Below are 60,948 nucleotides of genomic sequence, written 5' to 3'. Positions count from 1 at the left end.
CTAACCTAATTTAACCATAAGCTTTTTGTCTAGTTCTCCTGACCAGGGTTTTCGACCGGTTCTGCCAGCCTATTTCGCTGATTATTACTGACCATTTGCGATGTTGAGATTGGCTAAGTTCAAGTCGAATCTTGCGATCCGATGATCTCGACATACCCTTCTCTGGAACTCCATCTCCTCAATAGCGAGAGAGCTCCGTTATCATGGCGACTATGGCGTTGAGGCATTGGTCTCTGTGGAAAATCTGAACATGCAACTGGTGAAGTTTGATGGGGAACACATCGCTTAAAGGTTTCTTTGTGGCAGAAGCGTTTACTTACTCATGGAGGGCATGATGGGTGATGGCTTTGCTACTGCTAATGCTAATGCAGACATGAGACATAGCGGTCTTAGTAGAAGAAAAAAGGCGTATCCTAAATTACTTAAATCTCGAGCCCCAATTCAAGTTAAATCGTGAACCATGGCTATCACCCGGGAACATGACGAGTTGCATTTGCATCAAATCCTAAACCATGTTGTTCATCTATAGGGAGCCACCACGGCCTCGCCTTCCCGAGATGGACACAAATGCAATACAAACTTAAAAGTACCTAAAAATGGAGCAGGAGTCATACTGCCGTCAAAGGCCGAGATCCAACACGCCTCCATGGCCTTAATGCCACAAGAGACAAAGCAGATTGGCGCCGGCGGGAGGCAGGAAATCCCTAGACACCCGAGGAGTCACTCATGGAGGAGTTGGAAATTGTTTCGTTGAATCAGAGTCGCATAATCTAATATATCAGTTCTTTTTAATTTGTACATCGAAACTTGGGCCATCCAAGTAAGAATTTAACAAGAAAAATTGGACATAATTTCTAGGCTAGCCTTTCCACTTTGCAAGAGATAAAATTGTTCTACCGTACCAGACCGTGTTAGGAAGTTATGTTTGTAGCCCTAAAGAATAATGACCCATTAAGTACTCATGGAAAAAGCGGTAATACATTGTAGGTTAAATTGTCTGGATTACTTAATTGTTTGATACTAGCTATTCCACACGCTTGTTTATTCGGTATTTTCCAGAGCAACCAAATCCTGTTAGCAAAGTGGGAAACTATTTTCTGGAAAAACTAGAGGTGCCATTGTTTGTATCTCCTAAAGCTGGCTAGTTTTCTTGTATTGTTTTGCCTTTGCTTACAAATGAACATTTTGGTAGGCATTTGGATGGATCTGTTCAGTTAAGAGGTTGTTGTGCTTTTGCCATATTCTCTACTAAGTCATTAAATTAATCCTTACTTGTAGTATCATACAATAATTGTATGACATATTCATAACAGAAAGGGTGATCCTTTGGTAGCTTAGAAAGCGAAGCTTTCATGCACTTCAGTAGAAAAAAAAGAAACTTTTTATTGGAGCACGCGAAATGCCCCAAATATATGCTAGTTTCCGAATATATGCACTTCAATAAGAGTATCATTTAGTGAAGTGGAAGGCATTTTTACTTCTATATGAAAAGAGTGACAAGAGTATATTACTCTCTTCGTCCCATAGTATAAGAGCATTTACACTAGCGTAGTGTAAAAAAATGCTCTTATATTATGGGACGGAGGAAGTAAATCGTAACACCTGCCATTTTATGTCACAAAAAGAAAATCAATTTTCTAATTTATAGGCATGATACCGATACCTATATTCGAACCTATACAGAAGTGGAAGGCATATATATCCATTTTAGATGTAGTAAGAACGATGGTACTTTTAGCATAAAAATCAATCTTAATGGCTACCAACATTAGAGATGCTATTACATGTTTGCCTTTTTGGCTGGAAGCACATGTATAGATAGATGAGCATTTGTTTTTTGCAGGTATATAGATAGATAAGCATGCATTAATTAGTCTAAAACCAACGGCGCTTATCCACCCAGTGCGACGTCAAGTGTTGAACTGTTGATGGGTCACGTGAGCCCGGGGATCGTCACGCTCACGCCTCAGGAGAAGCATTGTGTTGGTGCGCATTAGCCGAGGCCCTAGCTAGCAGCATTCCATTAATCACATATCTGCAGAGACTAGGGAGCACGAGGACAAGGCGGAGAGTGGGAGAGAAAGAGTGTGTGTGTGGTGATCGGAGTGAAACGGCAGCCAAGGAAACAAGGAGGAGGCTGAAACGCTGCTCCGATGCGAGGGTCCTCCTCAGTCGCGTCTTCGCCCAGCCCCGCCCAAACGGACGTGAATAGCATGACGAGGTAATCAAAATCCCCTTCTTGCCGCCGCAATTTTGCTCATGGAGTTCTTCCGGTGCGGCGTTCTGGGTTGTTCTTTCCTTCCTGCCGTGTTGTGGGTTTTGTTCTGTTCTAGGACTTCTGATCGTTGGTCTGTCTCTGCGGAGGCGAAGGATCTTGGCGGAAGATTCATTCTCTCGCCCGATTGTTTCTATGTTGTCGCTGCAGACAGTTCTGTGTGCTCTTTTGTGCGGATTTTCATCGAACAGATCTTCGGATGCTCGGGGTTCGCACTTCAGTTTTGCAGTTTGTAAACAAGTTTCTTTTCCTTGTATACTGATTTTGGTTTCCAAATCCTGGCCTCGCGTTTTCTTGCTCGGGGAACAAGTTTTTTTTGCTGTTCGTTTCGTGCTGCATCCAAATATTGGATAGTTCATTTGATTTTGTTTCGTGTGCAGGTCCCAGAGAATCAACCCGGATTCCCTCGCTGATGGCGGCAGCAGCGGCGCAAGCAAGAACCCAGCGGCGCCGGCGCCGGCCCCCAAACCGAGCAAGGAGGAGCGCGCCCCGGACGTCGTCGTCGACATCTCACGCCTCGCGCCCTACTTCCCCCGCACCTCGCTGGAGAATCGTCCGGCGTCCTCATCCGCTGCCCTCCTGAGCCACCTTCGCTACAACGTCGCCATGGACACGTCCCACTCCCAGGGACCCAACCTCGGTAGTGGCGGTGGCAGCGGCATCGCCTTGTCGGACTATCCCTTGCCGCTCCAGTGGTGGGGCCACGGGAAGCGCTCGCGCAGCCGTCGCCAGGCGCCGGTGCCCGAACCCGAGCTGACGCGCGCCGAGGTGCGCCGTTGGAAATCCCTCAAGTACAGGAGCCGCAAGGCGGCGAAGGCGCAGGCGCGAGCGGCGATGGCGCCGCCGCGCGCCCGCGGTCCCAACCTCAGAGCATCCCCATCGCCTCCTCCTCGCGCCGGCACCCTCTGGCTCCACGGGTACGACGCACGCCCCTCCCGTTGGCTATACTATCTGTTTTGTCGCCGTTCTATCTGGTTCGTGTTGCATGCAGTTCTATCTTTCTTTACAGCATCACTCTATTGCACTTTTCTAGACTCATCCAACACCATGTTTTGTTTCCATGCTAGCACTGGCATCCATCACATTAATCATCCATGCATCACATTAAACAATAACATTAATAGTTTTCGTTGTCCTTGTTTGTGTCTACTCAGGATAGCCAGATACATGTACACTAACCCGCAAAAAAAAGATAGATACATGTACACATACATATATGATCTTCACTGCTATCTACTGGGGGCATGCATGCTAGATACTTACAAATATATTGTTCGGTTGCTAGTAACCCACAAAGAGGGGAAGTAGGTTTTTTTTATGTTCATTTCATGCTGTATCCAAATGTTTCACTTGGTTCTGTTGTGATCCAATAGCTCGCTAACATCGTCTCTCGAACGTTTGTTTGATTTTGTTTTCTGTGCAGGTACCCGGGAATCAACTCGGATTCCCTCCCTCTCGCTGATGACGGCAGTGGCAGCGTGATCCTTAGGCCAGTGGCACCGATGGCGGGCCCCACACAGAGCAAGGTCGAGCGCACCCCGCTCGTACTCGCTGACACCTCATGCCTCGTGCCGTACTTTCCCCGCACCTCGCTGGAGCACCACATGATACGTGGGCGCATGACATCCTCATCCGCTGCCGTCGCGAGCCACCATCCCTACAATATCAACATGCACACATATCAGGGACCCAACGTTGGTTGTGGCGGCGCCAGCGACATTGCCCGCACCTCACTTGAGCAGCACATATTGTGGGGTCATGCTCCGCACCCGCCTCAACCGGCGTACTCACCAATTGCGCCCATGAGCCACCATCTCTTGAACAACGCCATGCACACCTCCCCGGGATCCAACTTCAGTGGCGGTGGCGGCAACAACATCGCCTCACCGAATGCCCATGTGCCGCTTCGGTGGGACCAAAGGAAGCGCCCGCGTAGCCGCCGCGCGGCGCCTGGACCCACTCCCGCGCCTAAACCGGAGTTGACCCCCGCCAAGGCGCAGACGCAGGCGGTGAAGCCGATGGTGTCGTCAGGCGCTCGCGAGCCCAACCTCATCACCAACATGTCGCTCCCTCCTCGCGCTCTCACCCTTTCTCTCCGCAGGTACGCAAATCCCTCCGCCTCGCTATGTTGTCCATACCCATCATCACTATTGGCATGTTTGTGGCAGTTCCCTACTCGTTTGTGTCGCATGCAGTTGTATCTTTCTTTACAACATCACTTTGTTATACTTTTTTGGACTCATCAAGCACATTAAAATGGAGCCCGCGTGAGAGAGAGAGAGAGAGAAAGAGAGAGAGAGTCACTCAGTTACAATTTTTTGGACTCATCCAGCACATTGAGCATGTTTTGTTTTCATGCTAGTAGCACTTAATCCATCACATTAAAGCATCAACCCATCATAGAGGTATCTCGCAACGAAAAAAAGCATTAGTGACCCATTCACACCAATGCCATTAATAGTTACCATTGTTTGTGTGTACGCGGTGCTGGACGGATGAACCGGTGACATCATTGCTAAATTACTACTCTACTAAGGAAAGATAGATACACACACACAAATATGATCCTTGTAACCATCTTATATATTTACTGGCTGGGCAGTCTACCCTTTCAACACAACCAACGCGTAGTAATTGATGGATTGAATGAAGAGAAACATTTTCTAGCTGGTCGTGTGGTACTTGTTGCGTCATAGTACTATTTGTTGCTAACATGATGACAATGATGAGCAGCTCCGCGGAGGAGCTTCACAACACCATTGGCGAGCAACAGCCAACGTTGAAGGAGAAGAAGGTGATGCCGCCGCCGAGCGCCCTTGGTCCCATCCTCTCGACCATCTCTCCTCATGCTGCCACCCTCTCGCTCCACAGGTACGCACTCCCCGCCCAATAAGCGCATACTGTACTCGACATTCTCTGTAGACGCAGGCAGCACCCATGGGTCATGGACGACAGCGTCGCGTCTATTCTTCATTTGTTTGTGTTGTGTCGTCTCGGTCGGGTTTGAGCCGCTGGTCCATGGATCGGGTTAGGTCCGGCCTAGTTTTTTTTTCTATTATTATGGGTTCACGTCCGCTCTGGTCTATTTTTTTTTGTTTTGTTTTGAGGGGTAAAGCATTTATTCAATCAAAGGAAATCAAACAAAGTCTGAAATCTCATCTGCTACAGCCTGCAGAATACAGCCCGGTGGCACCTCAAGCCATTCTTTATTCATACGAATGCTAACCCTTTCCTTTGCTAACCTATGCGCCACTTCATTAGCCGATCTACGCACCCAGCTCACCTTAAACTCTTGCCGAGTCTGTACGTAGTAGCTGCTTGATCTCCTCCACCAACGGACCTACAGCCGACAGGTTCTTGCCCTTATCATTGATCATCGCCACCACTCCCTTGCTGTCCAGCTCAAGATGGATCCTCTCTACGTTTTGCTGCATTGCCAGTTTGACTGCTTACCTGCTTGCCAAAACCTCAAGCATCTCCGGGTCGGAAGTGCTTGGGAGGAACGAGCACGCTCCTCCTCTATATGCACCACTCCTCCTCCACCGTAAACCTGCAGTTTTGAGGTTGCCCCGTCCGCGTTCACCATGATCCAGCCAGCATCGGGTGGCTTCCATCTCTCCATGGTCCTGGCTGTTCTTTGGTGAACCTCAGTCGTCCACTGCCTCATATGATCATGAACCCGCTCCGCCACAGCTTTCGCGTCCGCAATTCTCTTCCCATCGCGATCGCGTGCCTCATTCCGAGCAAGCCACAGCCCGTAGAGGCCCTGCACCATTGTCTCACGTTCAGCGTCACTAGCACCGGCGGACCACTCCTGCAGCCACTGTGAAACGGCGGTGCGGGAACCATTTAACTCCGGCGGTGTGACTACAGGCGCAGCCTTCTCCTGTCGGAGCACTTTCCAGAACTGTTTCGAGTGTGGACTGCCCCAAAAGCGGTGAAAAATAGATTCCTCTCTCCCACGGGCAGCACAAAATACTCCGCCTTTGATCTGCCTCCGGTGAAGCTCTGGTCTCCTTTGTTTTCTTTGTGTTATTATGGGTTCATTCAAGCTCGGTCCGATCTAGTTAAGAGGGTGCTTGGATCCAAGGACTTATTTTAGTCTGACTAAAAATAGTTTTTTTAAGAGGCTAAAGTTCCAAGCACCTCTGACTAAAGAGGGGCTTAAACTAGTCTTGAGACTACCCCTACTAAAATGTGGATTAGTCCTCTCTCTCCTCATTTAACTTCTCTCCTTTAACACATGCGAGTTCTGGATTGGAGAGTTTGTAGGATAATAAATGCTCATTAACTTGATTTTAGTCTCTTTAGTATTTGGATCCAAGCATGGATGAGGCTAACAAGTTTTAGTCCCACTACTTTTAGTCATGAAACTAAAATGTATCCAAGCACCCTCTAAGGCTGTCGGCATAGGGGGTCACTTTGTTGGTGCTCCATATTTAGGACCTGTGGTTCATTTATTTACTCATTTATGTCTCAGTTTTTTTTTCTCATTTATACACCTTCTGTAGCCTTCCCATTTACAACATGCTAGCAGTACCAATGTCACATTAAGGATCATAATAGTATGTCCGGCAACAAATGAAAACTCAAGAAATATATCCATCCATCACCCCGCTGGGCTCGTCCCGGATCCACTCCAGATTCCTGGGTAGAAAATCATCACCTCCTCCATTTTTTTACAACAAACATGACATGCCAATGTACTAATTAATTTACCAATAGCAGAATACAATTTGATCCATATTTTTCTCAAACAAGTCTTAATTTTGCATTTAAAAAGGCTACATACCTTGAAAAGTTCAAAGAAGACAATCTGCATGTGTTCATTCTTCCAAATTTGACCCAAAAAAATGAGATGTACTGACTCAAAAAAATGAGAACCATTTATTAATTGTTTGACCCAAACTGAAAAAATTCGGTAGTACTCCCTCCGTTCCTAAATACTTGACTTTCTAAAGATTTCAAAAAGTGACTAGATACGAAGCAAAATGAGTGAATCTACACTCTAAAATATGTCTATATACATCCGTATGTGGTAGTTCATTTGCAATCTCTAAAAAGACAAATATTTAGGAACGGAGGAAGTAATTAGTAACATTCCTGCAAATTACAGCTCAAGATGCCACATAGATTAAAAATCTGACCCAGACTGAAACTGTTCAGTAACAAGCAGTAACATTCCTGGACAGCAGTACTACATTACGATTTACACAGGAGCACAACAAACCTAAACTCGTAATGAGCAGTTCTATCAGGTAGCAGCACGACGAGCAATCAGTAAGAGTAGACAAAAATTGGTAAACGAGCAGAAATCTCATCAAAGGATGGCTCAAGCTTAGCCACCGCCCTCGTCCTTGGCATCTGTCTCGCAAGCTCAGCCACATCGTGACCACAACTGCCGCCGCTCTCTGTCGTGTGTCCGCATGGTAGAAGCTTGGCAAAACAAGTCTCCTTCTCAGTCCTCACCACCGGACACCTTTTCCATCTCTACTCCATGTGACTCACCATCCATGCAGAACTCCAGGAGCCCATTCTACTATGCCACACCGATGCTTGCATCCATGATCAGCCTCTCCTTCCAAATATTGATGTGTGCCTTGAGCCCCTGGTTAAGAAAAGCCAGACCGCCAGTTTCTTCCAGCGACGGCGGCCTCCACAATGGAAACAGCTCCCGAGAAGTCAAAGTCAGGATCATGATGGCGTTCAGATGCACTCATTCTTCCACACACGAGCGAGATCCTCATTTTTCCACTTCTTCTCCGCATCCCTCTCCAACCTTTCACCATGGATCTCGCCGGAGCAGCCGCAGTCGGCGTGCGGCAACCCAGCAGCCGTCGACCCGCTGCACCTGCGTCGTCTTGCAGCATCTGTGTCTTCCGTCATTGTGGTCTATGTTGCCGAGCATCATTGGCGCAGTAGGCCGCTGTTGTGGTCGATGTTGCCGAGCACGTTGGTACAGCGCTCCGGCGTTGCAGGTGAACGGATCTCGCCGGCCTATAGGGATGCTTCCGTGCAGCGCGCACGGTGTCGCGCCCTTGCAGATCTTGTCGGGGACGGCAGAGTTGCTGTGCAACACGCGGCGCTGCGACCGGCGGGGAGGAGTTGCAATACAATGTTCATGGTGTTGTAGCCGTCTCATCGGCGGCACGATGGAGCTGGAATGCAACAAATGGTGCTATGACCGGTGGACCTCGCAGGTGAGGGGGTGTGGTTACTCCAGTGCAACGTTCATTGTGTTGGGACTGTCTTCCTTGGCAGTGCGGCGGAGCTGCAGTGCACTATGTGGTGCTGTGACTGGCGGACCTCACTGGTTGCGGGAAGCTGTAGTGTAGCGTCATGGCGCGGTGCTTGTCTAGCACATCTGCTCATCCCGTGATGGCCATGCGTCGGCTTCTAGGACAACCGTCGACAGCCCTCCCTCGCGTGCCTGCACGACTTAGTGGGCAAGACTGTCTCGGCCCTGCCTCCCACGCCCTATGGTCAAAGGGTGCATCCTAGGCCATGGTGGGGGCTGGTTTCACTCAGCTACTGCACGACACTCTCAATGCTTCACCAATGGTGGGCCTGCTTCTCTGATGCCACAAGCTCTTATGTGGCGCATGGTACGCCACAATGTGGGAAGCTATTATGCGCTTACCACTCACACATATGGATGACCCTACTACACCTACTCCGCTCCTGGGAACACCGCCGCCACTAGTGGCCTCTGCATCACCACTGATGGTTGAGTCCATGTCGGATCTCATGCACGAGCATGGGAACCCAGCCCCTAGACCCCACAATGTTGAGACCCCATCGGCCACGTTGTTCGTCATCCGACACTAGCCTCCGCTACTTCTCACTCCTCATTGCTATAGGCCGAGGCATCGACTTTGCAGCCCGACGTTGTGTCACTTCTTTGCAACAACGCTTGCCTCCAGTCCAAGATCAGGTCCACCCTAGTGGCGTGATTGCCAAGAAGATCCCGTACTGGCATATGGAGATTATCGTCGAGGGCGAGGATGTTACTCAGCTTCTATCTCCAAGTTTGATAGACTGTTCCAAGGGAAGCTTTCGTTGGTCACCGTCAGCGCGCTCCATGCATGGGCTCTTTAGGCAGGACTGCGACCTGGCTACCACGATGGAGGATGTTCTGATCCTGCAACGGGGAGAGGAGAGCCTCGACTAGTAAATGCAGGAATCGATCAAAACCATGATTGTGGTCTAACTTTGTGTACAAGTTGTTGCTTGAGTTCTTTTAGTCCCAGATTCTAGCAAGCCTTTTGTTGTCTGTCTTTAGGGGAGGGCATTCTCCTGAACCTTGTTGTTCCTCTTTGTAGCATAATGTTGTGGTTAGAGATGGTCCGAACTTGTTTGTAGTCCATTGTTTCTTAAAGTGCAAGTGTTCCTTTGTGTGCTATGCTTGATTACCCTTTCTTACCAATGTTAGAAACACCCTTAGCATCATTAGTTGTAATCTCATGGGGCTAAACTATCATGATAGAATATCAATTTTCCTTGAGATGATTGTGACCTCCTCTCATAAACTCGTGCACATTCAAGAACCCAAGTTGGGAACGACTTATGCTGCTACTATCATTTATTTTGGCGACGTCAGGCTGAGGAACTTTCCAGTCACACCGGCCCTTGGTACTTGGGGTGGTATTTTGTTTTTCTAGAACAACGACATGCTCGATGCTTCTGGCATCACCAGCGAGGTGTTCCATCTATCAGCTATGATAGAGATCAAGCTGACTACGACCTATGGACCCATGACCTATCTTCGGAAAGATGGTTCTTTTGCGGAGCTCCTCGTCCACAAACTTTGTCTTGGTGTCATGTGGTTAGTAACAAGTGAATTTAACCAAATTTATAGAGCCTGATGCAAAAACAGGAGGCACACTAATATTATGCTCGTCACTCGCTTATGCGGTACTCTTGATCCATGCGAGCTTAAAGAGATCCACCTGCAGAATAGGAAGTTCACTTGGTGTAATGAGCGGCGGGATCCGACCCTATCCAAGCCGGATAGCTATTTCCGCAACAACTATTGGGATCTTCATTTTGAAAATCATGTGCTCGCTGCCTCCTCATCCGCCCTATCTGATCATCGTCCCTTGTTTCTTGCTAGTGACATGGTCTGAAGTAGCTGCGTGCATTCAAGTTCGAGAACTTTTGGGTCAAGCTTCTGGTTTTTGGAATTTTGTTGTGGAGGCTTGGGGGAAGCCCTCGCCACACAAGGAGCCGTCTAGGGTGCTCTTTGACAAATTAAATTGCACCAACATCCATCTTCGGTGATGGAGCAATGATGTTTTCTCTACCTCAAGATTCAGTTGTACATGGCGCTTGAGGTCATCCTTAGATTCTATACAGACATAGATTCCCTACCGATTTCACTAGAGGAGAGTGATTTGAGATAAAGGATAACGTGGAGGGTCGTCGATCTAACGAGTCTGGAAAGATCATTTAAAACCTTAAGGAGGGTGATGCAAATACAAAAAATTTACCTCTGCATCAATGCTTGAAGGCACAATAACTTCATCGACAAGATTCGGCAGGGAGCCGGCTAGCTTACTTTCGACAATGATAAAGCAAGGGTGGTGCAAGACCATTTCTCCACCATGTCGCATAAAGCATAGGGGTGTCAAAGAGACTTTAATTGGGAAATTCTATATTTCTCTACGACCTCTCTGGCATCGGAGACCCTTTCACAGAGAAGGAAATGATTGACGTCATTGCACAAATGCCTGAGGATAAGTCTCCATCTCCAGATCGCTTTGTCGGGGCTTTTTCCAAGGCTTGTTGTGCTACAATTAAGCATGGCATCATGGCTATGATCAATAAATTTTCCAGACTCATTATTGAGCACATTAAGCGGCTTAATTCGGCCAACATTGCGATCCTTCCAAAGAAGAATGGTGATGAATGCATCGCTGACTTTACGCGGATTAACCTTATTCACATGGAGTACTAATGGATGTTAATATCGCCTCATACATGATGAAGATGCTAATTGAAACACTCCTTCATATCTATGGTGAATTATTTTGTACTAGCCTTTATTAATCATGCTTACCAGTGACGAACTTGTGTTGTTACCTTGTTGAAGGTGTTGTCTACTTGTTGTGGTGCTGGTCTCGGCAACCATGATGCAAATCATGTCTGGTCCATCTTTGATAGGATGTGGCGACGACAAGCGAGGACGTTTATCCCTTCTTGAAGGCGTTGTTGTGCAAGAAGTTGATTTAGTCCTAGGTGTTTTTTTCACAACCTATAATGTTTCGGCCCAAGATGCATTTGTTCAGTACTCTGCTTGACAATTAATATAAATGGTTTTGTGCATCACAATGATACAGAGGCCGACGGTCTCCACCATACTTGTTGAACAAAGGTATCACTTTTGTTGAAAAAATCCTTTTGAGAAGTCATGTGCCACATGTTCCCTATATAGATGGTTTCATGTCACTTGTTGTTGGGAGATACATGGTACAAGGAGCACCGTGCTAAATATAATAGTCGCACCAACACATATCACATTAATGAGGGTCAGAAATATGGCTTCGTGCACGTGAAGGATGAGCCTTTTATTGCTTGGAGGAAAGAACACCTTGAGAAGATAAAAGATCACAAAGAAGCAGAAAAGAAGAAGGTCAAAGCTATTGAAATTCTATGGTCTCTGATCAATCTACAAGTTAAATATCTCTGAAGGGACTTACTCAAAACCAAGGCCAGTTTCGTCTCAAGGTCTAGAGGATGATACGATCATACATGTTTATGATATTCTTAGCGTTATTCCAGTCTGTGATTATAAAGCGCCAATGTACACATTGTGCATAAGTCGTAGCCATGCATCTACTTTGTATGGGTTGGACATGGGTAATAATGTATTTGTCCAGGACTGGACAAAAATAACTTCAATTGGGAGCAAGAAGAACCCAGGTATGGATGCATGTGGGCGGGCTGAGGAGAAGAGAAGTCCATGCTTCTATTTTATCATTTCAAAGCCACCATATCAATCATATGAGTAAAAGGAAACAACAACTTAGTTATAATTTAAGAGTTGGAGATGACAAAATAGAGATTAGTTTCCTACTTTGAAGAAGAGATGGTCGAATTATTTACGGGAAATGGTAGAAAGTGAAAGGTGTATGACAAAAACAAAGAGATTGGCTTCCTACTTTGAAGAAGATATGGCCGGATTATTTAAGGGCCGCGGTATAAAGAGAAAGGTGCATGAACTTGCTATTTTTATTCGTTCCAATCAAGGAGAGATTTGGCTGAGAGTGTAAGTGCATCTAGTGCCACCCCTAGTTGGTTTTGGAGTATTGACGACAAACCTAGTTGAGGGACTAATGTGTTTGTGAGAATTGCAGGAAAACACAGGTAGAAGTCCCTCATTGATTCGGTTTCACTACCAGAGATGACCCCTAAAAATGTACGAAGACATTGAAGACAATGCTGGTTTATGAAGATATTCATATTGAAGACGATGACATGAGAAGACTCCCTATGAAGCTTTTGGAACTCGAAGACCTAGATCCTTCGTAGTTTTATTTCATTCATGTTGTGTCATAGGAACCACCGTACTGTTAAGTGGGGTCGAAGAGAACCAGTCAGAATGACTGAAGTGATGCCAAATTCAAATCCTATGTCTTCGAGTGAAGCCTATGAGAGAAAATCTTGTCCAGAGTCAGACAAGTCAGCTTTACTTGTAGCCCAAGTAAAGTTGCCGTGTGAGTTCGAAATCCGACCGTTGGTACACGTGTCAGTTCCTTAGTGACCCAGGGTCATTTCGGACAGATCAGGTCGGGTTGCCAAGTGGCTATAAATAGTCCACCCCCCACAACCTTAAATGGTTGGCTGCTCAGATTTCAGTGCACGGCTTTTGTCGTTTGAGAGCAACCCACCTCGAAGCCTTTGAAAGAAAAATTCCCAGTGAGGAGAAAAGCCCTAACCACCCAGAGCCAGAGTAAATTGGGCATCACTTAAGTCTTCGTGTCTGTGTGATTTGAAGACTTATTACACTTGAGGACTGTGCATCCTCCAGACGATTAGGCGTCGCGTTCTGAGCATCCAAGAGAAATTGTGGATTGCCAGTGAACGAAGTCTGTGAAGGTTTGGGAGTCTACCTTGAAGACTTACCAGAGTGATTGGGCGAGGTCTGTGTGACCTTAGCTCAAGGAGAAAACGGTGAGGACTGGGTGTCTTGGACTAAGTGTCCTTGACTGGGTGTCCAGGACTGTGTGTCCTTCGGTTTAAATACCTAGCCGCTCCAACCTGACGTACAGTTGTCACAGCAACTGGAATTGGTCCAACAAATCATTGTCTTCAACGTGTCACTGGTTTCATCTTCACTTCCCTTCATTTACAGTTATTCATTGTGAAGCCATTGCATGCTTGCTTTATCTTTTGTCTTCACAACATGAATGTATGATCTGTTCGGCTTCATAACTTCTTCCTACCTGATCCTTATTACACTGAAGCTGTTTGTCATTGCGCTTTCACTCTATTGAATACATGACCATGGCTGCCCTAGTGTAATCTAACTTCCGCTGCATAGTAATAGGCATAATCTTCACTGTTTGTCTTCATAACTCTCACGTTTTGAAGACTTTCATAAAAATCGCCTATTCACCCCCCCTCTAGTCGATATAACGCACTTTCAATTGGTATCAGAGCTTGGTGCTCCCTTGTTCTGTGTGATTCGGTTTAACCACCTGGAGTTTTAGCTATGTCGACTGCAGGGATAATCAAAGTCTCCGCTGCTTGTCCCGTCTTCGATGGAACTGAATATCCCTACTGGAAGAATAAGATGCGCATGCATCTTGAAGCCATTGACGTCGACCTATGGTATGTCGTCGAAAACGGCGTTCCCAAAGCTGGAGAAGGTGTCACTGCTGCTGATGTCAAGAAGTTCGTTCAACTGGACTCTACTGCCAAGAATATCATCTGTGGTCATCTGACCAAAGGACAGTATGGCCGTGTGAGTGCCTTGAAGACATCCAAACTGGTCTGGGATTGGCTCTCCAAAGTTAATGAAGGCATATCAACCCAGAGAGATCAAAGAATCAGTGTCCTTCGCAATCTCTTCAACCGCTTCAAACGAAATGACAATGAGAATGTCCAGCACACCTTTGATCGGCTCACTGACATCACAAATGAGCTTCAAGCCCTCGGCGCCACTGAGATCACCAAACATGAAATCGTCAAGACGCTGCTGAGATCACTTGATAGTTCGTTTGACATCCTGGCCCTGATGATTCAAGAACGTCCTGATTTCAAGACACTCGATCCGTCTGACATACTTGAGAGGCTCAACACACATGAGTTTCAGCTTTCTGAGAAAAGAGATATCTACGGTCCAAACTATGGGCGAACTCGTGCCTTGAAGGCAAAAGCTGTCTCCTCATCTGAAGAAGAATCTGACTGCAGTTCTGATGATCCTGAAGACATTGGAAGAGAACTTGCAATGCTAGTGAAGAAGTTCCAAAAATTCACTAAGAAGAAAGGCTTCAGGAAATCCTCACGATCAAGCTCAAGGAATGATGAAGCTTCTGCTCATGACTACAAGAAGAAAACATGTCACAAGTGCAAGAAAACTGGACACTTCATCTCTGAGTGTCCACAGTGGGAAAATGAGAACAGAAGGAAGAAGAAGAGCAAGGAATATGATTCTGACGACAAGAAGAAGAAGAAATACTCAAAGTCTTCTTCCAAAACTTCATCAAAGTCTTCATCACACAAGAAGAGCTCATCTGGCAAGGCACGTGCGTTTGTTGGAAAGGAGATGGATTCAGAGGAGGAGTCCGCATCTGAGGAGGCAGAGGTGGAGTCTGAGGAGGAGTCTGATTCTGGCATTGCGAGTCTGGCTACAGCATACGTCGCCAAGTCCATCTTCAATACTGAAGACAATGACTGCATCACCGACACCGACGCAAATGACAAGAATGACTCCACTCCTACCTACTGCTTCATGGCACGTGGTGCCAAGGTAAACACACGCACTACTCGCTATGAAACATCAAGTGACGATGACTCTGAATGTGATTCAAAACCTAGCTACAAAACACTTGCTAAAATTGCAACTGAACAACAAAAAGCTATGGAACATATTCAAAAATTGTTAGACAGAAGCGATGATCTGTTGGGTGCTGAAATGACTCGATCTGAATCCTTAATTGAAGACATAAAAAACCTTCACGTTAAGTATCAGGAACTTGAAGATCGTTATGATACTCTCTCAACAACTCATGAAAAGCTTTCCTATGATTATCTTCAAAGGAAGCAAGAACTTGAGAAATTGAGGGTGGCTCATGAAGATCTTCAAAAGGAAAACGAGTCACTTCGCGCTGAACAGATCAGTCCCGCTCAGGAAGGATTTGAACCACCATGTCTTAAATGCATTGAGCGTGATAATGCTGCTTCTGTTGCTGAATGTTCCACTGCTACTACCGTTTCAATATCTTCAACTGTTGACGTGGTAACTAACCCCTCTGCTGCGGATACCACTGCTATTGCTGATGAGAATGCTAGGTTGAAGACATTGCTTGAAACAGGGATGTACAAAAGTCTGAAAGGGCATCAGACATTATGTGATGTCCTTAAGAAGCAGATTCTGAACCGAAACCCTAGGAAAGAGGGTGTTGGGTTCGTGAGGAAAATTAATGCAGATGGGTCTTACTGGAAACCTGAGCAGTACCCCAAAACCACATGGGTTGCTGCAAAGGAATCCTCAGCAGATCCATCCAATCTGTCTGGCTTCACTTGTGCTAACCCAATTATCATTGATGAATCCTTTGATGCAAACTATAAACTGTTTAAGAATCAGAATGATAAAGTGTTTGCCAGGTACATTGGTACTAACTGTAGGAATGGACCGCCTATGAAGAAGATCTAGGTTCCGAAAACATGTCTGGAAAATCTTCCTGTGAATGTCTTCATGACACCTCACTTGAAGAAGACAAACCTCAGACCAAAGGCTTCATATGGTCCAAATGCTTCATACAAACAGGGGACTCACCTGAGTCGCACTAACAAAAATGTTTTGCAGGGGAACCATACTCAGGCATATGAATATGAGAGTGGTTCATCGAACCGTCATGTTCATATGACCAAAAATTATTCTGCTTATTCCTATGAGTATTATTGTCCACCTGCTAGACTGTTTGCTAAGGTTTCAAAGCCAAAATTCTCAGATGCTGCACTTAGACTTATAGCTTCTAAGCCACCCTTGAAGATGTGGGTGGTTAAGAAAGCTTAACTCTCCTTTGCAGGGAAAGGTCTCCAGCACAAAAACAAAATCTTCTGATGCTATTGCTGGGGACCATAAAAATCTTGTGGGGCGCAAGATAAAATGCCCAAATGGCATCATTATGTACTTCGTTCCTGAATCGCATGCTACTCTCCCCATTAGTCCTAATCTGGATCTAAGTTTTCATAACCCACTGGTTCGTCAAATGTTTATGCTTCACAACACTCTTCATGAAGCCTATCCCCCTAAATGCACTGTAGGGTACGATACCAGCGACTTCAAAGTCTTCAGAATGGATTATTGACAGTGGGTGTACAAATCACATGACTGGAAGAAGAAGCCTTCTTATGGACTCAACTTTACGTCCATCCAACAAGAGCCACATTACATTCGCTGACACTGGTAAAAGTAAGGTATTGGGTCTAGGTAGAGTTGCAATCTCAAAGGATCAACACATGGATAAAGTCATGCTTGTTGAATCCCTTGGCTTCAACTTAATGTCTGTCTCAATGCTTTGCGATTTGAATATGATTGTAATGTTTGGCAAATATCGCTGCCTGGTGCTAATGGAATCTGACAAATCTCTAGTGTTTGAAGGGTATAGGAAAGGTGATTTGTATGTGGTAGATTTCTCAGCAGGACCACAACTTGCAGTATGTCTTCTTGCAAAAGCTTCAGAATGCTGGCTTTGGCATCGAAGGCTTGGGCATGCTGGCATGAGGAACCTCCACACCCTTGCGAAGAAAAAGCACGTCATAGGCATCGAGGGCGTCAAGTTTAAGAAAGATCACTTATGCGGTGCTTGTGAAGCAGGGAAGATGACAAGGGCAAAACATCCTTCGAAGACAATCATGACTACTACACAACCCTTCGAACTGCTTCACATGGATCTTTTCGGTCCCACTCACTACTCAACTTTTACTACTTCTGCATGCCTCTATGGCTTCGTAATTGTTGATGATTACTCTAGATATACTTGGGTACACATAATCCTTTACAAGACTGAAGTGCAGGATGTCTTCAGACGCTTCGCAAATCGAGCTATGAACAATTTTGGCGCCAAGATAAAACACATCAGAAGTGACAATGGCACCGAATTCAAGAATACTGGCCTTCATACATATCTGGACACCTTGGGCATCACACATGAATTCTCAGCTCCATACACGCCACAGCAGAATGGCGTCGTCGAACGCAAGAACAGAACACTCATTGAGATGGCCAGAACAATGCTAGATGAATACAAGACTCCAAGAAAATTCTGGACTGAAGCCATTAATACTGCATGCCATACAATCAATCGTGTTTATCTTCACAAGCTCCTGAACAAGACATCCTATGAACTCCTAACTGGCAAGAAGCCAAATGTCAGTTATTTCAGAGTATTTGGCGCAAAATGCTGGATCAAGGACCCACACCACACCTCAAAGTTTGCTCCAAAGGCACATGAAGGCTTCATGCTTGGATATGGAAAGGATTCGCACTCCTACAGAGTCTTCAATCTCTTCCACTACAAAGTGGTTGAAACAGTGGATGTGCGATTTGATGAAACCAATGGATCACAAAGAGAGCAATTGCCAAATGTGCTAGATGAAGTTCCATCAAATGAATCAATCAAGCTTATGGGAACTGGAGAAATTGTACCTTCTGAAGCTCAACCTGAAGAAGAACTTATCATCTCAGCCCCTGATCCACATGTAGACAATGCTCAGACTGAAGATGTACCTTCAAATGATCACATAGATCAGCAAGAGCAAAGTCTTCGCACCACACACCCTCGTGTTGCAAATGAAGTACAAATTGACAAAATACTGGACAGCATCAATGCACCTGGTCCACTCACTCGTTCAAGGGCAACTCAGCTAACAAACTTCTGTGGGCATTTCGCATTCGTCTCAATATCAGAACCCAAGAAAGTTGAAGAAGCCTTCATGGAACCTGAATGGATTCAAGCTATGCAAGAAGAGCTTCAACAGTTTGAGCTGAATAATGTATGGGAACTGGTTAAGCGCCCTGATCCACGGAAGCACAACATAATAGGCACCAAATGGATATACCGCAACAAGCAAGATGAGCATGGTCAAGTTGTCAGAAACAAAGCTCGTCTAGTTGCTCAAGGATATACTCAAGTGGAGGGGATTGACTTCGATGAAACATTTGCTCCTGTGGCTAGGCTTGAAGCCATACGCATACTACTGGCCTATGCAAATCATCATAACATACTTCTCTATCAGATGGATGTGAAAAGTGCCTTTCTCAATGGCAAGATTGAAGAAGAAGTGTATGTTGCACAACCACCTGACTTTGAAAATCCAAAACATCCTGATATGGTATACAAGCTCAACAAGGCACTGTATGGCCTCAAACAAGCCCCTAGGGCCTGGTATGATACACTCAAGTACTTTCTGAAAAGCAAAGGCTTCATACCTGGTTCCCTGGATCCCACTCTTTTCACGAAGACATATGATGGTGAACTGTTTGTGTGCCAAATATATGTGGATGACATTATCTTCGGCTGCACCAATCAGAAGTATAGTGAAGAGTTTGGATACATGATGCAAGAGCAATATCAGATGTCCATGATGGGGGAGCTGAAGTTCTTTCTCGGTCTTCAAATACGGCAACAACGCAACGGCATCTTCATATCTCAAGAGAAATATCTTAAAGAGTGCCTGAAGAAGTTCGGTATGCAAGACTGCAAAGGCTTCACAACACCAATGCCAGCCAAGCATCATCTGGGTCCCGACGACAATGGTAAAGAGTTTGATCAAAAGGTATACCGCTCCATGATTGGGTCTTTGCTTTATTTATGTGCATCTAGGCCAGATATCATGCTTAGTGTTTGCATGTGTGCTCGATTTCAAGCGACACCAAAGGAGTCGCATCACTTAGCTGTGAAGCGAATTCTTCGATGTTTGGCTCACACCCCAACTCTAGGATTATGGTATCCAAAGGGCTCAGAGTTTGATCTGGTTGGATTTTCGGATGCTGATTATGCTGGTGACAAAGTTGATCGCAAATCTACATCAGGCACATGTCATTTTCTGGGACGATCACTTGTATGTTGGTCTTCAAAGAAGCAGAACTGTGTATCACTCTCCACTGCTGAATCTGAATACATTGCTGCTGGATCTTGCTGCGCTCAGCTTCTGTGGATGAAGCAAACACTCAAGGATTATGGCATTCATCTGAAGCAAGTGCCACTTTACTGCGACAACGAAAGTGCCATCAAGATTGCCAACAACCCAGTTCAGCACTCGAAGACAAAGCACATTGAAATTCGTCATCACTTTCTCAGAGATCATGTTGTGAAGGAAGACATTGATATCATACACGTCAACACTGAAGAGCAATTGGCAGATATCTTCACAAAGCCCTTGGATGAGAAGAGATTTTGCAAGTTACGGTGTGAGCTAAATATCTTGGAATCCTCAAATGTCCTGTGATCAGGCACACATCCTAACACTTATGCATATTGATGACTTAGATGTGCAACACACGAAGTAGCGTATATCTTCAATCAATGAAGACATACATTCTAAGTGTGAATACATTAATATGGAATTTGACTTCGGAGCGCCACGATAATTGTGCGCCGTGTCTGGGTCTAATACTTCCTATACGGTGGGTAACGCCACCACCAAATGTTCCATTTTGAAGTGTTTCTCTCATGGCGTTACCTCTCAATGTCTTCACAATTGGTTTGGCTTCATTCTCTGTATGTTTTCATGATTATCTTCACTGTGTTGATTATATGGATATATATGTACTGATGTTCTGTCCTCTACAGCATTCACTTATAGCTATGTCTTCTTGGTTGAATCTTTTTGAACTAAGTGAATGTGATCGGACCCTAACCTCTCTATGCTTTCTATCTCAAACTCTATCTCTCCAAGTCATATGCATTCTGTTGAAACTGTCGAATGTCTTCACTGTGTCCTTGTCAGCCGAAGACATTAAGACAACCATAAAAGTCCGTTTTTAATGCTCATTCCTCCACATAAGATCCGGAGAAGAAGGAACGACCGTCCGACAATTTAGGCGTGCGTGGGACATGGAACAAATCCCAATCTTCCTCTAACTGGCCACGCGTGCCTCAAATGCGAACCGCCAGGGGTACCTGCATAATAGCGCAGTGCCGCCTCTATCCCTATAAATACACGATTCACTGTGGTCATTATCTCCTTCTTCCACCCTCGCACGAACCCTAGCGCCACCGCTAGCACTCGACGACGCCGGCGACGAAGCGCTTCACTGCCGCAACCTCTCCGACGCCGTTTTCACGCCGACAGCGGACATCACTTTCTCCGCCATCGCCGTAGGTGTCTTCCGTCGCCAAGTTAGGGCATGGAGGATCGAACTGCTCGGCCTCAACTCTCACTTCGTCTAGCAGTTCCAAGTGTGGTAAATAAAACCTCTTTTTACAGCTTCTTTTGATCCTACAGTTCAGTCACTTTCTGCCATAAGAAGTTTCTCTTCACGCCAGTTAAATCTCTCGCTGCATCTCATAACATGCCTAGTATATTCACTTGTGCTTCATAAAGTAGTTAGATTCCTCACTTGTACTGATCTATGGGTTCGTACAAATCTGGAACCAACTTCTTATCTATAAGTGAATGTCTTCGCATAATAAGGTCAATGTCTTCTAAACCGATTTATCTTCAAAATCTTCTGAGAATGCATATGACCTCTTCCCCTTCCCTCGCACCTTAATGCTGTCACAGGTACATGTCCGTGGGAGAATCCTTCGGTTCTCATAGTCTGCATTCATTTGCAGAGTACTTGCAGCATCACATCAACTCGCCTGAAGCCAGTTCTTGCAAAAGGAATCCTTTGAAGCCTTTGAACATCTTGAAGCCTTCCAAGTTATTCATGACTTCAGAAACAGTAGCAAGGAAGGGAGGCAGACAGCGACGTGGTGAAACGTCCAAAGATCTGCCTGATGAATTGGCAGAGATGTACAAAACTGATCCTGAAGAAAGCTATGGTCAGCGCAAGACACGAATCCAATGGATTCGAAGATATTGGGCAGAGCAATGGTTCTACTACCGCTTCGTCACTCAGAAATATGCAGAGAAGTGCGCCATCAAGAGACCGTGGGGAGATGTATTATACAAAAATCTCGTACCCAAGTCCAAAGACGAAGCCATTGCTCAAGGATTCTATCCATGCATGGTGAGAGGACCACAGCCAGCTGAGGCGCATCCGTCATCACTTCTCTGGTGCCGCGATGATAATCTCTTCAAGCGCAACTTTCAGTTTGCACAACAGTCAGCGAAGATAAACAAGAAGAAATTTGGGCTTGACTTCAACCCTGGTCCCGCCTCACCAAGGGCAGATGGCACACGCAACGCCAATCCCAATATCATCGGGCCGTATGCCAATCTTGCAGGCCTCATCACTCGCATCCTAGTCCAAGGGACTGCTGTGAATGACCCTCCAGCAGATACTGAGTCAGATGACGCCCCTGCTGCTCCGAAGCCAAAGCAGAAGAAGCCAAAAGCTCCAAAAGCTTCAAAGCCAGCCGCTTCTCCCAAGATCGCAAGAGTGAAGCCTTTAGCAATTGCACCTCCTGAAGCCAGTGTGCAGTCAGAAGGCTTATCATGAGTGTCCAAGCCCCAAAAAGCCAAGAAGCCTCAGCCACACACAGGCAAAGAGCTCACAGCTGTTGACATTCTGCGCTGCGAAGCCATTGATCTCTCAAGCGATGAAGATCTTGGAGATGATGCTCTTGAGCAGCTCATCAAGAGCAAGGAGGAGGCTGAAATCTTCAACAATCTGCCTCTGTTTGATGTCGCCATCATCCACAACTTCATCGATGAATGGTTTGACACACCAGACATAAGCTTCAATGATCTGCAGCTACCCATAGGCCTCAGCGTTGCCTTTCAAGGTGCAATCGCTTCAGAACTTGCAATAGCCCAGTGAATTGTAGAACTGAAGCAGAAAATTGATCATGAAAAGGCTCAGTTCAAGAAGCACGTGGCCAAGCTCAGTGTGCAAGAAGTGAAAAACTTCAAGATCATGTTGCACGAGCTGAAAGAAAACTTCCTGAAGACGCGTGCCGAAGTTCAAGGCTCACGAGAACGCATGAAGACTTTGGCTGAACGTTGCGTGCAGGCCTACAATGAGGCAGAAAAGCGCAAGGCACTTGGGCGTCCCGGCATTGACCCCAGGATGGCCGCGAAGAAGAAAAAGAAGGTGGCTGTGACCGAACCTGAAGCGCCAAGGTCAGAACCTGATGCTCCGATTGTCTTCCCCGCTGCAACGACTGGCTCGAAGCCAAAGAGTTGATCAACCGCCTCACAGCACAAGAAGACACGGACTGCAGAGGCTAAGGCTAAAAAGAGAAAACATTCTGAAGCCTCTCCTTCTGAACCCATTATCAAGAAGCGCAAGACCAAGAAATCTCGGGCTGCTCCCACAGAGCCCCTAATAGTTGAACCACTCTGCGTCCGCTATCCTGACGCAGATCGTCAGATGACAGTGCATGATCCTGGTTACATAGAGGCTCCGCACGCTGAAGACATTCCAGCAGCCAACCCTAATGCTGCTAAAGACATTGGTCCCCAAGACAATGTGCAAGGTGATGCAGCCCTTCCTCAGCTTGAGACAAGCGAACAGATCAGTATTGGTAGTCCATTGACACCAATCACACAAGATGCGTCGTGGGCAGATCGCCCACAGGAGGAAGATGAGCCCCAACCCACTGCAACTCCACCGGCGCCTACCCTCCATAGGCTTCGCAGAGGGCCAAGGGCTCAGGCTGTTGAAGACATTCCGGCTGCATCAGCCGAAGAGCAAGCAGAAATACCACAAGCTCCAACTCCCCCGCACCAACAAGAAGCAGTTCTCAAGGAGAACATGCCTGAAGCTGAAAATGTTGAGGCTGCCACAAACAACGCCGAAGCAAATGTGGAGCCCTCCCCAAGAACAGCTTCAGAAGACACCGAAGCTATTGCTCCTGAACATTCTGTGCCTGAGTCTGCTGCCGGACCACAATTCCACTATCATATTGCGCACAGGCCCCAGGTCCAGAAGCCGATCCCACGACTACCAAGGTTCCCAGGTCCTGCATCAGCTCCTGGTTCCTTCAACATCAATGGCTTCAGGGCAGATAACACGTTTTTCGACCGCTCCAAGAACCCTTATTCAAGGGAACGGATTGTATCAGATAGGTTCTGGAGCCATCAACAGCGCAGCTATTATTCATGCATCCTCTACAACCAAGGCCGCATCTTTCCTCACAAGCACCTTGAGGTTGAAGCTGTTGAAGGTCTGCCTGGTCTAGAAGAAGCATTGGATTGCTTCAAGCAAGTGGGTTTGCTGCCATTTATCACTGACGAAGAGCACTGGAACGAAGAGCTTCTGCTCCAGTTCTATGCCACTTTGCATATCAAAGGCTATAACAGAGATCCGAAGACATGGATCCTGGAGTGGATGACAGGCAATATCCATCATGAAGCCAATGCTTTCGACCTAATTGAGCTTACCGGCCTTCCCACTCCTGGCGAATTCTTTGAAGAAGGATGCCAACTCCATGCTGAAGCCATTGAGAGCATATTTCAGCATCCTGAGCCAGATATGAGTCAGATGCTCTCAATGATGAAGCCATTTCCTCCAAATGCACCCTATCCAACTAGGTTCTTCGTTGAAGACTTAGAGTACCTGCCCAGAACAATATATCACATCATAAGGCGGACTCTTTGGCCAGTCAAGGGACACTCTCGATATGCAACGATTGATGGTGCAATGAAGACTCTCATCTTCTGCATTCTTCATGGCAAATGCTTCAATGCACAGGATCTCTTCATCCGTCAATTTGCTGCGTCTGCTTCAGAACTGTTTGGCTTAAAGTTTTATGCTCCTTGGGTTATGAGGCTAATCAAGCTTCACTCTGCAATCTCCTATCAACCCTCAGCCCGCAATCATAGGATAGTTTTGCCTGATATGGACACATCTGCTGAAGCAATATATCCAGAGCCGGCCAAGCAACCACTAAGTCTTCAGAATGCAGAACACCAGAGCTTCACTCAAAATATTGAAGGTGTTGAAGCTCTCTCTCGCGTGTATCCAATGGCTGGCACCACACGTGCCCCTGCCTCAACTGAAGCCACCAACAGCACAGCTGCAAAGAGACCCAAGAAGCGCACTCGTGCACTCAATGACAGAGAGCTTCTTGTGGCTCTTCACCAAAAGCAAGATAGGCATCACGACTGGCTCAAGAGGCAGATGAGAAGCATCATGCAAGACGTCAATCGCCTCAGAAATATGGCAACCAAGAATGCATTTGTCACACACGAGACCTGTCGCCGCACTTGGAAGGGCCTCACCATGATGTGCCCTGAAGCTGAACTGCATGAGGATGGCTTCACAGAGCACTTCAAATTTGACTCCACGCCTCCAAGAAGAGCGGTGATGCGCAGCACACCATCACTTGAAGAGTCAGAGTTCTCTTCTTCTGCTGCCACCGTGTCTGCCCGTATTATTGAAGAAGAAGACGACGCGACATCATCTCCACCTGCTTCAACGCGCGTCGAATCTGCACCAAGCTCGTCTGCACCACCGCCAAACAACTCCACCGACCCTGCTGCGCCTGGGAACGTGTAGAAACCTCTATGTCTTCAAACCTTTTTGGTCATCACTGACAAAAGGGGGAGAAGCATATGATGGTTATAGTCTTCAAGCGGGTCACTTTGGGCGGGTGCCACTCTATTTTGCTACATTTTGCTTCGTGCTTACAACTCCCGTTTTTGCTACATTTGCTTCTTGAGTTGTAACACTTAGCCTTGATGGCCGTCTGCTACCTGCTTGTCACGCCGTTATGCGAAGATAAATTCCGCATGTGCGATGATAAATTCCGCACTTATCTCTTACTGCAGACGTCCATTTTCCATTATGCATGACATTATCTTCATATATTTTCACATGCATAGTGGATTGTCATCATAAGTTGAAGTGGATCTCCACAAGTACAACCTGCCATGTGCATTTGCATTCAAAAGGCGAATTACTTATATGCACATCTTCAGGGGGAGCCCTTCCAACTTATGAAGACAAATTCCTTTACTATTTCACAAATTATGTTCCCCGTTGAAAACTTCAACTAGTTTGTCATCAATCACCAAAAAGGGGGAGATTGTAAGTGCATCTAGTGCCACCCCTAGTTGGTTTTGGAGTATTGACGACAAACCTAGTTGAGGGACTAATGTGTTTGTGAGAATTGCAGGAAAACACAGGTAGAAGTCCCTCATTGATTCGGTTTCACTACCAGAGATGACCCCTAAAAATGTACGAAGACATTGAAGACAATGCTGGTTTATGAAGATATTCATATTGAAGACGATGACATGAGAAGACTCCCTATGAAGCTTTTGGAACTCGAAGACCTAGATCCTTCGTAGTTTTATTTCATTCATGTTGTGTCATAGGAACCACCGTACTGTTAAGTGGGGTCGAAGAGAACCAGTCAGAATGACTGAAGTGATGCCAAATTCAAATCCTATGTCTTCGAGCGAAGCCTATGAGAGAAAATCTTGTCCAGAGTCAGACAAGTCAGCTTTACTTGTAGCCCAAGTAAAGTTGCCGTGTGAGTTCGAAATCCGACCGTTGGTACACGTGTCAGTTCCTTAGTGACCCAGGGTCATTTCGGACAGATCAGGTCGGGTTGCCAAGTGGCTATAAATAGTCCACCCCCCACAACCTTAAATGGTTGGCTGCTCAGATTTCAGTGCACGGCTTTTGTCGTTTGAGAGCAACCCACCTCGAAGCCTTTGAAAGAAAAATTCCCAGTGAGGAGAAAAGCCCTAACCACCCAGAGCCAGAGTAAATTGGGCATCACTTAAGTCTTCGTGTCTGTGTGATTTGAAGACTTATTACACTTGAGGACTGTGCATCCTCCAGACGATTAGGCGTCGCGTTCTGAGCATCCAAGAGAAATTGTGGATTGCCAGTGAACGAAGTCTGTGAAGGTTTGGGAGTCTACCTTGAAGACTTACCAGAGTGATTGGGCGAGGTCTGTGTGACCTTAGCTCAAGGAGAAAACGGTGAGGACTGGGTGTCTTGGACTAAGTGTCCTTGACTGGGTGTCCGGGACTGTGTGTCCTTCGGTTTAAATACCTAGCCGCTCCAACCAGACGTACAGTTGTCACAGCAACTGGAACTGGTCCAACAAATCATTGTCTTCAACGTGTCACTGGTTTCATCTTCACTTCCCTTCATTTACAGTTATTCATTGTGAAGCCATTGCATGCTTGCTTTATCTTTTGTCTTCACAACATGAATGTATGATCTGTTCGGCTTCATAACTTCTTCCTACCTGATCCTTATTACACTGAAGTTGTTTGTCATTGCGCTTTCACTCTATTGAATACATGACCATGGCTGCCCTAGTGTAATCTAACTTCCGCTGCATAGTAATAGGCATAATCTTCACTGTTTGTCTTCATAACTCTCACGTTTTGAAGACTTCCATAAAAATCGCCTATTCACCCCCCCTCTAGTCGATATAACGCACTTTCAGAGAGGTTCACATGCATGGAATATATTGTGTTGGAAGACTTGCTGTTGGGGTCTACAATGCATAGTATACCACAGTGACGCACCAATTTAAAAGAAGTCGTATTTATTTATGATAGAAATCTAAGGTGTTTGATTTGGGTTGTAAAGATTGTCTTGCTAACCTATAAACTAAGAAATCTAATAGTTGGTAGATTAGGTAATTTTTTAGCATGTAAAGGAGATTTAGTTGGGCAATCAACTTTCTTTCCAAGCTAAGTTGGTTGGTTCATGTATTAAATCCTATGTTGTGTGCCATGTAACAACAAGTTATTTTGAGGAAATAGACATATATTGCAGAAAAATACCCATATCGAGTTTTGAGGGAAGCTGTCTGAAAATCCTATGTTTTGGAGGAATCTTTGAAGACCTGTATATTGTGATTTCTGCATAGAAATTGTCTTGCGCGTGAGTTTCAATCTTCTAGATTGGTTATATTGTGTTCAACCGCAAGGTTCAAACCCTCTACTTCGTGTACACCACATGCGGGGCAAGAGGCTACTGCACTGAAGGTGGACGGCCATGAAAGATAGGGTTGTGATGATAGATCAGATCTTGCCTCGAGGTTTGTTCCTCATCACACTCTCCACGACAATGCTTGGCTGAGGAGAATTGACATGTCCACGGGACTCATAATTTATCACATCAATCAAGTTTGCGCTCTTTGGGCTATGCTTGATCATGTTCATCTTCAGCAAGAGACCGCCAATAACATTGTTTGGAAGCTTGCGGCAAATGGCATCTACTCCGCTGCTTCCGCTGAGGGGTCCATCACCATTTTGATTAAGCATGCAATGTTTTATAAGTGGGTGCCCCAAGTGGAAGTTTTTTGCATGACTTGTCATCAAGAATATGATTTTCGACCACCGGGTCTAGAGAGGAGAGGATGTCCAAACCATGGCTTCAGTCAACTTTTTAGGAGGAAGCTTGAGTCTGCTACACACATTTTGTTCAAGTGCAAACCCTCCATCTGTGTTTTCAAGGTTTTAAAGGCATGGCTTGCCTCCTTGGAGTGAACATCGCTCAATGGGGTGGACTACAATGGTACTCTTGGTCGTGGCCAAAGTAGGAAAGAGATGGCCTCCACCATCATGCTCGTTGTGGGGGAACTTTGGAACGAGAGGAATGCGAGGTTATTTTTAGAATGAAGATAAAAAAAGTGTCCGGCTTAAACTTAATAAAGCCTACACACCGGCAATATACAAACAAGTCACACTACATAGAGGAAACTTGGTTTCCTGAGTATGAGATAAATCACTAGGGCATCAAACTAAGGCAGAGCCCGCAGACTCGGGGAGGATCCAAAAGGATGCCATGACCCTAACACACCGGCGGAGATGAACGAGCCATCAAGTAGACCCGTCATAGCTTGTTGGTCGCCAACACTATGCTATCAACGTCGCTTCGCTTCCCAAGCAGCATCCACTGCTGCATGTAAACATTGCACTAGAAAAAGCAGTCAGCAGGGTGAGGGAGGGCAACCTCAATCGTAATTTTGTTGTCGTTTTGCCGAATGGCCCATAACAATGGCTCTACATATGGCCACATTACGTGTTTGGACATGCCACGTAACGAGTTCAATAGAAAGATCAACTCTGCACCAGAGGCTAGATCCCAATGCAGCCCCGAAGCTTCACGGACTGCACTCCACAGAAAGCGCGAAAAGGATATCTAAAGAAGACATGGTTGGCATCCTTCCGCACCACACACAAAGCACAATGGGCATCCAAACGTTCATTGCGCTTAACTATATTGTTAGACGTTGGCAGGTGGTTTCTAAACATTTGCCACAAGAATATTTTATCTTTGAGCGGTAGTGGCCTTCCAAATATGGCACATGACAAAAAGTGAAGAAGTTTTAGATAGTTGTGCATAGAGCGATTTTACCGAAAACTGGCTAGAGCTAGTAAGGTGCCTCATAACCACGTCCGCACCACTTGACATGAGCATGTATTGGAGCCTATCCCAAAGAGAGTTCCGACTAGCATTCTCGATAGTGGTTAGCTCACGATGAAAGGATACAACTAGGGGGGGAAGAGAAATGCCTCGGCTACCGAGATATCCGGCTCCACTATTATGGAGTACAGAGCACATAATTCCATCCAAAGCAGCTGCAAATCCAGCCAATAGTCAAACAAAAATGCGGATGGGCTTGCCATTCCTAGTCGAAAACTTTGCCCCCAAAGTGAAAGCCAGCTTAACCGCTTGGATCCCATTCCAAAATGGGTAGCCACAAACCCTAGATTCAAAACAAAAGAGCAGTCCAGGAAATACTTTGCTTTGAAAAGCTTAGCCCAAAGCCCACTAGCATTTTGGGAGAGCTTCCAAGCCCACTTGTATAAAAGGGAAATGTTCATAAGTTTCAAATTTATTATGCCCAAGCCTCCTGACTTTTTTGGACGGTAAAACTGTCACTCACTTAACCTCATGGTATTTCCTCTTGGCTCCAGCTCCTTCCCAAAAGAACTTGGAGCGCGACATGTCCAGTTTGGTGTAAGCCCCATCATCTAGAAGGAACAAGCCCATTGTGGACATGGTAAGATAGGAGATGCTCAAATTTGTTAAGATCAGCCTGGCGCCCGAAGACATGACCTTGCATGCCACGCGCAAACCCTCTTAGCTACCGAACAACACAATGCCTCGCCATCAGAGATTTTAAGGTTCTTGTTACTAATTGGGAATCCTAAGTACGAGATTGGGAAGTCTCCTAACTTGGAACCTGATATTCCTCCCAGTGATCCATCCCCTTGGACTTATGGAAATTAACCTTCATCCCCGACATTGCCTCAAAGCATAGAAGGATTGGTTTTACCGAGGCAATACTAAGTTGGTCTAGTTCGAACAACATCATTGTGTCATCTATGTATTGCAAGTGCACACACCCTGGGGATAAGGTGGCCACCCCCCCTTCATATGCCCAGTAGCTCGATCCCTATCGAGCATTGCCGAGAGTGCCTCGACAACGAAGTTAAAGAGCAAGCTGTAGAGGATTGCCTTGTATCAACCCATGCTTGTTGAACCCACCTAGCCTCAAAACCATTGTGAAGAAAAACCTCGTGGAGAAATACCTAGTTGACACAATCATAAGATCTTTTGATATCTAACTTAAGTAGGGTCACCTATTGTCTACATCTCTTGACTCTGTGCATTATCTCATGCAATGCCACTAATCCTTCAAGGATGTAACAGTCTTTGATAAACGCGGATCGACATCTATTTATGACGCGATGGGCCACCGGAGAGGGACGTGAGGCATAGGCTTTTTACAATGGATTTTAAAAGGAACATTGATCAGCGCTATCAGGCGAAATTAGCAAATGTTTTGTCAGCCCCCTTGACTTCAAAATTAACGGAAGTATGTCAAATTTTAACCTACATATGTCAAGCGTACCGACCGTGAAACCAGTGCAGATGGCAAGCAAAGGGCCCTTCAGAAAATTCAAGAACATGTGGAAGAAGGCAACCGACCAACCGTCTAGACCGCACACCTTATCCAGTTCCATGGAGAGAAGCTACGCGTCGATCTCTTGAGCCAGGAAGGAGCACAAAAGCTTAGAATTTTCCTCATGCGAAACACGCTGCGAGTGAACCCACAGATTAGAGTGCAGCACACCCAATTTGGGCTCAGCCGAGCCCGTCCAGCTAATGTTGAAAGTATAGATATGCCCTGCTCCGATTGCGGACGCTGGATGGAGCACTTACGCCTACGGCCATTCGCTTATGCATGAAAGTAGCGTGTGTTTGCATCCCCTTTGGTAATCCACTTGACCCCACCTCTACGACGCGAGTACTCTTCCTCCGTGTGAAGGATAGCGAGGACCTTGTTCTCGGTGGCGTATCTATGTTCCCATTCGGGAAGAACACACAGAAAACATACATAGAAACATGCTTAATTTTTCCGCAAGCGCAATCCATGTCTCAAACGGGTCACGCAAATTACCAGCAGACTATAAGGCTACGGCCTAGCGCTCCTGAACCAATGATTCATTTTTGCCATCTAACATGCTGATGATAGTCTTGGCGCTCAATAAGGCCGAAGCCAAGCTTTGGGTAACCACCCACTAGTGCAAGGCACCTGGGTTCCATTATGCCGTGAGAGTTTTTGTCCATTTGTGGAGGAGTAATTGCCTCCTCCTTTGAACCACTAGTAACCTTCTTCTTTATTGACAAGATTAGGCAAATATTTTGCGTTTGTTTCTAATTTCTTTAAACACTTTTTTTAGTCTTCTATTTTCATCTTTAGAAACGGAAGTTTATTTTAATCATGTTTTTCCACTACCAGTAGAGTAATAATGTCCCATTAAGCATCATCAGATTATCCTCAGGATAGATAATCTGATCAATCTCCAGCATTATATATAGAGTATCTTTCCAGTGAGCTTGCATATCCGTCCACAAACACTCTGGTACTAATTCCACATTAATAGTTTCATGTGGCTCAAAATAGATTGATACTACTACGTACAACATACATAGTCATGCGTTAGTTCTGTTGCTCTATTTCATCTGGTCGATCGTTTTGATCGTGTCACCCAGACCCTCCCTTCCAACCCAACAACGCCGCAACGTTGCCGTAAGAGATAAACATTTTTGAGTTCAGGTTGTGTCGTCGATCGTTCTACTGATGTCAAAAATGATGTTGACCAGTTCTTCGGAGGAACCTCACACCGCCGCCAGCAAGAAGCAGCCAGGGGCGAAGGAGGAGAAGCAGCAGCCAGCCCCCAAAGGGAAGCCTAAGAAGCAGCAGCAGCCGCAGCGTCAGGAGTCGATCAAGGCGACAAAGGAGCAGAAAGGGAAGGCGCCCATGGTAGAGGTGCCTCCGCCCGTCGAGGAGGAGGAGGAGAAGGCGGCCATGGCGAGGCCGGTGGTGCCGCAGGTCGTTACACAGCTGACGCACGAGGAGAAAGACGAGGACTGGTTGGCCATGACGGGCACCAAGCTGCCGCGGTTCCCCCACAGGCGCCCCGAGATAGTCCAGAAGCAAGTCAACGTATGCATGCATGCCCAAAGCTTTTTTTATTTTTTCCTTTGAATCATGGATTCGTTTTGGTATCACTGACACCATCTGTTCGTGCGTGCAGAACATCTGCCCAGGGGAGTGGCTTTGGCAGGCCAACAGGAACAGGAACAGGTACAAAGTCAAGGAGAAGAAGTCCGAGAAGGTACTCACTAGCTTTTCCACTGCTATTTGCACTTCACTTCATCGCCATGATTTTATTATTCTTGATGATTATATATTTGATTGTGATTAACCTCATTGGGATTATAATTATATTTAAATGATTAGTTGTTTAGATCCAACTGCGTTTGTTATTTCTAAATTTCGCATTGTAATTAGATTTTTAGAGATTTTTTTAGGGGGGGGGGGGGGGCTGAGGGTGACCAACGTGCCCATCTCCTAGCCTAGGTGCTCTTACACGTGTGGCCAGGAAGTCGTGTTATATCTACACCCTTTGACGGTGAAAGCACATACCAGTTGATATTCTAGAACTTTACATTGTGTATGGAGCAGATGTGAAAGGTGTGACCCTAGGTGGGAGTGGTTGACATGCTCGAGTGCGGATATCATTAGAGTTTGAGTTAGATTTCTATCATAAATTCAAGTTACAAAATATGAATTATATGTTTAAGAAAAAATATATTAGTAAAAACTTCTTTCAAATACAAATCTAACAATACAATTACTATATTATATAACATATTTTGCAAGTGACATCTATATTGAATATTGTTTTAAGATACGAGCGGGGCTGACAAAATTTGGATGGAGGAAGTACTTTGTCTTGGAGACAGTTAATTTTCCTAGTACCGTCTTGCGTCTTGGGGCCAGAATCGCAGCCAAACCCATTGAATATTTTGCTTTCAGTGTTTTTGGTTTTCAGTTTCTCTCTGTTCGCACCACAGTGACTTGGCATGTAGCCAAAATGGATGATCACCTTGTTGAGCTTTCTGTTATTCTGCAGCGCGTGGGCGGCCTGAAGGGCATGGCGACGGATGACGAGGACTCCAACTCTGACTAAGCTCAAAGAGGAGCTCGGGCGTGACTCCAACAATGGCGCAACAACGGTAGAAAGGATATTTTGGAGTTATTGGTGAGGAGAAGCATCGGGAAAAGCGGTAGCAAGAGAAAGAGAGGTTGAAGATAGTTAGTGATCATGGATGGGCATTCCATGAGTTTGACTCAAATAAAAAATCCGGAAAATAATTTATGAGGTTGATGTTGTGCTACCCAATAATGGTTTAGGAATGTTGCATCTCTGCTACCAATTGCCACCATGCATCTCAAGTTTCTGTTTTGCAAGAACTATTTGTTGCTTTGCCTCTTGAGTTTCTATTTTCAGTAACTATTTGTTGCTTTGCGTTGGCAAAAGCACAAAGGGATGAGCTCTTGATGTTATGTCTACCCTACTCAATGTAAATTTTGTTGACCTAGCGACCGCTTTAACTAGGCCTAGTGCTAGTCAGTCGATATCAGTTTCGTTAAGTTTCACGAGGCTCTATACATGTGGATGCGGGAGCAGTGTAAGTAGGCGAAAAGGGACCTTCTCTAAATATGCTCTAGTACGCTCGGCATTAACTTTAGTTTAGACCAGCCTTCCATTTAGGGGTGTTCTTTGGGACTCTTTAGCCAACCCTTTGCCGCTGGGGCTACCGAGGGCCTATTAGATTTTGTACCTACCAGATAAGTATGTTAGACACCCCAGACTATGGAATTTGGGACACAATTCTCCTAACCTTTTTCTAAGGTATAGTTAACCCCCTAACGTAATTTAACCACAAGATTTTTGTCTCGTTCTCCTGGCCTGGATTTTCGACCGGTTCTCCCGGCCTATTTCGCTGATTATTACTGACCATTTGCGATGCTGAGATTGGCTAAGTTCAAGTCAAATCGTGCAATCCAAAGATCTCGGCATACCCTTCTCTCGAACTCCATCTCCTCAATAGTGATAGAGCTCCGTTATCATGGCGACTATGGCGTTGAGGCATTGGTCGCGGTGGAAAATCTGAACATGCAACTGGTGAAGTTTGATGGGGAACACATCGCTTAAAGGTTTCTTCGTGGCAGAAGCGTTTACTTACTCTTGGAGGGCATGATGGGTGATGGCTTTATTTTGAGTTCATAAAATTCATCTTTTGTTGGGAAAAAGGGACCCTCGTATTAGTGAGTATTCCTCCTATCAAGTCAAAATTAAAGATGTGCATGGGTATTTTTTAGAAGGAAAAAGGCACATGTGTTGTTGGTGTGTAAATATAATAGAGATTAATTTGTGGAGCAGCAAATGTTGCTTGTTTGGTCATGGGACAATGAGAACGAGAAAGGTGTTTGCCACTCCACACACGGTGGAAATGTGTTCTATTGCTAGTCAATACTCCATCCGTTCACAAATATAAAACGTCCTAACATTTTTCTGAATTGGATGTATTCCTTGAATATAAGATTTATCTGAAGTAGAAGTATCTTTGATTTGACCAAACTTATAGAAACATTCGCAATACAAAATCAATATTATTATATTTATTATGGAATGTAAGTTCATATTTTATATATTTGGTATTGTAGATTTTTATAATTTTTAATATAAATTTGGTCAAATCTTATACGCGGAATAAAAAAGACCAGAGTGTAAGTATCCTTCTAAATTCGAGCTCAAATGCTCCTACCATGAACAGTAAAATAGAAAAAAAAATTCAAAAAATTCTGAATCTTTTTTTATGGCAAACTTTAAGAAATGTTTGAAGTGCATGCAAAGTTTCACCACGAAATCACACTGGGGCAAGTCGTGGCAATAAAAACAAATTCAGACCTCCAAAATACATTTGAAAGTAACATTTTCATAGTATCAATTTTGGTTTTTTTACCAACACATTGCACCGATGTGATTTTGTGCTGAATTTTTTCATGCACCCAAAACATTCTTTAAAGTTTGCCAAAAAAATCAGATTTTTTTTTATTTTTTCGAACTTACTGTCATTTGAGCTCGAGCTTAAAAACTCCACATCCGGACCAGAGGGGTTATTTAGACATGTTTAGTGTATTTTTATATTTTTTTAATATAAATTTGGTCAAACTTTGTAAAGTTTGACTTGATACAAATCTTATACGTGGAATAAAAAAGACCAGAGTGTAAGTATCCTTCTAAACTCGAGCTCAAATGCTCCTACCATATGAACAGTAAAATAGAAAACAAATTCAAAAAATTCTGAATCTTTTTTGTGGCAAACTTTAAGAAATGTTTGAAGTGCATGCAAAGTTTCACCACGAAATCACACTGGGGCAAGTCGTGGCAATAAAAACAAATTCAGACCTCCAAAATACATTTGAAAGTAACATTTTCATAGTATCGATTTTGGTTTTTTTACCAACACATTGCACCGATGTGATTTTGTGCTGAATTTTTTCATGCACCCCAAACATTCTTTAAAGTTTGCCAAAAAAATCAGATTTTTTTTATTTTTTCAAACTTACTGTCATTTGAGCTCGAGCTTAAAAACTCCACATCCGGATCAGAGGGATTATGTAGGCATGTTTAGTGTATTTGTTCACCCATTTCAGTCCGTATGTCATCCGCATTGAAAATATCCAAAACGTCTCATATTTGTGAACGGATTGAGTACCTAGGAACCATCATATTTCCTCCCATGTCAAGTAAAAAAATAAAGATATGCATGTACTGCTGGTGTCTAAATAGAAGTGATGGTCCATACCAATAACCGATACCTCATGTACACACAGTATAAGGATAAGGAGCCATGACATGACAACAAGGGGGGAAAGGCCACACAGTTTCAGAGCAGGCCAGTTAGCTAGCTCGCTAACTAGGTAAACTGTTGCCAATTGATGCATTGCAGGAACAACGCAGGAAAAATTTACCATATCGATCTCAATAGAAGATATATATGGATGGTATGTCCCTGTTGATGGTACTACATTAATGTGCAAGTTTTTCACACACCCATGCAAGTGCAACATGCATCCATTCTGTGATAAATCCTGAAGAGAACATCACAAGCTAGCCAAGATACATGGCAGTGCACCAAACAAGCATTGGTCATGATCACCACGCCATTCTTGTCCCTTTGTAAGCAGTAAATATAATTCCTTGACTAATCGAAGTAACATGAGTAGATGACACGTCTACAGTAAGAAATTTTCAGTTTCCATTGCATTTGTTGTAACGTACCCCCTGTGGCCGGCGCTGTCCCGTTTGCTTCAGACGGTTTCGCTTCCCGGCTCGCGGCTGCCGGCGGTGAGGCTCTTGTGCTCGCCGTCGTCATGGGCGCCCGGGAGGATGGTGTCGTCGTCCTGATCATCAGCGTCTTTCTTCTTGTTCTTGGTGTACTCGCCGTAGAGGTACGAGGAAAGGCCCCAGACGCAGAGCGCGGTGGCCACGGCCTTCTCGGCGCCGAAAGGATCGCCGAACACGACGACGCCGCCAATGACATTGGCCGTGAGCACCGCGGCCATGCACACGCCGCTGTGGAGCGACGACGTTAGGTAGATCACGCCGGCGGTGCCCATGAAGCACGCCTGCCACGTCACCACCAGCGTCGCAACCACCACCCAGTACACGGCGTGGGACCCCTTCCAGTGGGCCACATCGTTACTGAAACCGCCGGTCGCCGCGAGTCCGATCGCCGCCACGACGGACGCCATGGCCTGCATCACGGCCTGCACCTCCACCGCCAGGATGAACCCGCCGGAGACCGCCTCCCGGTACAGCAGCTCCATGACGGGGAGGTACGCGGAGAAGAGCCCCGCGGCGCCGAGCGTGACGACGAAACCGATGATGTATCCCTTCCTGTCCGGACTCTCGCCCGAGTCGCCGGACCGGAGCGCGAGGAGCACGGAGCAGAGCGTCATGAGCACAACGGCGTTGAGGTTGACGAAGGTGAGCGGGTGACGGACGATGGCGACGGCGAGGACGAGCGTGAAGGCGAGCTGAGTGGACAGCAGCAGCGACGAGGTGGACACCGGCAGGAGCGACGAGCTGTAGGCGAAGAGCAGGTTGTTGACGCCCATGAGCGCGCCGATGAACAGGCACACGGCCAGGAAGCGCCGCGAGAACCAAAGAAACGGCCGAGGCGCGGAAACGGGCCGGCCGGCGAGGAACGCGGCGACCACGAGCGTCGGGAACCCCGCGGACTGCACAAGCGTGACCACCCACTTGTTCTGCCCGCCGTGCTCGAAGTAGAACCTGGAGAGCAGGCTGGAGACGACGGACCCGATCAGAAGCGCCGCGTAGTTGGCCATCAGGAGCACCATCGACCTGCTCCTGCGGCGCGGGGCCGCCGTGGCTGCGCCCGCCGGCCCGGAGGAGATCGCCATTGCCGCGCGCGTCGCCGTCGTGGTCAAGGAGGAGTAGGAGGGATCGATGGATGGATGGCGAACTGGCGATGGGCGACGGGGATTGTACATAGGCGGCATGTATATATCGGGTTGGGGAAATTTTCTTGTTGGGGAAGATCAGAGATCACAAAAGGCCATGCAGGAATTGCGTAGAGTAAGGAGGATTTATAGAAGGTTTTTTACACTGCTGCGCCTTCCGTTTCTTGCTTTTCCGGGCGGCCGGATGTGAAAAAGCTAGGCGTCAGTTACAATACGTTACTAGTCTATTGTTTGGTCAGTATATATACTCGTGTATATTTGGGATCACATCAAAGCTGGAAATTAATGATCAGCAGAAAATTAGTACTCCTAAGATGAGGCATGAGAGGAAGCATTGCATGGAAGTAAGTGCAAAATTTGCATGAATATATGGATGTATTCATGCATTCATTGCTCAAATCCAAATATAGTACTAAGGAAGTAGTAGGAGCCAATTAATCGAGAATGTCCAGTAATGTAGTAGTATATATATATATATATATATATATATATATATATATATATATATATATATATATATCTCCGAATTAAATTGATGGATTGGTTGTTGGGTGCTGAACATATCGCAGAAGATCCCTGAATTAGTTGCTGAACAATTTGTGTGAAACTGCACATGTGTTTCTTCATTCCCACACCGATTTGGTTGAGATGCATAGGGGTCGTTGAGATGCTGCTGGGGTTGTAAGCGGAAAACAACCGGATGCAATCGTATTGGAATTTGCCTTTCTCTGTTTGCTTATGTCCAGGATTGTCCCGTATCCATTTTGGGAGTGGGCCGGATTACTACATAGCACCAACAACGTACGGGAACTATTGACGGCTCGCCTAGCGTTCACATGCCGTGTTCTTGGGTCATGCATGTGTGTATGCAAAGCAAGCATGCATGCATCTTAAACCCAAGATCGGAAAACCGCACACCGTTCTTCCTTCTCTCAGAGATAGAGGACTGATCATATCTCATCTCAGTGGCTCAATCATGTGCATGATCCGCCATTGGCACACAAAATTGCAACCAAACCCAAAAATACTGATCTAGATGAGAATTCGCCAAGTCCTCTCTAAGTGACGTGACATTAGCGTGAAACAAGTAGTCATATCCCTCCACTAGAAGAAAACTTGTTGCGCCCACATCTTCAAAAAAAGGATCACACCCCCGTGGCGCTTCCATTAGGCGGCTCAGGCGGGCACTAGTCGCCACTGCGATGACATATCCTCCCCCCTCCCGCATGTCTCGCCGTCACTAGAGAAGCCGTCGGCGAAGCCCACACTGACTCCAAGGAAAGTGGCGGTGGAATTTTTCACCTACATCACACGTCCTTCCATCCCCCACCCCCATCGGGGTCCGTCATAGTAGCTGCTACTTCGGTCCTTCAGCACTCCCTTCCAATGCAGCAGGGCGGCCAAGCCCCCGCTGCTTGTCATGCTGGTCGGGGATCTCGTGCTGCTATGCGGTGGCATTGACGTCGGATCCGGCCTGATCGGGGCCCTGCTGGATGGGGCATAGGCAGTGACTGCTAGTAAGGGTCGGGCTGGTTGCTCCCTTTCTCGCTGTTAGTCGCATCCAATAGCATCAGTGAACGTCTCAGTCTGGTGTTTGAGTTGGAAGGATTTCTCTACTATGGTAACACCTGTCAACAGATCGTTCGGGCGAGGTTCTATGAAGCAGCCAGGAGGCTTCACTGTGGGTGTGGGTGTGGGTTTTGGTGGCTCTCACTCTCTCTAGTTTTCCTTCGACGGTCTATGGCATTGTGTGGACGATGACTTGATTCAGAGGGTATGGTGGTCCATTGGTAATGGTGAGATTTCTAGAACACATGTAGTTGTTGGGATCTTCCAAAAATGGTGGCGACAACTCATGATTGACTCCAATTCAGTGCTGCTCTTTGAGTACCCAGTCTTGAACTATTGGGTGTAAATCCTAAGTCTGGCCCGGGTAGGTTATACTTGGCAATGACGATGTTTTTGCGTCATGACCTTGCTAAAGGCATTGCTCGGATATGCTCGGACTCGTTGTTCAGGGTGAAGAATCCGACCTTTGGTGGTTCGATTCGGTGATAGTGGCAGTTCAGCATCGTTCCCTTCATGAAGGGGTTGTTCTTGAAGAACCTTGAAGTCCTTGTGGTGTCAATACATGGTTAATGCGGATATGGTCAAGGATGTAGCTTGTCAATCGTTGTTTTGATCACTTTGATTTTTTTCCCATGTTGAGGCATAGTTCTTAGTCTTGTATGACTTTGCTATTTTTTAGTGTGTTCAACTGCATGCATGCATTTGTGTTGGTTGTGTGCATCCTAACTATGCAGAAGCCAGATGCGTGCTCACTGTGTTTGTATCCACTTGATACTTCATTGTGAGTCAACATAATTCATCCTTTGTCGAAAAAAGCATGAAAAAAGAAAATGAAAAATGAAAAAACCTGCAGGAACCTCCACGAAAGATCCAGATGGAATATGAGTTTCATGAGACTTTGGTACTTCTCAAATTTGTTAGAACATCGATGTGGTCTTCTACGTTACTACTACTGTTAGAGCCAAATCCCTCTGCATTTCAAAATACATGTTACATTCGTTCGGTGCGAAAAGCTTGAAACCAAATAGATCAATATATCCGGTGAACTGATTGCTGGTTTATGGTGTAGATCATCCGTATCGATCAGGGACTACTTAGTGCCGAAAAATTGTGAAACTGTGTATGAATATATGGCCGATGGACCGGATCCATTCTAGGGCGTTAAAAATGATTTGTTTCAGATTAGGAACGTTGAGATCATGTGGGCGCTGTTTTTCAAGGAAATGGAAAGAATGCAGTGGGATTGGAATCCTCCTTTCCCGATTTGTTGCCTATCCAATTATTGTCTCGTATCAATTTTTGGAGTGGGTTACGTACCAAGGGGAATTATTGGCAGCTCCATGGCCTAACATCCACATGCTGTGTTCTACGGCCCTGTGCAGTGCAAAGCATGTGTTTAATCCCTAGACCTGAAAACTACAAGGTCTTTCTCAAAGAGGTGCTTACCTAAAGAAAGAAAACTCAAACCAACCTCAGCTAAATTTTTGCACATGTACATTGTCACATGCTGTATCATAATCAAGAGCATGCATCCATGGCCTAGTGTATATCTCCTGACCTGATCTTAAGGTGGGTCGTCAAACCAAAGATAATTCACTATAAGTGACGATATGCCATGGCGCAACATGTTTTGCAGCGAGTAAAATAATGTCGGGTGGCCAGTGGCGGAGTGGAATCATGGGGGGGGGGGGGGGGGGCAAAGATAATTTCTTTTGAATGATTTTTGGTGGATAAATAGGCCTAATACTAAGGTATATACAAAAAATTCATATGAGCTGGAGGGCCATGGCCCAGGTTGGCCCCCACCAAGCTCCGCCACTGTGGGTGGCTATATGTCACGTGCTTGCATAATATATTGTTTGTGATATATGTGAGCTCCTTTGCTCGGTTTTTCTCTTATACAGAACTGCTAAAGCCCTATGAATTTTGTGATGGTTCAGTTTTTTTTATGATAGTGTTACGTTACTTTCTGAAGTTTCATAAAATTTTGTATATAATATTTTTCAGTTTCGTGTCTCTTTTAATGTATTTTTCTAAACTGCACTTCTTTTTTGATTTTACGCATTATACTTTGGACCCCGATAACCACCTGACATCGGTAGGAGAGGCACTAGAATCAAACGATTCGTTCGAGCAGGATGGGGGGACGAGCGAACGTTTTTCGTTCGCTACAATCCCTCGCTAGCCTCTTTATTGGGCCTCAAGCGGCCCACACAAAATTGCCAAAACTTTTCGTGAAAACACACAGTGAACATTCCTTAAATTATCAATAGTTAGTACGGGAAAAATGAAAAAATCACAAAACTTGCCATGTTAAAACCTGCAGGACAAACATATTCATGGTAAAAAAATCACATATACGTTGAAAACACTTAGGGTGATATTTTGCCATCGTATAGATGATAAAATTGCCATGAAGAATGAATGGTACAATCATTTTCAGAAAAACAAAAATGTAAAAAAGGAAAAAATCAGAAAATTTGCCATGATATGTAAGAAAAAGAAAAAAATCCACATGGCTGAATTAAAACTTTATCATGGATAAAAAACAAGTAAATCATGATATATATTTTTCTATCTAACACGCATGGAAAAAAATGAAGCCATGTGATCAAAATTGCCATGGTCTACATTTGTTTACCATGCTCTATTCAACAAATGTTGTCAAAGTTGAATTTAAAAAAAAACTCAATAAATTATGATGGTGTGTGCAATAAATGTTTCTATGGTTGTGTAGACATGAAGGGGTAAAGAAATAAATTTGCTATTGTTGAAGTAATAAATTTTCCCATTGTCTAAACAGAAACAAGTTGTCATGTTTAAAGTAATAAATTTTCCATGGTCCAAAATAAAATTTTGTTGTGGTGTCAAATACAGAACTAGTGATGGTCCAAACAAAGAAAAATTACCATGGTTGAAAAATGAAATATACCATGGTGCAAACAATAAAGTTGCCATGGTTTAAAAATTAAATAGTTGCCACGTAATGAATTATGAATCTTCCATGGTTCAGAAAATAAAAATGCCATGGTCAGGAAGATGCTTTTGCCATGGTTTAAAAAGTAAATTTGCCACAGCCAAAAAATAAATATTGACACGGTCTAACTTACAAAATTGCCATGTCCAAACAATAACGTTGGCATGGTTGAAGGAAAAAAAACAAAAATTAACAATAAGTTTGCCATGGTTAAAAATTAATTTGCCATCTTTCAAAGAATACATCACTACTACACTCGACCACTAGTAAGACCCCTAAATCGCACACAGCAGGGAAAAATTGTGTGTTAAAGTAGCATCAAGAGGTGCTTCAAAAAAAGAACCGTTTGTAGAAAAAAAAATTGTGTGTGATCGTAGGTCCATCATACATGACCAAAAAAAAGTAACTATATGTGACAAAGTTCATACAGTTCTTCGCAACGAAACATAAGCGATGACCTAATCTATTGCACAAGGGCTCTTCTGAATGATCGTGGGCTAAGACTGGCAAACGGGCCGAGTTTTGGAATTGTGTGTGATGACAACTACACATCTCATACAACTTCAATAGTTAATCTGTGTCCAATAGAGTTCACACAATTATTACAAAGCAATTGTGTGTGATGCTTCAAGTTTCACAAACAACAATTTTCAGTAGAACGTCTGTAAAGATCGCGACAACTCATGTGTTTTATAGCCCAAATCGCATACAGTTAACTCTTCTGAAACGTGATTGACATCAATATAAATATATTCTCAGAAGCTAGTTTGACTAAAAAAATGAGGCATTCAGTAGAAAAATAAAATAAATATAAATTAACTAAATCCAATAATCTCTCTTGAGGGCCCTTTCTCTTGCTATGGATTCTCTGGTGCGCACCGGCTTCCCAGCGCGCAGAGAGTTGGCCTCCTCCTCTGCCTCGCACTCCGCAACATGCTTTGTGGCGGCTTCTCAGCAGATGTAGGCATCCGACATGGCCAGTGCACACGGCGCATACAGTAACTCCTTATTGGTGGCCTGCTCGACACGATCCTCCCACCTCTATGACGTGAGGAGGTGGCTCCCGCCTTTGGCCCTCTTGGCAAGGAAGTAACCGTCTTCATCGATCTCCTTCACGCGTGGGTGCATCTCCCGCCAAAGCTCCAGCTCATTCACCTTCCAAGCAGCCTTAGCCACCTCTTCCTCCCCGCGCTTATTCTCGTCTGCCTTCACGACCGTCAATTACATGGCTTTTTCATCTGGAGGCAAGGTCTTCCAGAGAACAAGGTCGTACTAACTCCAAAACTACTCCTCGGTGGGTGGATCAGGCGCGACCAAGTCCGGTGGTGCGCAGGGGTCCTCCTCGTCACTGCTTGGTGCCTCATCGTTGTTGCAGAGCGGCGCCTTAAGCTTCTTGTGGACGCATGGGCTCACCGACGGCGTCATTGCACAGATTGAGATCGAGAGGGCCAGGGAGACATAATGCATAGATGAGAATACTGGTGGAACGAGAGGCGCAATACTTATAGGATCTGGATGACCGCCAGGGGGAGGAAGCGATTGCCTTGGGAGAGAAGACGTGGTGGTCGGCCGAATTCAATGGCTTTGCTTACATTTGCAAACGATTTCCAATAGGAAGTCGTGTGTGAATGCTTATCACCAACTGTTACTACCCTAGAACCGCGTGTGATTTATAACCCGGGCATGCTCAAACCTTCCTGCCTTGGGACGCGAAGCAAGCTTGCCAATCATTTGGGACCCATTTGTCTTATATTTTTATCTCAAAAATTGTTAGACTTTCATTTTCTTTGAAAAATGAATGTAATACATATACTCTGATACAAACCATCAAAACTATGGGGCGGGAAAGCTATGTGAAATTTCTGTCCATTCCTTGGATGTGTCACCCACATTTCAAATAGACATCAGGTGTAAGAATCCAATTATAGTAGCAGTGCCTGCACATAACTTCACCTTCTCCAGTTTATACTTAAACACTAGCGTAGAAGATATTAAGGCAATCGGAGAAAGATGAAGAAACAAAGACAATGAAAAGAACATACTTTCTCATTATGCTTTGAGATATATGTATTGAAATCATCTTCCATTGAGATCTTCTATTAGATGTTTAAAACATGATGCACTTAGTTCAAAGAATGTCGGAGTTCTTATGTGATGATGAAAAAAATATGCACCTCAACACTAGATGTTACATGATATGTCACTCCAACAAAAGCCCAAGTCAAGATGGAAATGTGAAGTGTAAACCAGTTATCTAATTCTTTGATAACTGTTACAATCACACGTGTGACAGTCAAGCGTTCTTATATTTTAAGAGGTATATGATAGTTAGATTAGATGCAAGGTTGTGTGACATATGTTTGAAGGTGCAACTAAATTGACTATTCGTCTATTATTCAACATGCATATTCAGTTATCATGAGCCTATATACCACATCATGTAATAAATTCGGCACCTCTATCATCTTGCTTAATTATGTCTTCTAATACAAACTTGATTCATAGATAACGGTAAGCAAAAAAGGTCATAATAGGAGCTATCCATGCATATTATTTCAATATTAAGAGAGCTCTAGACTGTAGAAAATAAGGAAACGTGTAAACAAATTGGAGTGAACTCTTTGTCGCAATTAGAAGAACAAGCAACTAGTAACAAACGTAATCCTATTTTTTCCTTGGTTCCCTGATAAATGTAAACTCCGAATCCTTTCAAGACCATCAATCTTTTGTCAAGAAGGGAGCAGCAACAGCCCCAATGAACCAAACACCCAATTGATTATCAGCTCTCCTCCAACCCCTAGGGAGCTTATTGAATTAAGGGATATTTCAACTAATAGGCATCTAAGTGTGGAAAGGTGGAGATGTATTGTGTGTGTTTCGTGGAGCACATGAAACTATCGATCACTCACTCTTTATGTGTCATGTTGCCAGATATAGCTTGTGGCGCACACATTTTTTCAAGGATGATTCTGAAAGTTTAGGGATTGCTGGAATGCCGATGGCCACAACGTGTGTTCTGTTTTCTGCAAGCGTGTTTCCTTCTTTCAAGTTTCAGTTCTTTACTTTCCTTCTGGTAAGAATCTTTAATAGTTACCCGCAAAATAAAAAGAATCTTCAATAGAAATGGTGGGAGGAGCCTTGCTAAAAAATGTGTATGTATACCCCCAATGGAGTAGACGCGTTGATTAGTTCCACAAAAAGATATACTACAAGTAACGTGCTGGCCGAAACCCAAGCCGGTACCTCTGCTACTATCAGCCTATACTTTTTTTGTGGGAGCCTGTATACTCGGTTGATTGATCGCCATTGTCACTTGTATAGCTACATACTCCCTCCGTTCGCGAATAAGTGTACTTCTAGGTTTTGTCTTAAGTCAAGGTTTGAAAATTTTGATCAACTTTATACTAGAAAATAGAGGGAGTATGTATATACAGCCTAAGTCAAGGTTTTGTCCTAAGTCAAGGACGGAATGTACAGCTAGCTAGACACATGCTATGTCTACATGATTATGGGTAGGTACATCGTACATGCCATATATGAGTTGCTCTACTTGCCATGACAAGTGTGGGCTGACCCACCACTTCCCTCGACAAGTGTCGACCGGGTACGAACCCACATGTATGTACGTACACACAACTGGTGATGATGCACGCTCCCTAGGCATGCGGTTCCCCACTTAAGACGACGCGTACAAAGCTGGTGATGTCAACACAGTCAAGTGAAGTACACGTAGTAGTAAGTGCATCCATTCATCCATCCGATGATCCGGCTCGACGTAAGCGCACCGCCCTCCTTATCCTCGGCATGTCTCCCTCCCGTCTCCTTCCCAACGAACGCAGCAAGATCAAACAAATATGGTGTTTATCAGCACAACCGTTGCCTGTCCTACTTTGGAAGCTGTGGCGTATTCCCTTGCAAGCAATGGGTGGCTGGCTGGCATATCGTTACCCTGCCCGCTGCTTCTAACGTGCACATCTTCTTCTTCATCCTACAGTTTCCAAATCTGTGTGTGTTTCCTTTTATTTTGCAATAACTTGTAAACAAAATTAGACAATTGTTGTCAAGAACATGACAATGCTCATCCCTTGATTCCAGTAGCCCCATGGTCTTTAGTTCTTACGTTTCTTGCCACTTCTTACACACAAGCATAGGCTGCATAGTTCCAAATCAACCTTTATTGATGCAAGAATGTAGCGTCTATCTACATCCGCAAATACAAACGTAAATCACGTGACATATATATGCCCATAATAGACAATAGTAATGAACAAGTCTCTTTAGTTGAACACTTCATCTCCTTCCCTTTCCTTTTGTTTGGTTGCACTTTTGTGTGCCAACACACACACACACACACACACACACACACACACACACACACACACACACACATGCATGCATGATTGAGCCGAGGTATGATAAGTACCATTAGAGTCATCATGAAATGCATGTATGATATTACATTTTTTTACTTGGTATTTTGGTCAAACATATGAAAGTTTTGAGTTCTAGAAAAAGAACATACATTAGATTTTGAAACGGAGGGGTATATATTTTGAAACATATGTTGGGTTCTGGTTTAATAGTCCCTAATGTATTTGGGTCAAAGTTTGACCATATATTTGACTAGCAAAATATTAATGCATGTCATAAAATATTATATTGTTGGTTTAATAGTCCCTAACATATTTGAACATACTACCTTTGTCCTGGTTTACTAGTCCCTAAAGATTTTGGGTCAAAGTAACCATATATTTGACTAGCAAAATAGTAATGCATGCCATAAAAAAATATATTGTTGGATCTGTATCTGAATATAATTTTCAATTGCATTATTTTTGCTACATATGACATATATTTTATTAGATAAAAATAATGGTCAAAATATGATCCAGAATACGATGAGGACTAGTAAATCAGGAGCGGAGGTATCCACATTCAGAGATATGCTTGGATTCATAATGAATGTAGGAATACATCCGTATCTACTCGGCATGTAATCGAGCGCATTGCCGCATTTACTATTTGCATGCAATCCTTAGTCATGGCTTAGCAAGGAAACTTTGTATTTCTGCTAATTATTAATTTTCCAGCTTTGCTGTGATCAAATACACTAGCTGGCCTTTTTTCACATCCAGCCATTCGGAAAACCTTCCATAAATCCTCCTTTACTCTACGCAATCTCTAGCTAGCTGGCCTTTTCTCTCCTTGCCAATATAAACGTGCCCTCGTCGCCAATTCACCATTACAATCCATCGTCCCCTACTACTCATCGACCACGATGGCGCGTGCGGCAATGGCTATCTCCTCCGGCGCGGCGGGCCCGGCCTCGGTGGCGCCGCGCCGCCGCAGGTCGACGGTGCTCCTGATGGCCAACTACGCGGCGCTGCTGGTCGGGTCGGTGGCGTCGAGCCTGCTGTCCCGGTTCTACTTCGACCACGGCGGCAAGAACAAGTGGGTGGTCACGCTGGTGCAGTCTGCGGGGTTCCCGACCCTGGTGGTCGCCGTGTTCCTCGCCGGCCGCCCCCGCCCCGCCTCCGCGCCGCGGCCATTCATGTGGTTCTCGCGCCGGTTCCTGGCCGTGTGCCTGGTCATCGGCGCGCTCATGGGCGTCAGCAACCTGCTCTTCGCCTACAGCACGTCGCTCCTGCCGGTGTCCACTTCGTCGCTGCTGCTGTCCATGCAGCTCGCCTTCACGCTCGTCCTCGCCGTCGTCATCGTCCGCCACCCACTCACCTTCAACAACCTCAACGCGGTCGTCCTCATGACGCTCTGCTCCGTGCTCCTCGCGCTCCGGTCAGGGGACGCCGGCGAGAGCCCGAACCGGAGGGGGTACATCATCGGCTACATCGTCACGCTTTGCGCGGCGGGGCTCTTCTCGGCGTACCTCCCCGTCATGGAGCTTGTGTACCGGGAGGCGGTCTCCGGCGGGTTCATCCTCGCGGTGGAGGTGCAGGCGGTGATGCAGGCTATGGCTTCCGTGGAGGCAGCGGTGGGGCTGGCGGTTTCGCGCGGCTTCAGCGACGACGTGGCCCACTGGAAGGGGTCGCACGCCGTGTACTGGGTCGTGGTGGCGACGCTGGTGGTGACGTGGCAGGCGTGCTTCATGGGCACCGCCGGCGTGATCTACCTGACGTCGTCGCTGCACAGCGGCGTGTGCATGGCGGCGGTGCTCACGGCCAACGTGATCGGCGGCGTCGTGGTGTTTGGCGACCCGTTCGGCCCCGAGAAGGCCGTCGCCACCGCGCTCTGCGTCTGGGGCCTCTCCTCGTACCTCTACGGCGAGTACACCAAGAGCAAGAAGAAAGCCGCCGATGGTCAGGACGATGGCACTACCCTCCCCAGCGCCGGCGACGACGGCGAGAGCGTGCACAAGAGCCTCACGGCCGCCGCCTCCGGCGAGACCGTTTGAACCAAACGAGGCAGTGCCGGCCACAGGGGGTACGCACGAACCATGTGAACGATAGCAATGGATGCTAAAAATGTCTTGGTGTGTAGTACCCCGAGAAAGCAAAGTGGCAGCATAGATGATGCATTAGGTGTAGACGTGTCGTGTTGCATCTATTAGGCAATGTGTTATATTTACAGCTCACAAAATGACAAGGATGGATGCTTGTTTGGTGGCACTGCCTTGTGAGTTTCTCTTCACGGTTATTCGCAAAAAAAGAAAAAAGTTCTCTTCAGAGTTTAGCAGAGCATGGATGCATGCATATGTTGCACGGGCGTGCCAAAAACTTGCACATTAATGTAGTACCATCAAGGCATCAGCAGGGACTTGTGTTTTTGGTCAAGTATTTTATTTGTATTATTGGCTTTTCGTGGTAATTTGACCTCGATGAGATCCTGACATCGTGTTGTTGCAGAGTGTGGGCGTATGCATTTGATATTATCTTGGTATTAACAGTTCGCCCACATCTGTATTCAAATGCATATTTATTTCTATGTTGGTAGGAAGGTTGCTCGCTAACACATGGGTCCGCAACGGCCCAAGCCCGCATTGTTACTGCTAGTGATATCGAGTAGCAAAGGAACACACTAGTACTATCTGAAGCGGCAGACGCTCAAGTCTATTTGTTTCCAACGCTACCTTTTTTTTAGAAAAGGAGAATGACCCCGACCTGTGCATCTGGGTGATGCATACAACCACTTTATTAATTATTCTCACAAGACCTTATAAAGTCATACAGCAATAAGACTAAAGCCGCCGTCTAAGCAACAAACTGTCGTTACACCTATCCAATTGATGAAGGGGCGCAGATAGTCTGGGTCTAATACCAAACAGACATCGTAGCCAAGCCTAACATCTAAGACCTGAGACACCAACCTAGCCACTTGATGGGTCTGGGACACACACTGGTCCGGCGTGCTCTCAGAGGCCGCCGCCGCCAACTGCCACCGCTCCATCTTTAGAACTGTACTGATGCATCAACCTTACTCGGTCCAGCTATCGTCGACGCCACCACGGCGCCCAACGGCACCTCCTCCCTCGCGCAAACAGCTGTACACGTCGCGATTGCCACTGGTACACCTCAGCGCCATGCTGCCACGTACCACCAGCCGACACAGCTTGAAGCCCTTGGAGGATCTGTCATGCGTAGCACCCGTCGGTCAGGCATGACTTGACATTTCCACCGAAGCTCCGTGCAAGACGAAGCCGCTCCACTTCCTGCCTCTGACTTCCAGCGCTGCTCCACAAAACGACGCTCCCAAGAGAGAAACGACACCGCAATGCCGCCATCGTCCGGTCTGGAACACCAGATCCTAGGGTTTCCCCCAGAGCAATACGAGTTGGTCGACGAAAGTCACATGACGATGCCTTCATCAAGGTAACGACGTGGAACACCGCCATCGCCCGCCGTCGGCTCGGTTTTCACCGGCAACTACGTCTTCCCGACTCCAAGAGGGCCAAAGGCGGGAGCCACCTCCTCACGTCATAGAGGTGGGAGGATCATGTCGAGCAGGCCACCAATAAGGAGTTACTGTATGCGCCGTGTGCACGTCTTCCCGACTCGCAGCTGGTTCCATATGACGGATCCCGAGATCCGAACACCCAGCCTCAGGCCTACCACCTCTGACGGAAGAGATGACCACCACCGCCGGCTGCACCAGTCATAACAGATCTGATCGAAGGTGCCGCCGACGAGACCACCAGGCCCTCCACGCTGCCGTCGCCGATCTGAAGACAGCATGCACGCCACCGCAGCCAAGCCGGCCGCCGCCAACCGCAGCCGCCGCCGCCGCCGCCCGAAGGGCCATCCCCAGCGCCCGCAGCCCTGGCCTCCGCCGCGCCAAGCCGTCGCCGTCCGAGGACGGGCCGGCCTCCCGCCGCCTACCGCCATCCGCCGTGCCACAGATCCCAGATCGGTCGCGCCACCACACGCCTTGGGGTCGGCCCCACACCGGAGATGCGCGAGACAGGAGATCCCCCGCCACCGCCGTCGGCCCCCGGGATTAGCCCGACGGCGTCTTCCGGCGGCGGCAGAGGGAGGGGAGGAGGGAGTTTGCGGCGGCGGCGGCTAGGTTTCTGGCCGCCCGAGTCGCCCTTGGGGAGGACGGCCACCAATGCTACTTGTTAGATATCCAGTTATCAAAACTGACATATGACCTTCATAGATAGGACATATTCTCGAAAAAGCTCTTTCAGGAGGCCTCTTGTTTTAGTCACGAAATAAAGGAGGCCTCTTGTTTTAGTCGCGAAATAAAGGAGGCCTCTTGATTTGTTTTTGGCATATCACCCTTTCTTTGTGGGGATTTATAATTGTTAGCCCTTAGGAATGTGATGGTACTAACTTGGTTGCCTAGTTTTTACTTATGCACAATGTATACTTGAATATTTAGATAACAAAATTCTAAATGTTTTTTTATTTCAGTGCTTTTCAAAATTATTCACTATGGATTACCTCGCAAATCACTTGTATGGTCATGACGGAAGGGAGGTATTCAATATTCCAAAAACACCCATTGTATAATGTTTAAATCTTCCACAATAGGCTGAATACAGAGAGCGGTCATCCATTGGCGTTGGACTGAATTTGTGCGGACCTTCAACGTCCAGGAAGAAATAATATAGGTCTTTGTCTTCTACAACCTACCGAATCAGCTTCATATTTTTGTTCACCGTTTGTGATGCTACTTTTTGAAGGTTTTAGACGTCCAGTGTGAAGTGCTATTGTGGTGCTTGTTTAATTTAGTCCTTGTATAGTTTTGTACTAATTCATATGGTTCTACTGTGATGTCACTTATGCAATGGTGGTTGAACATATTTTGGATGTGAAATATGTTCTGGTGCCTATGTCGAAATTCAAATTCTGACGAATGTACTTGCAGGGATAAATTATGAGAAAACAAACCTGCTATATTGATGATCAGTTACCTTGTACATTGTTCAGGGCAACAAACTGTGTGCAATGAACACCTACACCACACACGATTATACCATAGGCAGATTCTGTGTGATGGCAAACCAACACACACGTTCCATCTTAAGAAACCATTTGCGATGGGTACCAACAACGCACGCGTTTTCTCGTTAGCAACTGTGTACAAGTAGAACAACAAACTTACACGTTTTTGTTGTTACTAATTGTGTGGGATGGATGCACCATCTCCCACGCTCCATTGTACCCAATTATATACTCCCTCCTTGTACTAAAATTATACTAAGTCAGCGACACTTAATTTGGAATGGTGAGAGTATGTGCTATGGAAATCACGAATGCACACGTTTCATTATTACTAATCGTGTGAGATGGATGCACGTTTCAATGTATCAAATTGTGTGTGATGGCACCCTCCTTCACACATGCTTCTTTCCACCCATCTTACATGTTTTCCCGCAATCTTGTGCAATGCGCACTGAGGTGCGGTGATGGTTTGACAATCCGTGTGTCGGTGTGTGTGGGATGACGGATCAGCACTAGTCAATGAACACTTTTTATTATTCTCAAAAAGTGGTGGGGGGGAACCCGACATGTTTATCATGAAAATGTTATCAGGAGACAAAGCTCATCACTCCGAAAGAAATACAAGAACAGTGATGTCCAGCACGTATGTCAGCCTCAATGACAGCAGCGCACGTATGTCAGCCCTGCTAGCCGCGTCGTGTGCCACTTGATCGATCAGTTTCTATTTTTAGCCGCCTACCTAGTGCATAGTAGCTTCGTTGACAAACTTTGCTTACATATACTTACTGTGTAATCCGTCACCGATCCTCACGTCGCTGTTGCATCATATGGCGCTCATGCATTTTTCTGTAGATAAACACAGTACAGTCTGATCCATGGATCGATGCCGGCCCAATGTGTGCAACTGTGCATGCATATAGAAACTGCATGCTTGTTTTGCAGCGCATAATCCGGAGAAACAGCATCAAATTCAAGGTCGCTTCCTACTGAGTGGTTCCAACTTAATGTGAACAAGTAATTCTGTGATGGGTGAAATGTATCTGGAGTTGATATATCAATATCCACTGCTAGTTTAGGTATTAATCCCTCTGTTCACAAATATAAGATGGTTTGCGTATTTTAATATGAATTATATATGGATAGAAATGAGTGAACAAACACACTAAAACGTGTCTATATACATTCAGTTTAGAAAAAGTTAGAACATCTTATATTTGTGAACGGAGAGTGTAGTACCGTATGGTTGTTGTGTTTCTGTCTTGAGTTTGATCGAGCTGATATATCAACCTGACACGGTCAATGGACTGTGAGCTAATGCGACGACAGGACCAAGAAGAGTCCTTGTCGAGTGGTTTTGGGTTGCGAGGTGGAGCCGTCCAATGACATAATAGTTGTGACACTAGTGGAGTCGAGAAAAGAAACCTCGGAGCCATACAATATTGTTGTCATAAGAGCGGCAACAGTTGACAACCAGAGTTGGGTGTTCATCCAAGGACGAGAAAACAAAACAAAATTTTAATAGAAGAGAACACAACGTGATTATCATGTAAAGAAGAAATCATGAGAAATTAAAAGCGTGAACCAATGTATTAAGAAGATCCGACAATTAAAAGGATCAACCGTGATTTGAATAAGAAAAGCAGACGCTTAACTGGTCAAATCCTTATTTGTCCACACACACACGCACCCATATGACCCACACAACAAGAAGACCTACAACCATACCCCAACCATACATGTACATGCATGTCGTGAGCATCCAAAGGATAGTCCTAGACACACGCATTGAAGTCCTCAATGGATATACACATGACATCCACGATAGCCAGGCTATAGCCCTGCCGTGCAGGGGTCACATCGGTCGTCTACCCCATGCATGCCGATCTAATCCGGTTTCAAGCAAGCCACGTACTTGGAACACCAAGTGTCGACCACCGCCCCCTTGCCCCGGGGCCGTTTCCTCCTAGGTGCCAGGACAAGTGTCGGGCGGCCGGCCGGCCGGGCACACTCCCCGGCCGCCTTGGCAGCTCCCCAACGTAACAAAACTGCTGATGTCAACGTAGCGCCAAGTGTAGTACGTACGTAGCGGTAGGTGCTTCTCTTCCTTCCGTCCATGCATACCTGCATTTCTGGCTCTATCTTTTCTCAGGGTACGCACTTCCTGCTTATCCTCGGCATGTCTCCCTCCCTCCCGTCCTGTCCCCTTCCCAACACACTCAGGGTGAAACAAATGCGCATGATGTCAGTCCGTCTTCCTTGTCATCTCAAGTATGTATGTATACATGTACTCCCTTCGGTCCTTTTTAGTCTGCATATAAATTTTATTTGAAGTCAAAGCATCTCTACTTTGATCAAAATTATTGAAAAAAGTATGAACATTTACAATACCAAATCAATATTGTTAGATTTATTATGAAATGTAGTTTCATGGAATATATATTCGGTATGATAGATGTTGATACTTTTTAATATATATTTGGTCAAACTTTGCAAAGTTTGACTTGACCCAAATCTAATACGCAGAGTAAAAAGGACCGGAGAGTATGTATGTATGTATGTATGTATGGACTCCATTTCCTAATTTATATGCACACATAGTGTATATGTGTATATCTACTCCCTCCGTTTTTAAATAGGATTTTCAATAAAAATTACATACATATATATAGACATATTTTAAAATATAGATTCATTCATTTTTGCTTTATATGTGGTTTATATTAAAATCTCTAAAAAGACTTGTATGAGTATTTAAGACGGAGGGAGTACCCTACCCACCGGCCGGCCGGCCGGGAGCCTAGGACTGTGCATGGTCCGGACTCACGTAGAATCACACGCTGCGTGGTGGCCCGTCCGGCCGGCCGGGTGCCCGGGCTCCTCCAGACCGTGCGACGGGACAACCAACCGTCCGGATCACCATGGCTTCCAAATCTTCGTACACGCACAGCACCTACACCGACGTCGACGTGTGCGTGCGTGCGCGCGCCCAAGGCCCAGGCTCCCATGGAGGCGATGCTACGTAGAGGCGCTTGCATCCTCCACAGTATGCACGAGTTTGCCCGTCTTTCTTTCTAGCCATTTGATTAGCTGCGTCTACAATACATAAATAATTCATCCCTACTAACCTACTTCCTCCGTTCCGAATTATTTGTCTTAGATTTGTCTAGATACAAAGGTATCTAACACTAAAATGAGTCTAGATACATCCGTATCTAGACAAATCCAAGATAAGTAATTCGGAATGAAGGAAGTATTTCTTTTGACATGCTGCCTATTCACATCACTAATCAACATGCAGCCATCTACCTCAATACACCTCGGCAGTCAGCCACGTCATCAATTCCAGCCACGTCCGGCGCTTTAGCTCTCGCTATCGACTGATTTCTTCTGGCTGGGCTGTACCAAGCCACTTCTCAAGGAAGTTCTGCTGGGCCGTAAGACATTGGCAGCCCATGGAAGGATATTGAATAGTTCGTGTTGTATCTTTTTTCCCGAAGCGTCGTCGTCTCCACACTATTCCCCTTCTCTTCGTCTCCTCCAATTCCACTCAGATACAGCAAATCAATAGCCATTGATAGTTTTGTTCCGTCCCGTCCCTTCATCTTATTCTATGATTGAACATATAGTGGATCGGTTGCCTGGATGCTTCACTTCATCTCCACTGAACTTGCCTTCACGTCATCAAAACTAACAGTTTCCCTTCACATCCCCGCCTCGCTATACCGATCCAGGATTTCTGCTACGGCGCGGCGGCTTCTTCGATCTACTTCAAACCTTTCACCACCATGCCAACACCTGCATCATCTACATCTATTCGCCGCATGCATACAGACCACCTGAGATAGGAATAGTTGATCGGTCGTCATGCTCGCTTGAAGGTACTACGATGGGACCCATGGCGGAGGAGATCCCGCTAATGCCGTCGACGGGACCTCGATGGCCGCGACCACTGTATCTCCATCCAACGACGCGTCAACTACACCGACCCCTTCCTCCTCGACGTCTACGCCCATGCCGCCCGGTATGCATGGATAGCCCGTTCCCCTTTCACTTTCACTTATGTTCCCCTTTCACTTTCACTTCTTTAAAAATCCAAATCTGCCACCAATGCGAGACGCCGCCTCCGCGCTCTCCAGCCCATGCCAAATCGGTCGTCGCCACAAACACACGCCTCCACCGAGGGGAATCAGTGCCCAGCGGACTGATATCTTTGCCGATGTCCTCTTCCTTTCTTAAACGCAATGTAGCTTCTTGACAGGACAGGTCGGCAGCGCCAGTTATCGAACTGCAGTCCTTGGGCGGAGAGGAAGGGGTCTCCACCCATGCCAGATGTCGTCCGCCGCTCGGGAACACCATGGGGGAAGGGCGCTGTCCGGCTCCATTGACCATGCCTTAGGAGGCGCACTGTTGGGGATCAGGAGGAACACCTTCAGTCCAGGCTCTTCCTCGCTTCTTTATTTGACTCTCTCTTTTTTCAATGTCTGAATGTGTGTTTGTTTATGTGTAGAGATTCAAGTAGTAGGATGATATACAAATATTTGGGGTGAGGCATGGATCAGATTGTCAATTATGTGAACCAGAGATAAGAGAATACACATGTGAGTGGCGAGGACATCGATTGATCAAAAATTCAGAATGCTTTTATTATGAGATTCAGACAAGGGAAGTTAATCATTGTTGTTATCTTGGTCTTATACTTCATTCAGAAAGAACGTAACAACAGGGTGTTCGAGGGTTTGTTACCTTGAGTGGTCGTTTGGATGAGTCTGTTATCTGAAGGTATGCTACCTTTAGTTAACCATCGCTGGCCGTTACACTGTTCCACACTGATTATTGCTGCCTGGGAGGTATGTACTTTGTAGGGTTCTGATTATTTGTATTTTGGTATTCCATAACTGAATAAATTGCAATTCAATTGAAAAAAACTACTATATTTCGCCTCATAATACCTTGCTTCATCTCATGCTGGTTTAAGTGTTGAACATACTGCTTTCCTTAATGGCGGGCTAGCTTCTCTTCCCAAGAATGGCTCATATATATCACACCGCTGAAGATTGTAATTCTTTCTCTAGGAATGTCGGGTGTAGTTTGTTTTAAAATTGTAGACTGAACAAAGGTGTTTGTAAGGGAATCGATAGCTTTGATTATCTGCCCAATACTCTTTACTTGCTGATGGTTCTTTTGGTTAATGTTCTGCAAGTTCTAACTCTGTAGTGTGAATGTGTGATTATGATATTTTAATTGCTCTGTGGCATGTTGCTTTCTGAAATACTAGGCTAGCTTCCTTTCTGAACAACACACAGAATTGAAGATTGGTTCTAGGCTTCTAGCCAACTATAACATTGTAGATTGAATGAAGGTGTCTGCAAGGGATTGATAGCGATTATCTGCCCAATACTATTTTCTTCCTGATGATTATTTTGGTTAATGTTCCGCAAGTTCTATGCTACAAGATATTCTAGAAGTGTTATTCTCAAAAGAATCTGACAAAATATATACCGCCAATAGTTTTAATCGTTTTTATGGTGAGGATTCTATTATAAAACCACATGCTCACTTTCACATCAATATGCCTTTTCCTTTCTATGAAATAAAAACAATGAGTCATTATTATTCATAGCAAATGATTCATTTGCTTAATTGTCCCATATGTTCTTAATTGTATTTCAAGAAACTTTGAGCTACTAATTCCCGCTGCAAAGGGAATCATCTAGTTTTATAAAAGAGTATCTCCAGCGTCGACCTTAAACCTTCTGCATCCCTCTGGACCACGGTTCTGTATCTGTCTGCAGCGCGGTCTAGACGTATTTTCTCCCGCATACTAGAGACAAACGTGGGGGCTTTGCGGAAGTCCGGACCGCTCCCACGCCCGCTTCTGACTGGGCTGGCCCACCCAAAACCCCTCACCTGCCCCTCCCACGCTTTCAATCCGATGCGCCGCACCGCTTGCCGTGTCGTATTCATGCCGGCCCAGAGCATGTAGCGGCCGACATTGATGTCGCGATTTGACCGGAGGGGAGGACGGCGCTGACGGACGTGACCTCTCAGGTGTCGCCGATTAAATGTGGACGGCGCGTCCCGAGGAACCACCTCTGACCGCTGCGCCGGATTGAAGCGGGCTGACCGCCCCTTCACCTGGGCCTTGCCACGGCTATTTAAGTCGTGCGCCGACGACGCATAGAGCTGCACACCCCCTCCCGGAGCACGGGTCCCCTCCCCTCCCCCGCATCCATGCCCGAGCCCATCCTCCTCTTCGACCCCAGCTAAGGTGATGCTGAAGTCGTGGTGCTCCGTGCCGGCAGGCGGAGTAAACGAAACCTCCTCCTCTGGCGGTTCTTGGCACCGTCGCCCACACTCTCCCGGTCTGTCTGTGTCCATGGCAGCCGGCTCCTCCACCAAGGAGGAGGTCCTCATCTCCTCCGGTGACGAGGACAGCCGGGCGCTGCCGCAGCAGCCGTCCTGACTCCTCAAGGAGGCCGCTCTAACAGACAGAGATTTCATCCGTCAGATCGAGATGATGGCGGAGTGGTCGCTCCATTACATGGGCCCATCGCCACCATCGTCGGCGTGCGTGAAGGAGGAGCCGTCGGCCCCACCGCACCACCCCGTGAAGCGCGAGCCGACGTCCCCTCCCCGTCCTGTGAAGGAGGAGCAGGCCTCGCCCCAGCACAACCGCGACATCCAAATCGGAGGCCGCGTGAAGGAGGAGCCGACCTCGGCCCTACACCACCGCGGTGTCCAGATCGGATGTCGGGTCAAGGAGGAGCCGTCGTTCCCGCCAAGGAGATGATACGATCGCATGGACATGCCATCATCGTTGCCGCACTGTCACTGCCTCGCCGTCAAATAGGAGTTGCCGCCCGCGATCAAGAAGGCACAGGGCCTCCTCCTCCACTACCGTGGAGGAGGCGGTTACAGCGTTGCCTCGGGCTCGCGGGCCGTCGTCTCATAGGCGGAGCGCGCAGCCCGACAGCAGGCGAGGTATGACCGACACAATGTTGGTCGCCGCTTCGCGTTCGCCAAGAACGACGTGCCGCCGGACTGGGTCCGCAACGATCCCAACCTCGCCGCCGCGTGGGGATCGACAGCTCCGTGACCACTGCGGAGGCCGCCAGGCGCCACCGTTGCCTTGATGGCGAGCTCGCCAAGATCGGCGAGGAGGGGTCGCTTAGCGACTGCTCCGCCAAAGCCAGTCGCGGCAAGGCCACCGAAGGCCACGTCGGAAGTGGCCGCGGCGGCACTCCGCACGGCGTAGCAGGAGGCAGAGCGGCTCCTCCGCGAGCGGCAGTCAGCAGCCGAACAAGGCTTCCGTGGCCCTCCGGCGTCGTTCCGCCGCTGGAGGGACCACCACTACGACAGCTGCGATGACGACGAGGGCATCTAGAAGACGATGCGCGTGGAAGGGCAGGGCGGCCACGCGTACGACGTGGTCGTCTCGTGTAGGGTTTAGGCTATTTTTTATTTTTTTTGTTAAACGGTCAAAATATCGACATTTTATGTAAATTATGTCCAAACTTCAATGAAATTCGCCCGGTTTGATCAAATTTCATCCAATTAGTTTGAATTGTTGACCTGATGTATGCGGGCAATGTTGGATGACGGCCTTCCACGTCCATGTCCGCGAACTGGTCCCCATATTCATGGACGGGTGCGGGAGAAATTTTGTGGATTGCTGTTAAAAACACCCTTACATAATATATATTATTTACTAGCAAATGTGCTCGTGCATTGCAATAGGAGAAAATAATATTTCTTGAACGGACCAAGCAATCCATCTGTTATGATCCGTTTGACACCACTGCTGATGGTGGTTACGTTGCCCATCTATTCACAATCAATGTGATCAATCCCAAAGTGAGGAGCTTCCCTGTCTCATTAAACTTGATGCATGCACACATAAAGAAATGCATCAACCTTGTAAGAACATCTTCAACCACATATCTTTAATTCGAACACTCAAACGCCGGACGTGCCTGATCACGTTTTGAGCCTTTATTTTTTCGTTCGCGCAGTCACATTTCTCATATGTCCGGTCACTTGCAGCGATTGATGAAGAAGAAGAGAGAGAAGAAAAGAATGAATAAAGAAAGAGAAAAGGTTGTCTGGGGTGGGGTCGTGTCATACGTGGCGGACTGACCAGGCATGCCCGGGCGTGTCCGCGAGTCCTCATATCGTCCTCATATTTGAGATGGATATGAAGGGTGTCGGTCAGTCTGGGCGTTTAAGACGGATATGAGGGGTCTAACTGGGTCACGTTTTTATGAATGGTCACTAATGAACGGCCTACTCAGGCGTTTGAGATGAATATAAGGGATTCGATTGTAGATACTCTAAGGAAGAGAAATTGGCGTGTCCATTAAAACGTCCATCAGCGCAGCACGACAGCATCCAAATGACGATAGGGAGACGAACACGGAGGTATAGAAGAATGCATATCATCAAAAGCTGATCAATTGGCGCATTTTTTTTCTCTTTAAAAGATCAACTGACCAAGCACTTGCGTTTTTCTCCTCTTATAAAACCGGACTAATAATTTGTACTATCAGAAGGATTAAATTACTGCAGTGCAGCCTATTTTCTCATTCTATTTTATAGGCATGCGCATCTTTCTTTCATTAGCATGACGCAGCCCGCACCCAAGCGGTGTGTGTTTCACCTGGAACCACCCAACAGGCTCAGCAATGTCGCTAGAAATTTGAGCCGTCATCGCCTGCCTCTGCCCGTAGATTTTCTTTGCATGTCTCACAAATAAGTGCCCACCATGCTCATCTAGTCTCCCACCACACACCATCCTCGTTTTCCATCACTGCCAAAGCATGCTTCGTAGATTTTCTTTGCATGTCTTATAAATAAGTGCCCACCATCCTCATCTAGTCTCCCACGGCACAAACATACTGTCTCACACTCAATGCCTTTACGTTCAATCAACGCTTCACCATCTGTTTGTTGATGCCTGAGCTTGTTGATTATCGCACGTCGAGCGTATATAAGTTGGTGCGATTTGATGTAAAAAAGTAATGTGGCATTATTAATAAACGACTAGCAAACATGCCCTTCCGTGCAATGGAAGAAAGAATATCCCGGCATGACGATACCCTTCTAGTTAAAGAATACACTCGAGGGTCGAGCTATAGAAATATGGTAGGCATAAAGGAAAATATTAAACATATGTGATGATGAGATACGTGCTTTTAAAAGGCATTCAGAAAATAATAAATTTGAAGGTCTAATTTCCTAAGAACATTCACGTTGTTGTTATTTTTTTGTCTAAAGTTGCTTCTAAGCTACATGTTCTAACTCCTAAACAAATTGACACAAAAAATTGACATTGGAATGACGTACCAATGACCGCGGCAAGGTGATGCCGAAATTGCCAGCATCTAATTCACGTCCACAGGTGGCGCGGATCATGTGACACAACCAACAACAACAATATGAAAAGGAACAATGTCTAGGAGATTGGCGACATCTAGGTGAATATATGGGTGCTAAAAAACATCACTGATCACAACGTAGGATTGTAGTAGTCGATGTAGATTAAATGGCAAA

General features: G+C 46.0%; 1 protein-coding gene and 2 pseudogenes across 2 annotated transcripts; 2 read left to right on the top strand and 1 right to left on the bottom strand.

Annotated features, from left to right (window-relative positions):
- The first annotated feature begins 1,892 nt into the window (after positions 1 to 1,892).
- Positions 1,893 to 33,449, top strand: LOC125538634 (uncharacterized). Of its 2 annotated transcripts, XM_048701897.2 has the most exons (7): positions 1,893 to 2,221; positions 2,656 to 3,192; positions 3,699 to 4,376; positions 5,009 to 5,146; positions 31,713 to 32,055; positions 32,147 to 32,227; positions 33,029 to 33,449. In XM_048701897.2, exons 1-7 carry the CDS (start codon positions 2,154 to 2,156, stop codon positions 33,083 to 33,085), a joined length of 1,902 nt encoding a protein of 633 aa, XP_048557854.2. In that variant the 5' UTR covers positions 1,893 to 2,153; the 3' UTR covers positions 33,086 to 33,449. The 2 variants fall into 2 exon arrangements, with proteins under 2 accessions (XP_048557854.2, XP_087387041.1); XM_087530915.1 differs by lacking the exons at positions 31,713 to 32,055; positions 32,147 to 32,227; positions 33,029 to 33,449 and adding an exon at positions 11,367 to 11,685.
- Positions 33,450 to 35,773: 2,324 nt separating this feature from the next.
- Positions 35,774 to 37,640, bottom strand: LOC125538625 (putative purine permease 4 pseudogene; annotated as a pseudogene).
- Positions 37,641 to 47,124: 9,484 nt separating this feature from the next.
- LOC125538614 (putative purine permease 4 pseudogene) lies at positions 47,125 to 48,683 on the top strand (annotated as a pseudogene).
- The last annotated feature ends 12,265 nt before the right edge of the window (positions 48,684 to 60,948 follow it).

This window comes from Triticum urartu, chromosome 1A, assembly GCF_056163025.1.
Source record: "Triticum urartu cultivar PI428250 chromosome 1A, HENAU_Tu73, whole genome shotgun sequence".
NCBI classification, from domain to species: domain Eukaryota; kingdom Viridiplantae; phylum Streptophyta; class Magnoliopsida; order Poales; family Poaceae; genus Triticum; species Triticum urartu.
This window is presented reverse-complemented; position numbering and strand designations above follow the sequence as displayed.

Excerpts from the sequence above, each read along its gene's own strand:
- LOC125538634 (XM_048701897.2), top strand. The coding sequence starts at position 2,154 with ATGCGAGGGTCCTCCTCAGTCGCGTCTTCGCCCAGCCCCGCCCAAACG. Across the intron at positions 3,193-3,698 it reads GGCACCCTCTGGCTCCACGG|GTACCCGGGAATCAACTCGG; the intron begins GTACGACGCACG and ends TTTTCTGTGCAG. Across the intron at positions 5,147-31,712 it reads GCCACCCTCTCGCTCCACAG|TTCTTCGGAGGAACCTCACA; the intron begins GTACGCACTCCC and ends GATGTTGACCAG.